The 72,089-nt window shown below is 40.9% G+C and overlaps 2 protein-coding genes and 2 long non-coding RNA genes across 4 annotated transcripts; 1 reads left to right on the forward strand and 3 right to left on the reverse strand.

Moving 5' to 3' along the window:
• Positions 1 to 18,141: 18,141 nt before the first annotated feature.
• Positions 18,142 to 19,800, reverse strand: LOC139433618 (golgin subfamily A member 6-like protein 22). Its single transcript, XM_071202696.1, has one exon. The coding sequence runs from the start codon at positions 19,798 to 19,800 to the stop codon at positions 18,142 to 18,144; it is 1,659 nt and encodes a 552-aa protein (XP_071058797.1).
• Positions 19,801 to 26,411: 6,611 nt separating this feature from the next.
• LOC139433365 (uncharacterized) lies at positions 26,412 to 26,796 on the reverse strand. The gene is made up of 2 exons (XR_011642872.1): positions 26,658 to 26,796; positions 26,412 to 26,545 (listed from the first exon to the last, which is right to left on the reverse strand). It is a non-coding gene; the product is annotated as an uncharacterized lncRNA (long non-coding RNA).
• Positions 26,797 to 28,964: 2,168 nt separating this feature from the next.
• On the forward strand, positions 28,965 to 33,952 carry rhcga (Rh family, C glycoprotein a). The gene is made up of 11 exons (XM_034102957.2): positions 28,965 to 29,277; positions 29,936 to 30,128; positions 30,919 to 31,069; positions 31,180 to 31,327; positions 31,438 to 31,604; positions 31,691 to 31,828; positions 32,240 to 32,376; positions 32,589 to 32,713; positions 33,060 to 33,133; positions 33,255 to 33,334; positions 33,427 to 33,952. The coding sequence occupies exons 1-11, from the start codon at positions 29,052 to 29,054 to the stop codon at positions 33,458 to 33,460; spliced, it is 1,473 nt and encodes a 490-aa protein (XP_033958848.1). The 5' UTR covers positions 28,965 to 29,051; the 3' UTR covers positions 33,461 to 33,952.
• Positions 33,953 to 61,392: 27,440 nt separating this feature from the next.
• LOC139433367 (uncharacterized) lies at positions 61,393 to 62,301 on the reverse strand. The gene is made up of 3 exons (XR_011642873.1): positions 62,153 to 62,301; positions 61,889 to 61,993; positions 61,393 to 61,498 (listed from the first exon to the last, which is right to left on the reverse strand). It is a non-coding gene; the product is annotated as an uncharacterized lncRNA (long non-coding RNA).
• Between the last annotated feature and the right edge of the window lie 9,788 nt (positions 62,302 to 72,089).

Below are 72,089 nucleotides of genomic sequence, written 5' to 3' on the forward strand. Positions count from 1 at the left end.
ACAAACAAACATTAAGCTGCTCTAGTTTGAGATTTCTAACAATTATCGGGCCGATTAGGAAAGCCATTGAGACAACTTTGCATTTTCATTGCATTGATTTAAATGTTAGGTTGATATTGGGTATGTGTTGATATGTTATCGGTTAATATTGATGATATTTTCGAAGTAGATCAGTGATTTTAACAGACTGTGATGCAACTTACCTATCAAGTGTCAAAGAAAGTGTCTCTGATGTCCTGTTTGTGTCAGCTTATTCAATCCACTACGTTCACAAATATACAAATAATATTGACTAATGTTGAAATTAGCTCACAATGTGAAGACAGTGTGCCTACATACTGAACTCTTTATTTGGAAACAGATAAACCATAACAGTTACAGTTAATTGTGTAAACAAATGATTTAATTAGACATTTTAGAGAGATTTTTCAATATCGAAATTACGTAATAACAAACTATTTAATGGGTAAGCACCTTTGAAAAACGCTTTTTTTGTTTCCCGCTCATGTTTTCGGTGGGGAAACCTATATTTGCGTTCATGCGCAGTGGCACAAGTTGAAAATGTTTGAGTAGCTTGAAGTGAGTTTGCCACTGTAATAATTCTCTATTTGTCCCCATGTGTCAAATTAAGTAGGTACTTTAAAAATCACAAATTAGAGAAAATGAACATAAACCCGTAAATAATTCAAATTACATTTTAAAAAGGATGAATTCATCATTTAATTACATGATAGAATCCCAAAATATATCTGAAAAGGTTTGTGCATGTTATTTCAGTTTGTTCATGTTCATGTAGTGTGCTCAGGGGTGCCACCAGGAATTTTGGGCCCCATGAAAAGATATCACAGTGGGCCCCACCACCAGGCACAGGCCATGCCAACCAAGCAACATTGCTGTAACCACACCTCCAGAACCCAACCGACTCATTTATGCTTTAAATAACTACCTGTACAGGCTTGCATCTATCTTGTAGTGCAATACTAACCGCACAATATTTACTGACACTGAGCGGTGAAAATACAACACTGTGCAGACAGCAAATTCTACTGTAGTAGAATTCACTATTTGATATAGGCCTAACACTAACATTCCTGACAATAGATCTCAATAGTCATCTTTTATGCCTTTTTAATAACATTTTTGAATGGAACATTCATAAATCTAAATAAATCTAAGTTAAATATACATGACCTCTTAAATTAAAATAAAGTGAACATTAACACCAATATTATCATTTATAAAATGCTTTAACAAAAAAATAACATAAGCAGCAGATTTTTTTAATTAAATATACATACCAACTACAAAATTAGCGGGTATTAAAGTGTAAATGGACAACAAAACGGAAATGGAAGTGAAAAGGCCTGATGGTGGTGCTAAATCAGAGCCCATTACCTGTTCTCAGTCTTTTTCTCATCATGCATCTTGTGTGTAGTGATTCAATATCGTTACCATAGCCTTGCCCTTTCACAGTTATTACGAGCCCTTGCTCAGCCTTACTCACCAAGAGCCCAGCGCCTAGCCTTCTTACAGGCAAAGTCACTGATCAAGTCCTTGAAGTCCAGCTTTCTAGCCAACTGGCTTTCAATGGACAGCATGGCAATACTGCAAAGCATTATGGGGGGACAGGGCTGCTGAGCCTACCCTGGAACCGAGGGAAACTCTGAAAGAATACGCCCATTGGCTACAAATTAATATATGATTGGTTGATCAAACTGTCAGTCCAAACGTATGCTCTCATTCAGTGCAACGGCCAGGGCATTCTATCAAGGATGTAGAATACCTTGGTTGAAGGATATTCTACCCAGAGACCCAGAACAAGATCTGATTGGTTGCTTTCTTTTCTAACACAAAACCACTGAAATGCGTAGTGCATGGTCCGAGAAGGACAAACAAATCAACGTAACACTGTAATATTACAGATCAACAACACAGATACGATTCTCATTTATTCATTTTATATACATTTTATTTATATAATTAAATCGATTTTTTTTTTTTTTTTATCTGAGTGTTCCAGGGTATTCTCTGAATACCTTGAAGGCCCTGACGGTTCGCCACTGGTAGAAATGTTTCCATAATATATCAAATTGAATGATGTCAATATAACAACACAGAAACAGGAGCTCCAACAGGCTCACTCCCATATATTAACCAAAGTTAGCCATGGAGTGCCACAGGGCTCAGTGCTCGGACCTATTTTGTTCACATTATATATGCTTCCGTTCCAATATTATAAGGAATCATTTTGTAAACTTTCATTGTTATGCGGATGATACTCAACTATATTTATCAATCAAGCCTGGTGAAATTAATCATCTAAATAAAATTCAAGACTGCCTTGAGGACTTAAAAACCGGATAGGGTGAAAAAAACGTTTTGATGTTAAACACGACCAAAACTGAAGTTATTGTACTTGGCCCGAAGAATCTACGAAACAAATTATCTAAAGATATACTAACTATGGATGGCATTAATTTGTCTCCAGTGAGACTGTAAGGAATCTTGGTGTTATATTTGATCAGGATTTATCCTTTAACGCCCACATAAAATCAATTTCAAGGACCGCCTACTTCCATCTACGTAACATTGCAAAAATCAGGCATATCTTGCCTCAAAACGATGCAGAGAAACTAGTCCATGCATTTGTTACTTCTAGGCTGGATTATTGTAACTCTTTATTATCAGGGAGTACCAAGAAGTCAGTCAAGTCGCTTCAGATGATTCAAAATGCTGCAGCTCGTGGACTAACCAGAGTTAGGAAAAGGGACCACATTACTCCTGTTCTGGCTGCCTTACACTGGATCCCTATAGAACACAGGATAGAATTTAAAATTCTTCTTCTCGCCTACAAAGCCCTTAATGGGCAGGCGCCATCTTACCTTAAAGAACTCATTATACCCTGCTGTCCTACTAGGGCATTACGTTCAAAGAATGCAGGGTTGTTGGTTGTTCCTAGAGTCTCTAAAAGTACAATGGGAGCCAGAGCCTTTTCTTATCAAGCTCCACATTTGTGGAATCAGCTTCCAGTTTGTGTTGGGGCGGCAGACACCCATCCGTTTTTAAGAGTGCGCTTAAGACCTTCCTTTTTAATAAAGCTTATAGTTAGGGCTGATTAGATTCAGCCCCTAGTTTTGCTGATATAGGCTTAGTTTGTCGGGGGACATCTTACTTCTTCCTTCTCTCTGTCTATACCTGTGTACTCTCATGTTCCGATTAACCCAGCTTCCCCAAATGTCTTTCTTTTTGGTGTCTATATACGCCGGGATCCGGAGTCATGGATGATCCTGCGGTCCTGTGTCCTGGATCGCGAGCCCTGGATCGCGAGTCGTGGCTGTGGTCCTGGATCATCGGTCCTGGATGGATATCCTCGTGGATTCATCTTCCTATTATACACACATGCATTTCCAAACATTTGGACTACCTATGTTGCAAATGTATTATCTTTTCAATTTACACACGGCATCTATTGCACGTCTGTCCGTCCTGGGAGAGGGATCCCTCCTCTGTTGCTCTCCCTGAGGTTTCTCCCATTTTTCCCTTTAAACTGTGGGTTTTCTCCGGAAGTTTTTCCTTGTACGATGTGAGGGTCTAAGCACAGAGGGTGTCATATTGTCATACTGATATACTGCAGCTTTCTAATAGTTTTTTAGTGAGACCTGTGAAGACACCATCGCAGTAGTCCAGTCTACTGAAGATAAAAGCATGGACAAGTTTTTCCAAATCCTGCTGTGACATTAGTCTTTTAATCCTAGATATGTTCTTTAGGTGATAGTAGGCTGATTTAGTAACTGTTTTAATGTGACTGTTGAAACTCAGGTCAGAGTCCATGACTACACCTAGATTTCTGGCTTTATCTGTTGTTTTGAACATTGCAGGCTGAAGCTCAGCGCTAACTTTTATACGTTCTGCCTTGGCTCCAAAAACCATTACCTCAGTTTTATCTTTGTTTAATTGGAGAAAGTTCTGACACATCCAGTCATTGATTTGTTCAATGCACTTACTCAGTGTTTGAATTGGAGCATAGTCTCCTGGTGAAATTGTTACGTAAATTTGTGTGTCATCCGCATAGCTATGGTAACTTATTTAGTTGTTTTTCATTATTTTTATTAAATGGATTTCCTGTACATGCCTTAGTCTGCAGTGGGGGGAATACATAAAAATGCAACTATAAGTTTAGTTTTAAACCCCCACTACAATAAAACCATATACAAAAAATGACAAAAATCCTATCATAATTCAAATATAAGTTGCTGGTGGGAAAGAACAAGAATGCAATGGAAAATGGCTGTGTTCATGACTAATGTTATCATGAGTGTCCTTATTCATTAGAAGTCATGTGACTTTATTGATCAGTCACCTGAGTTGCTGACTGAGATGCACAAGATTATTTGCAGGTGCGTGAACTTGGAGTCTCAAGATTGGATTATGTGAGAAACACAGATGTTGTGTAACTAAGTAATACTTGTTTCTGCAGATCGTGACACTGTTGTATGGGGGTTATCTGAGAGTCAGATCCGAGGTTACAGTAGTTTCCTGTCACCAAGAAATATCCGACTGCCTGACGCTCTCATATCTGTGTGGCATCTGCCTGCGTTTGCTGTGATGTTCGAGGAAATTCTTTTCGTCTTAGTCACACTCCTCTGGCTGCTCCAGACGGAACAAATCAAAGTGGCAAACATTTTATTGACATTTTATTTCCTTGAACTAAAAATACAATTAATTAGCTCTGCTATGAAGATCCACTTCAAATAATTGGCTCACCTTTCATTGGTCTTGCATACTGCACAAAAGAAGATTCAACAGTAAGTGAAATGATTTATGGGGTTCATAGTCGCTTCAACAAAAACATCTTTCATCTTTGTGAGAGGAATCATTTGATGCATTTTCAATTCCTCTCCTTGCACTATTTATATTATATTTTATTTGTATTACTTGCACTATTTTAATGTTGTCTGTTTTATTATGTTGCACCATTGGAGGAGCCTGTGACCTAAGATTTTCATGACATATCTACACTGTAGCTATGTACAAATTACAATAAAAGCCTTGAATCTTGAATCAGTTCATGAGAGTGAAATGTACAGAAATAGTTCTCAAAGTTGATATACATGATATCAATGTTTAATTCAAACTGGTTTCATCTTTCCTGTGGTTGCCTTGTAAGCGAAACCTTTTGGCAGGTCTGACGATTAGATGGCTCTGTTACTTTATTTATCTGGGCAGATAGCATTGAGAGTCTGTGTGTCTTAAAATCTGCAGTCCATTGATCCGTGTCTCACTTACCTGTAGACTGACAAGTGCTTTTAATCTCTCCAGCGGCATTGTTCCAGGGCTCTGTGTGGCTAAAGCATACCACAAACCATGTGACAGGAACATCGCTGAAATGCCTTCAAAAGACAAGATCTGAAACCTCCATATGATCCCTCTGTAACATGTTTAACGACTCTAAGCCTGACAAGTTTTTAGGACCACACATTTCTGCATCAATTAAGTTGACTGATGTCCATTTTAACTTTACCGTGAAAATATTTATTTGACAACCGCTGTACTGTAATTCATGATATTGTATTTGTTGGATGTTTCCCAAAGACACAACCTTTTATCCTTAGGGCAAATGCTTGTGTGAAAGTGATATGACTACTCTCTCTCCTCTCAATGCCAACTTCCTGACAAGGCTTTGTGCATCAGACGATAGAGATGTTTAATGATGAACTAGAAGTCTTTCTTCTACGATCACCAGTTGCCAGTAACCTGATATCAGAACAAAAGTAGTCTGCTCAACAACAACAAAAAAGGTTAACCTTACACATCAGTGGCAGGATTTGTAGGAAATACTGTATTACAGTGAGAAGGAGGAGACTGCGAGAAACTCAGGGATTGTTTTATGCAACCTGCCAGCAAGCAGGTAACGTTAACTCTCTTTCTAGAACTGAAAACAAAATGTTCCCTTATCCCAGGCCTAACAAACTCAGATTTTTCATAAATCTGGCTTTCTGCTCCGGGGCCCTGGACTCTACCTGTAGCCTACATATAACATTCGTGAACCTGCGATTACAGTGAAAACCACACATGTCAACATAATCCAGTGTAAATATCATGAAAACACAAGGCCATAATGTTGTGATGTCATGAATGTTAAACCTACCTTTAACACAATTTAAGTATAATACACATAAAGTCTTTTTTTTGCCTAATCAACAATAACTAAGAGTAGTATAAATCAAAGTGTATCTCATCAGTGATTCATTAAATGTCACATGATGAGTTGACGAAGTTTAAATGTGTGGAAGAAGGGAAGCAGATATAATCTGGAATGTTCTGAGTGTCACCAAGAGTCATTCAGTTTGATGAATCCTTAAACTGGAATCTCTTCTCTTCGATAAGCATCACATACACACGCTTTGCACGAAGAGAACAGATAACCAGTCAGCAAGTGATGCACCAAGTGAACAAGAGTCTCGTCGCTTATTATAAAGAGGCAGAACTCTAATAAAAATATATCTGACAAAATAATAAATAGAAAATATTTTCTATTGCCTCTCACTCATTCAGGCTGTGGTAGACTAATTAAAATGAACCTAATGGATAGGAAGGGAGTTATCAACTATACAAAATATACAAATTATTAGGATGTCTTTGGTCCTGAAATAAGGTACTTTTCCCCAGCTACTTTAGTTGAGAGACACAGTGCAACGGCATGCAAAGTCAACCTTTTTTGCATTTTGTAAAATAAGTATTTCAAACTATAACGATTATTTTGAGGGGAGACCAATTTAGAAATGATATTTATTTTACATGTTCTTAAAAATAAATATTGTCTCTTGTAGTTTAAAGGATGTAAATAAGTCCAGAAAAGATTCCTACGTTTACTTACCTGGAAAACACTTCTGTGTCTTCAGTACAACAATAATACATTCCTAAATGAAGTATAAGATCTGTAGTGTTTAATCGGTTGTGTCTGACAGGTGTATTCCCATAGGACCAGGTAAATGGCCGACAGTCACAAATCATTTTCAAAACAGGACAATGTAATCATCCCTAGATAGTAGGGGTGTAACGGTTCACAGAAGTCACGGTTCGGTTCATACCTCGGTTTGGGGGTCACGGTTCGGTACGGGTTCGGTACAACAAGCAAAGAAAAGTCCCAAATGCATTTTTTTTTTGTTGTTATTTATTTTTAGCAGTAGTGCAAGTTTTGGTATGAAAATAAGGAACTCTAACATTTGGAATCATTAACTGTATTACAGTTGAAAACAAACCACAAACAGTAACACACACACTCAGATGGCCATATTATTTATATTGGCTGATGTCAAACAAAAAGGTTAAATAAGCTGTACAACTAAAAAGAATGTTTTGAAAATATTAAAATAAATAATAAGAAAGTGTTTCAATCACACTCAATAAAAGGCAATACAGAACTGTATAACATCTCCTGATGTCAAAATATAAAATACATACAATGATAAATATAAAACAAAATAAAATCTGTACCTTTAGGAGCAATGTCTAACATGTGTAATTAACTTGTGAGTGTGTGAGGCCATTATGCCTGAATAAAGGTACTCAAGCTTTACTCTATTTTCAAGTTTTTCTTCAAAAAGATGAGTTTGTCTACTACTTGTCAGCAGTGAGGGCAGATCTGTTGGCGGTAACTATGTCACCTGCCGTCGAGAAAACCCTCTCGCTGGGGACTGAGACTGACTCGGATGTGATTGAGCATGTTTGACGTGTTACCACTAGCATACCGCACCGCTGTCGAACAACGCCGACACACCGTCCTCGTCCGATCCACAACTCGCACCCCATCATTGTTGTAGTCCACAGGGAACCCGAAATGTTCCCACCCAGCTGATTTAAAAGAAGCAGGTGGGTCTTCTAGCTCCTGTGTGTTGTGTGAACTCGCCATAGCCAGAGCCATATAATAGAAGAGTTACGACATCTCAGTTCACTCCAATGGACCACTTTTTTACAGCAATGGCGGATCGTGGAGCCTCTCAATCGTTCCCCGGAAGTTAGCGCCAAGGCTAGCAGAGCTGTAGAGTTGCAGCATAATAGACCGTTCGTGACGGACTTTTAAAGGTAAGAAGAAGTTTAAAGATTTATATTGCGGATATTATACGTACATCTGATTCAAATTAACATGTGTATTAAAAGGATGTCAGTGGATTATCCCTAAATTAGTAGATTTAAGGAACGTTTACAGATAACAGATTAAGCTAGGATACCGAAGCAAGTTAGCAACACACGTTGAACAGCCTTTTAATTGTAAATTCCGTTCTCTTAATGTCATTTCGTCCAACGTTGTTGAATTAAGTTGGTCTTTTGAAAACGTTTTCTTATATTTCTTGGCCCTAATTTTCATTGTTGTCTTGAGAGCTGAATTTTCCTTCCTGATTTTTCTTAGTGCAGCCTTTGCTTTTTTGGTGATTCCTTCTTGGCTCTTTAATTTTCTCTTTAATTGTTTTAATAGATCTGTTTGACTGGCTGCTGGTTCCCTCGTATGCTGACTGGCTGCTGGTTCCCTCGTATGCTGACTGGCTGCTGGTTCCCTCGTATGCTGACTAGCTGCTGGTTCCCTTGTATGCTGACTGGCTGCTGGTTCCCTCGTATGCTGACTGGCTGCTGGCTGGTGTCCGCCCTCCCTGTCTCTCCTCACTAGCCATGTCCTCTCTTTCTTCACCCTCACTTTCCTTTCTCTCAGTCTCCTCATCCCTTCTTCCCTCAATCTTTGAGACTAATGTAAGTAGAAGACATGGCACTGTACATTTTTGAACATTTTAAATATTATACCACTTAAAAATAAGAAATATTACTTTTGTTACTAAGAGTTCATACTTATTATACAGTACCTGTGTCACATTTCACACTATAGCTGTGATCATGAGCTATGGGCTTTGTAGATACAGGTCCCGGGGTGAATCGTGGTGCAGGGGCCCTTCTCTTTTTGACCACAGGGCGATGCACGAAGATGGTGGGTATAGCCTCTGCTCTCAGCCTAGTCTCGCCCTTTTTTGTCTTGACAAACTGGTCTGCATCAAAATGTGCCTGCGGAGTGACTTGAGGTTACTTCACACACAGAACAACTCAGTTTTGTCTGCCCACATACATATTCCATAGTGGTTGAATACACAGTATTAGGAAACACTTTATACTTACTGGACATGTTATACTCATTACATACTGTATATCAAATATGACCAAGAATGTGAGACAACTTTATAGAAATTCATATCACATCTGTTACTGATGCCATTTGTCATACTTTGTTAAACTCACAAATAATAAAGTTCCATAACTTCAGTTGGGAACAAAGACCACACCTTATCTCCCCAAGGCAATTTCCCATCCAATAGGTGTGCTATATAGGTGTGTATAACCCTTTCTCCTGTCTGTTACTCCCTCTTTCAGCACAAGAACCAGAGGGGGATTCAATGGAGCCTGAATACCTGCACTGAGACCCTCACCCTGCACCCTGAGTCTCAACTCTCAGTGTGTTTCAAGCCTTTCCCTGTTTTTTTTTGTATTAAACAAAACATTAAGCTTTCCCAATGGTGTGGTTTTCGTTTTGTGAAAAAGTGCAAATGCAGTGTTTGTATATAAATCACATATTTTTTTGCTGTTGGTCGTGAAATTGCTCCTGCTGACTTGAGCCAGCCATTTTTTCCTCCGCTCTGTGTCAGTGGGGAAGCCGTACATTCGTATTCCTTTCTTGGAGCGATTTGAGCATCTCCAGGCAGCACAGCAAACCATGGTGGTGACTAGGAGGCAGCACAGCAAACCAGGACAACACGGAGGAAAAGGCACAGACAAACTGCATGATATGCTATTCAATGTTTATTGAATTCCATGTATTTGCAATGGATGTTCCTAAAACAACACATTTAACATCATCATCATCAACATCATGCTGCTGCTGCTGCTGCTGCTGCTAGTCCTTTGATAGTCACCTGTCGGTCTCCTGTCCTTTCTGAAAGCCATAAAGACGACTTTAGTCATTTAGATAACTTGTGTCCTCAATTACCAGGGGATTACTGAAACTACCATGAATTTAAGAAAATGGTAGAAATCAATCTAATCTGAATTTTAAAGCATTACTTTAGATCCCCTCCCTCTAAATGTATCAATAAACATTAGAAAGTGATGCTCCTGACTACCATACAAGTTTAAGAAGATAATATTGGTTTGAAAGAATTCAAAGCTATAAATAAACAGCAACAGGCTCTTTAACCAAGGCACTGTTAGCCTAACATGTAAACTAGTTGTTCACACTAATCCTAATATCACTTAATATTAGCAAATTCTATTTTATTTTTTAAAACATATTGATGTAAATACATACACATATCGATTTGTTGTATAAATATTGCAAATCAAAACCTTTATTCACTAATAATTACCAAAAATCGTAGTTCTATCTCCTGTTATCAATGCATTCACATTGCCCGCCATGAACTTCCGGGGAACGATCCTCGTCTACATGAACCACGTGACGATAACCGTTTTTGGACTTCCGTTGTCGTAACTCTTCTATGGCCCTTTCTCATTTCATCAAATCCCCCTCCTCGACTCCTCGACTCTTCGACTCCTCGACTCTTCGACTCTTCGACTCCTCGGTCCTCCGGTTGTGACCCGGAAATGAATTGTAGCGCGTCATGTTGAAGGACATCTCATTTCTCTAAATGCACTTCGAGGACCGACCGTCGAGGAGGCTCTCTGGAGGAGCTATAACCGAGGATACACTGATGGGTCCTCCACGGTCCTCCACGGCTCCTTCATGGATGCATTTCCGGCAACAGAGATGTTTCAAAGAGTCGTGACGCACGGCCGGACTTATCTCAGCCAATGACAGCTCTGCATGCATCCCCTGGATATTATTTTATTAACTGCTTTCATCGCGACGCAATGTTTACAGTGAGAACAGTTGTGAGGTCCGTGCAGAAAGCAGAGCAGTGTGTATAATATATATCACTCAGTATAACAGGCCTACATTACTCTCTGTATTTGCTGTAGTTTAGTAGATATCTACAAATAAAGAGTTGATATTTTTCTAAAACCATTTAGTGCTTCACAATAAAATACACAACGGCTGTAGCCTGTTTTAGGAGCTGTATGTGCGTGTGTGTGGTGTAGGTGTGTGTGCAGTGGCGGCTGGTGTAAAATATTTTTGGTGGGGCTGTTGATATAGTGAGTAAAACATTTTTTTTTGAGAGAAATGACCCCTTAAAATAGGACTCCTGGTGATGTAATGGGGCGTTTCCAGTGCAGCGCGGAGCTCGCTTTAATGCTGCGTTCAGACCAGACGCGATGTGAATATTCGCTTCGCTCTAAACGATCCTATCGCATCGCTCTAGTCGCTCGAGTTTCACTGCGACTGCCAGCTGTGTTTACTCGCATCATTCAAACAAGACGCGCTGGCTCGGGAGCTACAACTACAACAAAATGAACATATATTTTACCGTGATTAAATTGTAATACACGTTTCTAAATGATGCCGACGTAACAACATACTGATACCGGTTAGTAAAAACCATGAATTAATGCTTTGACAAGTCTGCAGACAGACGGCAGGCGAAACACCTTTTAGAATGCTTGTTTTCTGAATGGAGCTTGGCTAAGCAATGTTATATATGATCCGACCGTCCACACTCACAACAACGGCCTATACAGACATAAATAAACCAGCGACTGTATTCCCCATGACACAGACAGTCTGTGGTTTGTACAAAAGATAGCATTTACCTGTTTGCAGTGGCGTTTCTATATGTACAAAGGTGGTGGGGCACAAAAAACTCAGATGTCTATATATAAGCTTCTGCAGAGAGGTTCATGGCTGGTGAGGCACTGGCTCTGACTCTTCAGGTTTACAAATATATTAAATCAAAATATAATATTATTTTCAAAAGCTTTTTTTGTCTGATGCTTCAATTACATTTAAACAGACAGTTCAACAGAAGGATACCCAAAAAAATGTAATTTTATCATTTAAATATTGAATTGTTCTCTCGTAGTAAGATCCCATTTTCAATGAAATTGCAGTCTTACCTTGACTTGAAGATTAAGTCCATTTGCCTATCCTTCTGGACAAAAATCTCTATTACTTTTTTGTAAAAGTCCTCCTTATCTTCTTGTAGTTTCAAAAGTCTATCATAAATCTAATCTAATCAATAGATTTTTGATTCGAAAGTGATAAAAGTAGGGTAGACATGTGGATATTATCCGGCTGAACAAAACGTACATTTATCTAACAGCTACGTTTCCCACAGATCTTATTTTGAGCTATTTTCTCAAATCCTATGGAGAAATCTCGTTGCTTTTTTGTCGAGGGAAGCCATGCGCGGCTTACTTCCTGGTTTTAGGACGCCTCACTGCAGCTCTCTCGTCTCCTCTTCACACACCACACTTTTCGCGGCACACGTACTTACAGCCAATCAGCTCTGAATTATGTGAGATGACGTATGGTGGGGATGGCAGCACTTTATTTTTTGCCACACACATTAAATAGGAAAATACTCTGAGCATGCGCAGTGTAGTTTTTGCAGTCACCGTTCACTTAGACCAGGGGTGGGGAACCTTTTTCCTCTCAAGGGCCATTTCAATTTTTACAATATCCTCAGAGGGCCGTACAAGTTATTGACCTCTGCTTAAAAAAACTAAAATCACAGCCCATTCATTTCATTCTGTGCAAAGAAAAAGCAACCTCTTAATCCAGATATCTCACCATGACTCGCGTATGCATGCACGTGCAGGGTGTGGCGTGCTCCCCTGGGAAGATTTCTTTTAAATGTTGAAGTTAAAAGCATCAATCTGGTGCACTTTGAGAGCAACATTAGGAGATCTATGGACACATCTCTCAACACCCAAACACAACTGTAAGCAGATTTTCTTTTAATTTATGGATATTTGACAAATCACTCCCCTTTGAAACTGTATTCTTCTTTATTAATAACTGTCATATAGTATTTTATACCTGTTTACTTTATTCTCTTATTTTTTTTATAACTATAATGATCATATAAAGATGTGCCTTTACCTCACTGGTTGTAGAAAAAGCTTCTTATATTCGTTAGCATAGCTAGCTAACCAGATGCTAATGATAACAACACAGTTATTGACTGTCTGATCAGTATGACAGATGAGCAGATCGCCACTGGGCTTTCAACTAAAGACACAGACACGCAGAAACTGCGGCATGTGTACGGACTTATCGGTACTGCAATTTCTGAAGTGCTGGAGTGGCTTTCTGGTGCTCTCCGTCAGAACTGCACCCCTGTCAGTCGAGACATATACCACGTGATGACACCTAAGGCTGGTGTTGTGTTCAAGGACCCTGACCTTGGCCAGGAAAAACAGGCACTCGCTTGTTTAATTTTTTTGCGGTCTAGATTTCTTTCATTTTTTTATTTTTTGCGTGTGTTTATAAATTACCTCGAGATCCGTACCAAATTGTCTCGCGGGCCGTATACGGCCTTGAGGCCCGAGGTTCCCCACCCCTGCCGTAGAGTCTCACTCTGAGCGAGTGCTGCTCCAGCTGCTCTCGGCTTCGTCCATACTAATTCATTCATTCATTCAATGCTCGCCGGTTCCGCGGTTCCACATTGTTTGTTGTGAGGAGTCTGATATATTTAGTATATTTATATTTTAGTGCGACAGCCAGGGGTGACAGGCGCGTACGCGTCACAGGCAGCTTGCTGTTGCCAGATTGGGTGGTTTTCCGCATTATTTTGAAGCCTGTTTACGGTGTGTTTTAACTGGGTTTTCGGCTGAAAGGCACACTTTTGAACGCCGTTATAATACAGTGCTGAGAATGAACGCACTTTTGAACGCCGTTATACAGCGCTGAGAATGAACGCGTTCTCAATTACGTTCATCTAGCGGAAATACAGTACGTTCAGTTCACGTTCGCCCAAAATAGGAACGCGTTCATGAACGATCGTTCATTGAACGATCGTTCATTGAACGCGTTCAGGTACATCACTGCTGGTATAACACATTCATAGGTTCTTAAATATTAAGATCCCCTGAGACACAGTGTCGTGATTTTTTTTTTTAAAAGTACCCGCCGGCGGGGACCTTGGGGCTTAACAGGTTTTAAGTATATGCATTTTAATGTTGAGCACACTGGTCCTGCAACAAAAATTATTTCCCAATTTGGGATTAATAAAGTACCTACCTAACTATCTATCTATCTATCGACTGTAGAGGTGAGTTTGAAGGTAAGTTCAAAACAATGTAGGATTACAAATTCTGTTTTTGTTGTTGTTCAGAACTCGATGCAGGTGTGCACCATTGAAGATAGTACTTGTGTAATTTTAAGTAGTAATTTTTTTAATTTCCCATACTGTGACGTGTTTTTCGAGCAAGGCAAGTTTATTTATATAGCACCTTTCAACACAAGGCAATTCAAAGTGCTCTCCAAAAACATTAACGAGCTAATATAGAATAACACAGATATAAAATACATGAATAAAAGTTACAGTGCAGTGTAAGAGATAAATAGTTCAATTATAAGCAGCGGCAAAAAGAAAAGTCTTCAGGCTGGATTTAAAAGTAGTCAGAGTTGCAGGGGACCTACAGGTTTCTGGGAGTTTGTTCCAGATATTTGGAGCATAATAACTGAACTCCTCCATGTTTAGTTCTGACTCTGGGGACAGAATAGTGCACCGTACTTTAACAACAAACTCCTCCTAGGGATTTTACGAAGTCTTTACGTTTGGTGTCAATCAGGATGAAGTCCAAGTTATGTAACGTGTATGGCATGTCCCTCAAAGAGTTTATGGAAATCAGAAATAGTCCTAATTGTCTATGATAAACTGTGTAGCCGTAATGTAGAAACTCAGAGATTAAACCCACAATCTCACAGCCGTTACGCCATACAATAATGTATTGTATTATAAACACTTTTTAATCTAGAGCCTTGGCTATCAATTATAATACCATGTCCCAGTGTTCCCTAAGTGATATACTTAAGTATAAAATAAAATAAAATAAAAATGTCCATGCATCTTTATACTTTTCAAAATCCCTTAATCTCACAGGAAAATATTTTACTTTTTACTCAGTTACATTTTCTGACAGCTTAAGTGACTTCTTTTTAGATATGCTGTACAATTTGTACTAACCCTAACCTTAACCCCTATCCATACCATAATTAGGTGATTTTAAATGGGAGTTGATTAACTTGTGTCCATAAATGGGTTGAGAAATGTTCCTACAATTTTTTTTGCAGGATTTTACCAAAGTTTTGCAGATAATAATTACTTTTAATTTTTCTTAAGTGAGGTTTTAAATGTTTGTGTTGTTGAATTAAAATCACATCACATAAGGCATATATACATTTTTTGTATTTATTTTAAAAGTGACACCATGTTTCAGTCAATACAATTACATTTTCGGCTTCACCTCAAAATATGTAGTATTAAAGTCCCAGAATATTTCACCAGCTTCAACACAGTTAAAAAATATATGGAATTGAATGTCTACAGTGAGACAAATATAAAAACACAATTTTATATTTCATACCATAGGTTGTTTTATTTATGAAAGTGTTGATTAAACATACAATGAATAAGTATAAGTACTTTAGTAACCAAAATGTGATACAGTAAATAATGTAGGCTATACTGTATTTACACAGTGAGGCACACGCGTAAAAAGATAGATTTGAATTTGTATTTTATTTTGAAATCAGATCTTTCTAATCCTAATTGTATTAGGAACATTTGTTGCGGGCGAACCTGAGCTCCAGGAGAAAACCCAAAAGTGGAAGGGGGGAGCGTTATGGATGATGGAGTTTGGGGTGGAGTGAGGGTACGGTGGCCCTGAAGTGCAAGTCAAAACAACATTTCACAAAACACTACAACATTTCATATAACACAACGACATTTAAAAAAACACTACAGCATTTCACAAAATGCCGCTAAAGCATTTCACAAAACACTTCAACATTTCACATTTGACGGAAAGGGTATTCCTTTAGGCAGAACACTTCTTGTTTGTGATTGGACAGAGACAAGAGAAGCACTGCTGTGATTGGTTGTTGTTGCTGCCAGTCAAGAAAGGACGCTTCATGAGTGGTTAGCACCCGACCAACAGCACCACGTATTTCCTGTTTGGTACTGTTCAGCTGTTTCTTCACACATTTCAAACTGAGTTGGAAAGAATGGAAGAAGAGATGGAAATCTTAAGGGAATATTTTAACGAAGGATATACATACGATGTTATCCTCGACATGCTGTCAACCCATCACGACATCAACATGTCCCTTAGAACCAGGGGTGTAGTGCAGCTGTGACTACCCGATTTGCATCTCTGCCCGATTTGCATTGTGCACGCGCGAGATGGTCCGCCATATTGGACAGCTACATACGGTAACTCAAATAGGACACTTGTTTCGCAAAGCAGAAAAAAAATCCGACAACATTAATCTGAACGAGAGAGATGAGTTATTGTTATTACAACGTGACTTCACTATTATTTAACAAATCCTTTTATTGGGTTAAGTACATTCTCAGAATAAATGAGAAATAGATGTTACTTCTGTTAGACAGCTATCATACTGAAGAAATATTTACTGTGAATTAGGGCTGTGCAATTAATCGTATTTTAATCTCGATTACGATTTTGGCTTGCAACAATTATGAAAAGAATTTATTCGAAAAAAAACGATTATTTTGCTGCATTCCCTTTCGCAATGATGCTCTCAATTTGTCTTGCGTTATACATCCTGCCCGCGCGTGCGCTGCCGCCCCCCTCCCTAAAAGCCCTCTCGACCAGGTTGTGTTGTGACTTGCAGTTGCAGTCTGTTTAATAAATCCATATAAACACGTTACAAGGGAAGCTTTAGTTGCCGTGTCTTTATTCTCCAGTCTCTAGCGTACAGTCAACCTTTACTAACTCGTCAAGCCGGACTGCGTGTAGCAGTATAATTAAACATTACAGGTTGTGAGTGACATTAGTTATCATATTTATATATGTTTAGTAGGTTGTGGAAGTGCGCTACAACATATTTGTTTATCTTCTTTATTGGTATTTATTATTTTGATATTATTTATTCAAATGTAGATATAAATGTATGATTTTATTTTTTATTGGTTTTTCAGTTGAATTAAACTTAAAGTTCAGGGTATTCAATTGTTAAAAACATACTGTTCAACTTATTATTTTACAAACATTTTAAAGTTCAATAAATGGATGTTTTCAAAGTCAATGAATAATCGTATTTAATAATCGTGATATCAATATTGACCAAAAATAATCGTGATTATGATTTTTGCCATAATCGAGCAGCCCTACTATGAAGTGTATGGCATTACTAATTCATATATAATTACATTAACTGTTAATGTCTTTCATTTGATTTCAAATTAAATACAATTACATAAAAGATCTTTGTATAGATATTTGAGACGTTTATGACTCGCGCACACGCAATGCAAATCGGGCAGCCGTCTAGACGTCAAGTGTCCTATTTGGGTTGCCGTATGTAGCTGTCCAATACGGCAGTCCATTTCGCGCTTGCGCAATGCAAATCGGGCAGAGATACAAATCGGGTAGTCACAGCTGCACGACACCCCTGGTTCTAAGGGACATGTTGATGTCGTGATGGGTTGACAGCATGTCGAGGATAACATCGTATGTATACCCTTCGTTCAAATATTCCCTTAAGATTTACATCTCTTCTTCCATTCTTTCCAACTCAGTTTAAAATGTGTGAAGAAACAGCTGAACAGTACCAAACAGGAAATACGTGGTGCTGTCGGCCGGGTGCGGACCAATCACGAAGCGTAATTTCTTGACTGGCAGCAAAAACAACCAATCACAGCAGTGCTTCTCTGGCTGGCTCTGTCCAATCTCAAACAAGAAGTGTTCTCCCTAAAAGAATACCCTTTCCGTAAAATGTGAAATGCTGTGGCGTTTTCTGAAATGCTGTTTTGTGAAATGCTGTAGTGTTTTGTGAAATGTCGTTTTGACTTGCACTTAATGGAGGAGGGACTTAGTGTTGGTGTTTTTTTGATTCCTTATTAATATGGATTTCGGGAAAACCTGAGCTCCAGGAGAAAACCCTATCTGAGCAAAAAGTGAAGGAGGGAGGGGGTGAGGTAGGAGGAAGGAGGTGAGGGAAATGGAGGGAGGGAGTTACTGTTGTCCAGCTGGAGCTGAATCACCAGAAGCTTCCTCCATCTCCTCCATCTTCTCCATCTTCTCTGAGGAGGTGTTTCTCACGTCTTTGGCTTTCTTCCTCATCTCCTTCTCTTGCATCTTGCTTATCATTTTCTGCAAGGCAACGTCTCTATCCTCAGTGTCCCCCCTCCTGCGAGAGAAGAAACCTCTGCTCTTATTCTTCATGTGAAGACAGAGGTCTTCCAGAAGTTTATTTTCCTCCTCCATCTTTTTCTCAGTCGTTGCCCAGCTCAGTCTTCTCTGAGCCAGGTCGTCCCTCTGCTCCTCCACCTGTTCCAGTTGTGTCTCCGTCAGGTGAAGCTTGGTCTCCATGCTCTGGTGTTTCTTGACCAGGTCGTCCTTCTTCTGAGTTACCTCGTTTAATTTGGTCTCCACCAAATTAACCTTGGACTCCCAGCTCTCCTGGTTCAGGGCCAGGTCTTTGGAGAACTTCTTCTTCTGATCTTCCAATTGGTTTTCCAACTGCTTGAAATCCGTCTCCTTGCCTTGGACAAACTGCTCCCAGTTCAGCTGTTTTTCAGCCAGGTCTTTGGAGAACTTCTCCTCCTGCTCTCTCAGCTGTTCTTTCAGCTGTTTGACGTCCGTCTCCCAGCTCAGGTTATTCTCGGCCAGGCGATCTTTCTCCTTTTCCACCTGCTTTAATTTAGCCTCCACCTGTTTGAACTCAGACTCCAAGGTCAGGGTTTCCTTGGTCATGTTGTTCTTTTCCTGAGTCAACTCATTTAGTGTTGTCACCATCTGTTGCTTCTCAGTCTCCCAGGTGTGACTCTTATCGGCCAGGTCTTTGGAGAACTTCTCCTCCTGCTCTCTCATCTGTTCTTTCAGCTGTTTGACGTCCATCTCCCAGCTCAGGTTATTCTCGGCCAGGCGATCTTTCTCCTTTTCCACCTGCTTTAATTTAGCCTCCACCTGTTTGAACTCAGACTCCAAGGTCAGGGTTTCCTTGGTCATGTTGTTCTTTTCCTGAGTCAACTCATTTAGTGTTGTCACCATCTGTTGCTTCTCAGTCTCCCAGGTGTGACTCTTATCGGCCAGGTCTTTGGAGAACTTCTCCTCCTGCTCTCTCACCTGTTCTTTCAGCTGTTTGACGTCCGTCTCCCAGCTCAGGTTATTCTCGGCCAGGCGATCTTTCTCCTTTTCCACCTGCTTTAATTTAGCCTCCACCTGTTTGAACTCAGACTCCAAGGTCAGGGTTTCCTTGGTCATGTTGTTCTTTTCCTGAGTCAACTCATTTAGTGTTGTCACCATCTGTTGCTTCTCAGTCTCCCAGGTGTGACTCTTATCGGCCAGGTCTTTGGAGAACTTCTCCTCCTGCTCTCTCAGCTGTTCTTTCAGCTGTTTGACGTCCGTCTCCCAGCTCAGGTTATTCTCGGCCAGGCGATCTTTCTCCTTTTCCACCTGCTTTAATTTAGCCTCCACCTGTTTGAACTCAGACTCCAAGGTCAGGGTTTCCTTGGTCATGTTGTTCTTTTCCTGAGTCAACTCATTTAGTGTTGTCACCATCTGTTGCTTCTCAGTCTCCCAGGTGTGACTCTTATCGGACAGGTCTTTGGAGAACTTCTCCTCCTGCTCTCTCATCTGTTCCTCCAGATCGCTGTTTCTATCCCGGCCCATCGGGATTCGTCCCGATGGCCAGTCCGCCACTGCACCCAGCCCACGTAAATTGTCAACGGGGGGAGCCTCGCTGCGGGGAAACGGTGGACCTAGTGTCCCGATCGGAGTGGGAATAATAATAATCCGTGCATTTTATCCATTAATTTCCCCAACATTGTGCTAAAAAAAACACACGTTTAATCCATGTTGTTGGTGTACTACAACTACAAAAAGCATCGGTTTGTTTTCTCATCAGGAAATGCAGACCGGCTCAAACAAACGATTTGTATTCATCATCCTCACTCATCATTTAATGTATCATATGTTCGCCGAATTGACATGAAAGCACTAATAAATGTAGTTTCATCCACTTGAGTTTACAACCACAAAAATAATCGATTTGTTTTTATATCACATCCGACGGGAGGAAATTCAGCAGCTCTCACTCCCGATTTGTAATCCTAATGTAATCATCATCTTCACCACGATCATTTATGTTTATGTCGCCGAATTGACATGAAAGCACTGACAAATATGAATATACTGTAGTCAACTTCATTAAAACGTTATTAACGTGCCTAATCTCAGTAATTCACCATTTCTACGCATGACAACACACTTTGTCCGTGTTTGGCTCTCGAAGCGTTCCCGCATTGACGTCACTTCCGGCTTCCCCCAAAACTTCAAAATGAGTCAAGGAATTTCCCCGCGATGTTCGAAATTATTCATATTTAACGGAACGGTATCACTTTTTCTTTTTTAAACTGACGGTTCGAGATTACTAGTAGCCCAATATTTCATTGCACAACAGTTGTTGGGATGGTGTCACAGGCTCTTTAAAGGTAGGGTAGGTAAGAATGGAGAAACCAGCTCGAGTGCGCTAGAATTTGAAAATACACAACCGGAAAATACACAACCTCTTCCTTCAGACTTTCTCACAGAGTCCCTCCTCCAATACACACGAACGCGCACATGACCAATGAGGGCACGAGATAAGTTTGTGCACAGATGGAAGGCTGACAGGCAGGTAGGCTATCCAGTTACTTTAGCCGGGCTGAGGCAGATGATTGGTCGTGCTTTTTACAGCGCTACGGCTTCCACAGATTAATTTTTGTATGTATTTATTGTCAAAGCATTTCATATATTCATTGCTATCGGAACGTTAAGAGCATTCCATGGAATATAACAAAAAGTGTTTTCTGAAATAAATTACATACCCCATTGAATTATGACTGACGATGTCAGCTGTCTTCCTCTCCCTCGTAAAGGCTGCACCACCGTTGACAACTTCTCTCTACATATCAGACATACCGGTAAACCAGCATCGTTTGCTGTGAAAGCAGATAACTCTGTCCACGCAGAATTAAATCCGTGTTCCTCCGGTACTTTTCTTTGATTTATCCATAGTTCGCTCATCGAGCCGGGGGTTATTCGCCTCCAAGAAAAGGCGCTCGAGCAGGATGTGACGCATATTTTAGTTGACCTAATTAAAACCGTTTTGTTTTTTATTTATGTGTCACAGTATCACCTCAAAATACAAGATACGAAACATTTTCAACCATGCAACAAAATATAAATAGTCCTACAAATACTTTTATTTTATTTCCTTCTTATTTTTGTCTAAACTCAAGGGAGCCAGAGCAGAGGGCTTAAAGGGCCGCATGCGGCCCGTGGGCCGCGGGTTGCCAACCCCTGACTTAGACAGTCAGAGGGAGGGGCAGGATCAGGTTTTGTCCCACATGGCTCTAAACAGCTCAATAGGCACACACTGTAGACCAGAGGTCTTCAACTAAAATTCAACGAGGTCCAATTAGAGAAAATCTCCCCATGCAAAGGTCCGGAACATCAAAATGTCTAAGTTGCTTCATGAATTAGTGTGATATATATTGAAGTGACCTGTAGCTTTATCAACGTCTGTATGTAATCAACAACTGACTGCCAATCAAATAAAGAAAGTACAATTCAAAAACAACAATATTTATTGTCAATTAACATTACTTAAATACTGTGGATATGTGTAATGTTTAAATATTGAAGTTAAAAGCATCAATCTGGTACACTTTGAGAGCAACATTGAGAGATATATGGATACATCTCTCAACACCCAGATGAAACAGAACTGTAGCATATTTTCCTTTTAGGATATTTTACAAATCACTCACCTTTTAAACTCTATTCTTGTTATTTTTAACAGCTTTTTTGTTGCTGTCATATAGTATTTTATACCTGTTTTTCATTTAGTCTCATTAATAACTATAATGATCATATCCAGTGGCGTTTCTATATGTACAAAAGTGGTGGGGCACAAAAAACTCAGACGTCTAAATATAAGCTTCTGCAGTGAGGTTCATGGCTGGTGAGGCACCTGACTCTTCAGGTTTACAAATATTATATTTTGACCAAAATCAAAATAAAATATTATTTTCAAAAGCTTTTTTTGTCTGATGCTTCAATTAATTTTAAACAGACAGTTCAACAGAAGGATACCCAAAACATGTAATTTTATCATTTAAATATTGAATTGTTCTCTCTTAGTAAGATCCCATTTTCAATAAAATTGCAGTCTTACCTTGACATTAAGATGAAGTCCATTTGCCTATCCCTCTGGACAAAAATCTCTATTACTTTTTTGTAAAAATCCTCCTTATCTTCTTGTAGTTTCAAAAGTCTATCATAAATGTAATCTAATCAATAGATTTATGATTCGAAAATTATAAAAGTAGGGTAGACATGTGGATATTAACCTGCTGAACAAAACGTGCATTTATCTAACAGGTTTGTTTCCCACAGATCTTATTTTGAGCTATTTTCTAAAATCCTATGGAGAAATCTCATTGCTTTTAGGTCGAGGGAAGCCATGCGCAGTTTACTTCCGGGTTTTAGGACGCCTCACTGAGCTCTCTCGTCTCCTCTTCACACACCACACTTTTCGCGGCACACGTACTTACAGCCAATCAGCTCTGAATTATGTGAGATGACGTATGGTGGGGATGGCAGCTCTATGCCCCTCTGATCATTATTTTTTTGCCACACACATTAAATAGGACAATACTCTGAGCATGCGCAGTGTAGTTTTTACAGTCACCATTGACTTAAACAGGGAGAGGGAGGGGCAGGATCGGGTTTTGTCCCACATGGCTCAAACAGCTCAATAGGCACACACTGTATACACTAATTAGAAGAACACAGACTAAAACAGCAATGTACAGACGAATCAGATGATTAAACATGATCTTAAAATATATTTAATATATTTTTTTATTTTTTTTTTGCATTTTTTTGTAATCATTATTTTTAATACTTTCTGCTGACACTAGGTGGGGCTGTGCCCCACCTGCCCCTAATGACCAGTCGCCACTGCCTGTTTGCATCGTTTGCATCCAACTAGCCATGTGAAAAGCCTTGTTGATACGTTTTGTCTTTTTCACGAGCTTGCTGTGATATATACAAATCGGGTTGGTCCGGTCCAAGGTCTTTAAGTATCAATTTATCTCCCAAACTTCTCCTTTCGAAAGGATTGGAGAGTAGCTCTTGCACGGAATTGGGTGCGGACCGAGGTCCACCGACTCCACCTGCACACCATTCTCATCCAACTACTGCGTCACCTTGGTCACTCACGAGTCTAAACAACAACTCACGTAAGCAACGTGGGCTCCAACGTGAGCGCCCTCGTGACCAAAATATTTGACGGCGCTGATTGGCTGAAATTATGTATCGGCGGCACAGTTTACTATTGAGACTTTTGCAACGTGCTGGTTGCTGCTGTTTGGCTCGGGGGCTCCGCCCGGTAATGATAAACTAATGCCATGGGCAAGGCCAGGCAGGAAACATGTGACTTATCAGTAACTTTAGACATCGTAACACAATTTTAAACGAGATTTTATTGTAGATTATACATTTGAGTGATACCAATTGTATGATATTTACCTTGTTCATTAAAAATAAAAATATAAAATATATATATTTTCTTTTATTTAATATTTTTTTTTGTATGTAGGAAGAGGTGGGGCGGCGCCCCTAGTGCCCCTATGGGCCGGCCGCCACTGTGTGTGTGGTACAGTGTGTGCATAGATGCAGCGGACAGACAGGTCTCAGTTGGTTTGGTGTCCTCTGCTTACTTTTAATACTTGTAAATACAACTTTTGGCCCGTAATTTATTTTCCTCATTGTAGCGACCAGAGGGGAGAGGGGGGGATATATCCAGTCTCTGATAGTGTTACATTATTATTATTATGAGAGTGCTCTGTTTGATTCTGAAATTGTATATATTTATATAAATATATACATAGCCTCAGGGGCGCCACCAGGGATTTTGGGCCCCATGAAAAGATATCACATTGGGCCCCACCACCAGGCACAGGCCACGCCAACCAAGCACAATGCTGTAACCACACCTCCAGAACCCAACCCACTCATTTATGCTTTAAATAACTCTACCTGTACAGGCTTGCATCTATATTGTAGTCCAATACTAACTGCACAATATTTACTGACACTGAGCGGTGAACATATAACACTGTGCAGATGTGCAACATTCTGCTGCAGTAGAATTCACTATTTGATATAACACTAACATTCCTGACAATAGACCTCAATAGTCATCTTTTATGGTGTACATGCCTTTTTAATAACATTTTTGAATGGAACATTCATAAATCAAAAATAAATGTAACTTAAATATACATGACAACTTAAATTAAAATAAAGTGAACATTAACACCAATATTATCATTTATAAAATGCTATACAAAAATAACATAAGCAGAAGATCTTTTAATGAAATATACATACCAACTACAAAATAAGCGGGTATTAAAGTGTAAATGGACAACAAAACGGAAATGGAAATGAAAAGGCCTGATGGTGGTGCTAAATTAGAGCAAAACTGGGTGACATACTGTCGCCCTTTAGTCCCTCTCTCTTGTCTTTCTCTCCTTTCTTTTGTTTTTTGAAAACCTGACTTTGTTAGTCGTTAAGACATCGCACACACGTAAGTACTTGCATCCCTGCTCACATGCTCTCTGCTAGAAAATGCGGTGCCGCACAGCGTTTGGAGACAGGACCAAACCATTACATGTAAATAGAGGGGGGTGTACAGAGGCTTTGGATAATGAACTTTTCGAACAAAAATAAGTTAAATGAATCGTAAGTTTAGTGAGTACATTATCAATATGATGTTATATTAATGTTAATTATTCATGATTGATGAAAGGTTACTTAAACATTTGTTCTTAATGTTCTACATTTTTTGGGGCCCCTGTCAGTCACGGGCCCTTAGAATCGTCCTAACACCCCCTTACGGCGCCCCTGCATAGCCTATATATGTGTGTGTGTGTGCGTGTCCGCATCTGTAGCCTGTTATTGTCTCATTATACCGCACTGTGAATGAATCAAAGTAAATATATAAGTCATCATGAACACATCTGTCCATCAGACAGAGGGCTGCTGTGCCTTCTGTCATCATTAATGGACGTCTCTTTAAAATGACCGCACAGAGGAGAGGAGTTCTCATTTCTCTAACCGCCTGCTGCTTCCCCTCCTCCCTCCTCGGTTCCCCTCCTCGGCTCCTCCGCTCGCATCTCCTGTGGGCGGGACTAAGTATCGAGGATAGGAGTCGAGGAGGGGAGTTCGAGAAATGAGAAAGGGCCTATCTATTTGGCGCTGGCCAGAGCCGTATATTATATATTATACTTAATAGAAGAGTTACGACACCGGAAGTCCAAAAACGGTTATCGTCACGTGGTTCATGTAGACGAGGGATCGTTCCCCGGAAGTTCATGGCGGGCAATGTGAATGCATTGATAACAGGAGATAGAACTACGATTTTTGGTAATTATTAGTGAATAAAGGTTTTGATTTGCAATATTTATACAACAAATCGATATGTGTATGTATTTACATCAATATGTTTTCAAAAATAAAATCGAATTTGCTAATATTAAGTGATAATATTAGGATTAGTGTGAACAACTAGTTTACATGTTACTAACAGTGCCTTGGTTAGCCTGTTGCTGTTTATTTATAGCTTTGAATTCTTTCAAACCAATAGTATCTTCTTAAACTTGTATGGTAGTCAGGAGCATCACTTTCTAATGTTTATTGATACATTTAGAGGGAGGGGATCTAAAGTAATGCTTTAAAATTCAGATTGGATCCATTTCTACCATTTTCTTAAATTCATGGTAGTTTCAGTAATCCCCTGGTAATTGAGGACACAAGTTATCTAAATGACTAATGTCGTCTTTATGGCTTTCAGAAAGGACAGGAGACCGACAGGATATGATGATGATGTTAAATGTGTTGCTTTAGGAACATCCATTGCAAATACATGGAATTCAATAAACATAGAAGAGCATATCATGCAGTTTGTCGGTGCCTTTTCCTCCGTGTTGTCCTGGTTTGCTGTGCTGCCTCCTAGTAGCCACCATGGTTTGATGTGCTGCCTGGGGATGCTCAAATCGCTCAGAGAAAGGAGTACAAATGTACGGCTTCCCCACTGACACAGAGCGGAGGAAAAAATGGCTGGCTCAAGTCAGCAGGAGCAATTTCACGACCAACAGCAACAAAATATGTGATTTATATACAAACACTGCATTTGCACTTTTTCACAAAACGAAAACCACACCATTGGGAAAGCTTAATGTTTTGTTTAATACAAAAAAACAGGGAAAGGCTTGAAAAACACTGAGAGTTGAGACTCAGGGTGCAGAGTGAGGGTCTCAGTGCAGGTATTCAGGCTCCATTGAACCCCCCTCTGGTTCTTGTGCTGAGAGAGGGAGTAACAGACAGGAGAAAGGGTTATACACACCTATATAGCACACCTATTGCCTTGGGGAGATAACGTGTTTACTTATATAAAACAGTAGTATTAAACGTACCTTGTGTTTTCACTCTCACTTAAGTCCCTCTCCCTTTGCCATCAATCCAGAATCAGCTGGGCTGCAACATTATACAGACAGGTAATAATCAACAGAATCACAAGGACACAATATGGCTCTGCTAAAAACACTCACTCTTACACGCACCAAAGTTATATTTATCTAATATTTAACTCCCTCCACCCCCGCATACAAGTAAGGGATAATGTGCTGCGACGCGGTCATTATGGGGAAAAGAACACCGACAGGCTGATCAGGAGCCCGCCGCGAAGCGGAGGGATCTAGATCGGCATGAAGGTGTTCTTTTCCCCATAATGACCAAGTCGCTGCACATTATCCCGCTTATTACATGGCCACATTCTCAACAAAGTAACGTTATGACTCCCAATATTAATTGAAATGCTTTTATGGATTTAGAAAATGATTTTATTGATTTAAAAAATAGTTTTATGTATTGATTTAAATTGACATGCATCCGCGAAGAAAAATAGTCCGATCTTACTGTTTGAACTAACGTAGCAACGGCAGGAACTGCTTCGATAGCGTTTTTGAGGAGCTTTCTGATTACAGATTTGAAAACATCGCTGCTTGCTTTAAAAGTAGCACAATTCATTATGTCAAACCTTGGAAAGTATCTCGATATCCCTGCCCTAATGCCAAAGTAACTGCACACTGTATGTTTTGCCATTTGATGTCTATGTCTGGACCGCTGCGTAAAAAGGAGGGTTTCTGCCCGTTACTTCTCCGCTGTTTTCTTGTCCCTCTTGTCTTTTTCTTTTCTTCACTGGGGACTCATCAGCCACTAACTATTACTCCAAATTACTGTGCTCTCCAAATATATTAAAATGAATGTTAAAATCCTCCATGTTGCTATCACACGACAGCGGAAAACTAAAGACAATCAGACAGTTTGCTTGCTTTTCAAACTGTTACATTTGAAAAACAGTGAGAGCGTCTCTTGTCAGTTTGAAAAGCCAACGGTAGGACCTGCTTGCGTTTTTGAGGAGCTTTTTGATTACAGATTTGAAAACATCGCTCCTTGCTTTAAAAGTAGCACAATTCATGATGTCAAACCTTGGAAAGTATCTAGATATCCCTGCCCTAATGACAAAGTAACTGGCAAGTGAATATGTGTCGCCGTTTGATGTCTATGTCTGGACCGCTGCGTAAAAAGGAGGGTTTCTGCCCCGTTACTTCTCCGCTGTTTTTCTTGTCCCAACTGTATACAGTTAAATCGACCGGACTTCTTTCTGAAGATGTGAGCGTCCTTAACAACGGTCAATAAGTCCTTGACAGCGGTCTGTCTGTTCGGTATTAACAACGTGTCACGTGTTCTGAATTGACCAATCAGAATCGAGTATTCAACTAAACCATGTAATAATCCCGTTTAGAAGCCCCTCTTCTCTAATTCAACATGTTGGACGAAATGACATAGAGAGAACGGAATTTACAATTAAAAGGCTGTTCAACGTGTGTTGCTAACTTGCTTCGGTATGCTAGCTTAATCTGTTATCTGTAAACGTTCCCTAAATCTACTAATTTAGGGATAATCCACTGACATCCTTTAATACACATGTTCATTTGAATCAGATGTACTGATAATATCCGCAATATACATCTTTAAACTTCTTCTTACCTTTAAAAGTCCGTCACGAACGGTCTATTATGCAGCAACTCCACAGCTCTGCCAGCCTTGGCGCTAACTTCCGGGGAACGATTGAGAGGCTCCACGATCCGCCATTGCTGTAAAAAAGTGGTCCATTGGAGTGAACGGAGATGTCGTAACTCTTCTATTAAATGGCTCTGGCCACAGCTAACTGTTCTTCTTCATGTATTGTGTTCGTTTTGTTGTGTTTTGTTCTTGTTCTTCATTTGTTATTTACGGGCGGCTGGCTTTTAGGCGAAATACCGCCCCCTGGATTATATATAGTGTAATACTGCCCTGAGTGACAGACTTTTTTCCCACTCGTAAAAAAAAAGCGTATTCGCCGTGTGACTGCATGTGCCGAACCGTGACGGTACGGGACGAATACGGATACCGTTACACCCCTACTAGCTAGTGATTAGTTCAAAAGCAGTTACAGGAGTTGGGTTCTAGTGCTGAATATCTTAAACCGTTACCCTGGCCAAATCACAAATTAAAGTGATGCACATCACGTGATATCGTACCTGTTCTTGGAGTGCTGCCAACTGTGTCCTGTCTGTAGAAGGAGAGTGAGCCAGTTAAAAGAGGAGTGGTTACATGGTGAGGTGTGTCCACCTTCAGTGCTGAGTGTTGAATTTAAGCCCACCCCCTCCCACGTGTATGCATATATATACCTGCACAGAAGCTGCACTGGAAGCTACAGCAGGGAGTCTAGCTGACGATTGATCAGGGCATCAGCAGAGGTCAACATGGGGAACTTGTGTGAGTGCTTGGGGAATTTCTTCGGCCGGAAGAACACCAATGTGCGTGTTAGTCTGCCGGCTGTCTGCTTCATCTGGCAGATTGCTATGATTGTACTGTTTGGAATTTTCGTCCGGTATGATGAGGAATCAGATGTGAAGAAATGGTTAGAGCTAAAAGAAAGTGCCAACATCACCAGCAACATCGAAAATGACTTCTACTTCAGATATCCAAGTAAGTACATTAATAGGAAGCCTGTAAACAAATCTACTCTGCAATTAAAGTGTCATCTTTTAATGCAGGTGAGTTAGGATCCTGTGTGTCGGTGACAAAGGACCCACATGCTGGGAGTTTTCCTTTGATGGCAAATGAATGGCTGTTAATACATTCTTGCCATTTAACAACATTTCCACTGTCTTGTTTCTGTATTTGGTTTGTGTTCATGGCAAGACATTGCCACATCACAATACTGAGAGAAGAAGGCTGTTTTTCCTATGAGATGGAATATTTAAAAAAGTTGACAAACTTGGTTTCATAGCTGAAACTTTTTTTGTAGGCCCTTTCTTTTCCTTGTATGTAACGGTAAAATATTTGCACTGCAATACAAAATATGACTTTTCTGGGTTTACTTGTGACACGCAATCTTTTGAAGCTACATTTGTGTGCGCTTTGACCTCGTCATAAATTATCCACCTCCAAGGAAGAGAGTAATCAGTTTCAACAAATCAAACAATCTCAGCTTGCAGGCAAATCTATCATTTGTAAGAAGCTTCAATTCAGCATTTAAGCTAATTAATGTGAAGCAGACGGTTGAGAGTTCAAGAGAGTAAGAGATTTTTGTCATAGCCTGATATGTTTTTATTTTTACAAATGTGTTATTTTCTTTCTTCAGGTTTCCAAGACGTCCATGTCATGATCTTTGTTGGATTTGGTTTCCTCATGACCTTCCTGAAACGCTACAGCTTCAGTGGGGTTGGCTTCAACTTCCTGATCGCTGCCTTTGGTCTGCAGTGGGCTCTTCTCATGCAAGGCTGGTTCCATTCTCTGGACCCCGTCACCGCAACAATCTCTATCGGAGTAGAAAGGTAGGTCTTAATTTTAAGCAAAATCATCAGTTTTTTCTGTGCTTCATTTAGTCAACTTGAAAGATGACTGGTGAGTCATGTAACTCAAAAATGAAAACACATTATTTAACGCTACAAGGCAAATGTTCTTTGAAGATGGACAGGAAGGTTTCTCTTTTCTTACACTTTAGAATTTTTGTCCCCGTCGGCACGTAAACATTTTCACTTTTGTCTGGTCCTGTCTTGTGGCACCTGTCGTAGCAACTTAAAATCAGCTGTTGTCTAGAGAAAATGATCAGTTAGGTAACAAACGTACAGCAACACAATATTCGTATTAAAGGCATCAAAGATATATTTTAATGCTTGCAAGTATGGAGTCTCCACCAAAGAGAGCGCCCTGTTCTGTGTGTAACAGACTCTTCCTATATGAAGACACCACAACTTATTTACATTCCAATCCACATAATTTGGGGCCAAGTGCAAAAACTCACCCTACAAAGAACTGGATATGCAGATAACCCCTAGAGCAAATGTCTTCCTTTGTCCCTGTCCTTCCTGTAGAAACACATCTGTTACCACACACACATTTATATGTAATTCCCAGGATACCACTCGTAGAGAAACAGATTACAGTAGTAATATTAATCACACAATTTCATTAACATGCCATAGAAGGAAAGCAGTCAATCTTGTCATTGCAAAGATAGAGTTTACTGCCCTTCCTTTGTACAATCTATAAAATGCAAATGTGCTTGTTTGGTCTTCTCCACTTATTGTGACCTTGCCTTACCCTTTACCTCGCCTTCGACAGTATGATCAATGCAGACTTCTGCTGTGCCGGCTCTCTGATTGCCATGGGTGCCCTGCTGGGGAAAGTAAGCCCCGTCCAGCTGATGATTGTCACTTTATTTGGCGTCACACTGTTTGCTGTGGAAGAATACATCATCCTCGACCTCCTTCATGTGAGTTTCACCAAAAACAATGATTCCACAGGAAAGTTATGTGTATGTGAAGAGGGAAAATGTTCCACCACACTTTGCAATTTATGTTGTTGTGCTGCTTGTTCCTTCAGTGCCGAGATGCTGGTGGCTCCATGGTCATTCACGCCTTTGGAGGGTACTATGGTTTAGCCATCTCCTGGGTCCTTTATCGACCGAAACTACACCAGAGCAAACGCCTCAATGGATCTGTCTATCACTCTGATATGTTTGCCATGATTGGTGAGTGATTTATATATATGCACATGTGTCAAGGTTTTCTTTTGGACACACATTCATCACCTAATTACTTGATTGTGTAATTCTTGTGGTTTGATTGGCCCACCTCACAGGCACACTTTTCCTCTGGATGTTCTGGCCCAGTTTTAACTCAGCCATCACAGACCACGGCGACGGGCAGCCCAGAGCGGCCATTAACACTTACCTGGCGCTCGCCTCCTCTGTTCTCACCGCTGTGGCCATCTCCAGCATGTCTCAAAAGAAAGGAAAGCTGGACATGGTACTGCTAAGTCCCTGCAAAACATGAAATTAATCAATGCATTTTTTTGCATTTCTTGTGACTAACTTGCAGTTGTTTTCTGACAGGTGCATATCCAGAACGCCACTTTGGCCGGTGGGGTTGCCATGGGAACAGCTGCAGAGTTCATGATCACTCCTTACGGTTCACTCATCGTGGGTTTCTGCTGCGGCATCATCTCCACCTTTGGATACCTCTTTGTCACGGTGAGCCTCCATACTTTTTGATTTGAGAAATCTCCTGATGTCTGTGCACTGGCCAAAAGACGGTTCATTAAAAACTCTGAAGGGAGCGGCATGAAAAAGAGAAGGAACAGGTTTGTGGATTGTGTTTCAGGACGATGACATGATTATTGGAAATGGTGTTTTATTCTTGGAGCAGACACTAAGTACTTTCAAATGTGCATGTAACATGGAAAAAGTCTAACTGGTTCATGTAGTTGTGTCAACATAGTGAAAGTGTTGCTTATTAAACAGGACCCATGTCCTTGGTTTCAAAGGGTTGTTTTAAAGTGAAGGGAAGCTTTAACATTACAATCAAACACATTACTAATTAGGGATCTTAACATACCCTGGGTACAGATCAAGAAATCAATGAATACATGTTTGCATTCTCAGCCCTTCTTGGAAAAGACCCTCAAGCTCCAGGATACATGTGGCATCCACAACCTGCATGCTGTGCCAGGGATGCTCGGGGGCTTTGTAGGCGCCATAGTTGCTGCATTCGCTAATGAAGATGTCTATGGCAAAGAGGGGTACGTGATTGGCACACACACACACACACACACACACACACACACACACACACACACACACACACACACACACACACACACACACCCCCCCAGGCTTGAAATTCTAAAAACCTGACTCGCCTGTTTGTTGCCTTTGCCGACAAAAACACTCCCAGACATCAGGCGTAGTCTACATACACGGTTTGCTAAAAACCATATTTGTTTCTGCCTAGGTTGAAACGTGTATTCGACTTTGAAGGCGATTTTGCAAACAGAACGCCAGGAACCCAGGGAGGCTTTCAGGCGGCTGGCACATGTGTGGCTATTGCATTTGGACTTGTTGGAGGAGGGGTTGTTGGTAAGTTGTTCAAATGTGTTGTTCATTAATATAACACTTATATATTTATACAGTTTCAAGGATTATATTACTGTAAAGGGGTCAAGAGGCATGATTATGTTGAATTTTGGAGAATTTAATCCTAAAGTGTTTAGAAGCACAACAATAGTTAAATCTAAATGTCCTTCGACTTTTATATTACTATAATTATAATCATACTTTTAATTATGTGACACTTAAGAGAGATTTGATTACAATATTGCAAGTGCAAAGTTGTATTCATGTTGGAAAACAGTAATGGCCAAAAAGAACGAATTGTGTATACCTATTTAATGCCGTTTTTCCTTTTTGTTCTCTCTCTTTAAAGGTCTAATTCTGCGGTTCCCTATCTGGGGCGACCCTGCTGATGACAACTGCTTTGATGATGAAGTTTATTGGGAGGTAAGGGGGTTTTTCCAACTCTAAATGTTGTTCTCGCCCTTTCTTAAAGCTAAAATACACTGGTCATTGAAATGACTTTGCTGAGTTTCGGGCTCATGATCTTTTTCAATGTATGTTTTAGGTTCCTGAGGAGGACGAGGAGGAGATCATCCCTCCTGTTTTGGAGTATAACAACCACATGATTCACAAGCACCAAGACATGTAAGCTCACTTACACTGAGACATCCTCATTCCCTCATTGCTCGCTCCTGAATTCTCATTAATTGTGAGATTTTCTTCCTTTTTTACGACAGATCGGAGTCAAACTTTTCTGTGGAGCAAAGTTAGAAAGATCAACCCGCCTCAGAGAATTTTGAACTTGATACAGCTGTGAAACGACACTAATTTATGAAGGAGCCACCCTCAAAAAAAGGGCAAATCTACAAGACAAGGAAAACACACTGAATCTGCCACAGCCACACTTGTCAGTGATTGGAAGCCCTAAGGTTGTGATAATGTTGACCAAATATCTTATTAATGTAAAAATATTTTTGAATCAAACTTCTTATTTTGGATGAAAATTCTTAAACTTGCAGATTCTTAATGTATCTTAAATATAATGTACTCGATTAAAGCATCTAATACATGATCAGAAATCAAATACACTTTGTTCATCTCATACACGCTGATCATGAAGGACATAAGAACTGAAGAAAACGTGTATATCAGTTGTTGTATATATTTTTTCTTTAATAGCCACAGGAATTCCTGCCATTAATTGTTGAATAATGTAACTGACATTTGCCATGTTATTTTTAATAAATAGTCTGTTGACATGCAGTTTATTGAGTGTTTGTTCAACAAATAAGGTTCAGCCAAATTAGGCATTTTATGAGTTGTATGTCTTACTTAGATATTTCTTTAAAATAATGTATAGGTCTTGTAAGCTGCTGTACATATGATTGTATCCAGGGGCGTCGCCTGGACCTGGAAACATTCGGGGCTTAGCCCACAGTGGCGGCGCTACAGTCGAATTTTCTACTGCAAGACTCCCCACACGCACATACACAATTGCGCCATCTGGTGTCACAAACGTGTGCCTGCATTGGATTTGTTACAGCAATGGATTGTGGGAGATTCTCATAGCACGTGAGGATCTCGAGGGTAAGGTGCCTGTATTATCTCGGAGGACAACATTTGTTTTTATTTTTATAAGGACAATAACGTACTGTTGTTTAGTTTAATGTTAATTGTTTAATGCACTGAGCATTAAACAATTAACAATTGTAATAGCCAATCACACAAAACATGTTGCTGTGACTGACACAGCAACATGTTTTTGTGTGATTGGCTATTTGTTTTATATGATTTATCAACGTGATCATCAATAGCTAATCTGAGCACCAGAACCCAGCTCACGTGTCCTTTTTATGCTGTCCATTGAAAGTAATCACCAGCTCTGAGTGATCTGTTGCCGAGGGGACACTACACCGGAGTTACATAAGCAGAGATAAAGTGCTATTTTGGGGGGAACTCACCTCTAGGGTCTCCCAGGAAGATTTTTGATAAATGTTGACGTTAAAAGCATCAATCTTGTGCACTTAGAGCAACATTAAGAGATATGGATACATCTCTCAACACCCATATGTCAAAAAGAATCAAACAGGTTTATTATTTAAAAACACTTCATTTTCCAATTAAATCATAAACTGTCAAATTATTAGAAGTTGTTAGTAATCAGATTAAACAGAAACAAGGGATGGAAGGAGGAAATTATAATCCCTCATCACTTGCTGTTTGCGGTTGAAATTATCTCTTTTGCTGGCCGAACATGCTGGATGGAAAGCAGTGATGTCTCACTTGCCTTGGCCCTGTATCTGCAGTCCCTAAATCAGTCATGTTACCCATTGACTCTTGTCTGTTCTGGTGTTCCTGTTCATTGTTGTCTCCATTGTCGTTCTTGCCTTGTTGTATCTCCTTCTTGTGTGTCCTGTTCTCCTTTCTTCATCCTCTACTCTGTTTGGCTCATCTGTGATGACTATGTAGGTAAACACAAACAAGTATGTAAGTCAATCAGTTTCCAGCTCTGTCAAATAAATGAATTTCAAGATACACACATTTGTCTTAATTAAAATGAGTGTCACCACACTGTCACAAAATGTAATGCTAACCAATTGAAAATAGTTAAATGTACATCTCTTGTAGATATCACTGTTAGAGTAGTTATCTGCCAATAGGACAGAATAATTCCTATACAAATGCAGTTTGAGTAATTCACCTAATATATTCACTTCACGCTTTAATATAGTCATTTTCACTTAATACTCTATAGTCATCTTTCTGCATTCAAAACTAAGGAAAGCTGTACAATTTGACATGATAATGAAGAAAAAAGGCCTCCGACAATGCAGATAATTTTTTGATCATATCAATTTTAAAATGGGGGTCAAGGCTTAATATTTGGGAGCATAGTGTCCCTTGCCCCCTTTCAGGAGCCCCACTGGATTAGCTTTGATCTGAAAGCTTGTTAGCTGGCTGTCCATCTCATAATGTTCACATAGAAATTAGCTGTCAATAGGAAATATCAATCAGAAGAATTATAATTTCATGCAAAAATCTGTCACAAAAAGAGGTTGCACATTTAAATGCAGGTGTTATGGCAACGTCAGTGGCCAAACAGCCACATTTACTGCTGCAAATACGTTCAAACATGCTGTCGTCGACACGTAAAGCAGTGGCAATTATGCCACCATTTCAGCTGATTTTTTCTCAGAAATACTGTCACATAACATCAATCAATCAATCAATCAATGTTTATTTATATAGCCCAATATCACAAATGTTACATTTGTCTCAGTGGTATTCACAGTGTGTACAGAATATCAGTATGACAATACGACACCCTCTGTCCTTAGACCCTCACATCGTACAAGGAAAAACTTCCAAAGAAAACCCAGTTTAAAGGGAAAAATGGGAGAAACCTCAGGGAGAGCAACAGAGGAGGGATCCCTCTCCCAGGACGGACAGACGTGCAATAGATGCCGTGTGTAAATTGAAAAGATAATACATTTGCAACATAAGTAGTCCAAATGTTTGGAAATGCATGTGTGTATAATAGGAAGATGAATCCACGAGGATATCCATCCAGGACCACAGCCACGACTCAAGATCCAGCGCTCGCGATCCAGGACACAGGACCGCAGGATCATCCATGACTCCGGATCCCGGCGTATATAGACACCAAAAAGAAAGACATTTGGGGAAGCTGGGTTAATCGGAACATGAGAGTACACAGGTATAGACAGAGAGAAGGAAGAAGTAAGATGTCCCCCGACAAACTAAGCCTATATCAGCAAAACTAGGGGCTGAATCTAATCAGCCCTAACTATAAGCTTTATCAAAAAGGAAGGTCTTAAGCGCACTCTTAAAAACAGATAGGGTGTCTGCCGCCCGAACACAAACTGGAAGCTGATTCCACAAATGTGGAGCTTGATAAGAAAAGGCTCTGGCTCCCATTGTACTTTTAGAGATTCTAGGAACAACCAACAACCCTACATTCTTGGAACGCAATGCCCTAGTAGGACAGTAGGGTATAATGAGTTCTTTAAGGTAAGATGGCGCCTGCCCATGAAGGGCTTTGTAGGCGAGAAGAAGAATTTTAAATTCTATCTTGTGTTCTATAGGGAGCCAGTGTAAGGCAGCCAGAACAGGAGTAATGTGGTCCCTTTTCCTAACTCTGGTTAGTACACGAGCCGCAGCATTTTGAATCAGCTGAAGCGACTTGACTGACTTCTTGGTACTCCCTGATAATAAAGAGTTACAATAATCCAGCCTAGAAGTAACAAATGCATGGACTAGTTTCTCTGCATCGTTTTGAGGCAAGATATGCCTGATTTTTGCAATGTTACATAGATGGAAGTAGGCGGTCCTTGAAATTGATTTTATGTGGGCGTTAAAGGATAAATCCTGATCAAATATAACACCAAGATTCCTTATAGTCTCACTGGAGGCCAAATTAATGCCATCCATAGTTAGTATATCTTTAGATAATTTGTTTCGTAGATTCTTCGGGCCAAGTACAATAACTTCAGTTTTGGTCGTGTTTAACATCAAAAAGTTTAAGGTCATCCACGTTTTTAAGTCCTTAAGGCAGTCTTGAATTTTATTTAGATGATTAATTTCATCAGGCTTGATTGATAAATATAGTTGAGTATCATCCGCATAACAATGAAAGTCTACAGAATGATTCCTTATAATATTGCCTAACGGAAGCATATATAATGTGAACAAAATAGGTCCGAGCACTGAGCCCTGTGGCACTCCATGGCTAACTTTGGTTTGCGTGGAAGATTCATCGTTAACACGTACAAACTGAGAGCGTTCAGATAGATAGGACCTAAACCAGCCTAAAGCAGTTCCCTGTATGCCAACTAAGTGCTCTAGTCTTTGCAATAGGATATCATGGTCGATAGTATCAAATGCAGCACTGAGATCGAGCAAAACAAGAATAGAGACAAGTCCCTTGTCTGAGGCTATTAGAATATCATTTGTGACTTTAACCAGAGCTGTCTCTGTGCTATGATGTGTTCTAAAGCCAGACTGAAAATCTTCAAATAAATCATTGTTTTTTAAGTAATCACACAGCTGTTTTGCGACCGCTTTCTCAAGAATTTTTGAGAGGAACGGAAGATTAGAAATAGGTCTATAGTTGGCTAAAACCTCTGGATCGAGGTTGTGCTTTTTAAGAAGCGGTTTTATCACTGCTACTTTGAATGATTGTGGAACATAGCCTGATAATAAAGACATATTCATAATATTTAATAAAGAAGTGCTAATTAATGGAAAAACTTCCTTCAACAGCTTAGTTGGAATTGGGTCTAACATGCACGTTGATGGTTTAGAAGAGAGAATCATTGAATGTAATTGTTCAAGGTTAATGGCTGAAAAGCATTCTAGTTTACTATCTAGTGTAATATTAGAACTTACGTTTCCGGGAGCTGTTGATAACACTATACTGGTCAAAGGCAAGAGGTCATTAATTTTGTTTCTAAGAGTAACAATGTTATCGTTAAAAAAGCACATAAAATCATTACTACTGAGTGCTATGGGAATAGAAGGCTCAATGGAGCTGTGGCTCTCTGTCAGCCTGGCTACAGTGCTGAAAATAAATCTTGCATTATTCTTATTCTCATCTATTAATGAAGAGTAGTAGGCTGCTCTCGCTTTACGCAGTGCTTTCTTATATTCATTGAGAGTAATATGCCAAATTAAACGAGATTCTTCAAGTTTAGTGGAACGCCATATCCTTTCAAGTTGTCTAGACTTTTGCTTTATTTTGCGGGTTTCGGCATTATGCCATGGAGCTAATCTATGTTGTTTTATTTTCTTCTTTTTCAAAGGAGCAACAGAGTCTAATTTTATTCGCAGCGCATCTATAGCACTATCAACAACATGATCAATTTGGGGTGGTGTACATTTTGTATAAGTTTCCTCCCCTACATGCAGACATGCTATCGAGTTAAGTATTGGTGGGATCTCTTCCTTAAATGTGGCTATAGCACTAACAGAGAGCTTTTGACTAATGCTTTGTAGTCTAGTAACAGTACTTCAAAAGTTACTAAGAAATGGTCGGATAAAGCAGGATTATGCGGTTCGACTAATAGTTGCTCAATTTCAATACCATAAGTCAGAACAAGGTCGAGAGTGTGATTATAGCAGTGGGTTGGTTTATTTACACTCTGACAGAAACCAACAGAATCTAATATAGAGTTAAATGCAACAGTAAGGCTATTTTTATCATCGTCAACATGAATATTAAAGTCACCTACGATAATTACTTTGTCTGTTTTAAGAACCAAAGTTGATAAAAACTCAGAGAATTCTGATAAGAATTCTGAATAAGGACCTGGTGCACGATACACTGTAACAAATAAGATTGGCTGCAAAGTTTTCCAGGTCGGATGCGTAAGACTAAAAACGAGGCTTTCAAAGGAGGTATAATTTAATTTTGGTCTAGTATTGATAAGTAAACTTGAGTCAAAGATTGCTGCAACTCCACCTCCTCGGCCCGTGCCTCGAGCAATATGAGTGTTGATATGGCTGGGTGGAGTGGCCTCATTTATGCTGACATATTCTTCATGTCTCAACCAAGTTTCAGTGAGACAGCATATATCAATATTATAATCTGATATTAAATCATTTACCAATATTGCTTTAGATGCTAGAGATCTTATGTTTAAGAGACCACATTTAATCTTCCTGTTTTGTTGCACTGTAGTAGTTGTTACATTTACTTTTATTAGGTTATTATGTATGACACCTCTATTAGGTTTTACCTTAAATTGTCCTTGGGCAGACACACACACCGCTAATATTGGGTATTTTATTGGGTTCGGGATTCCTATGGATGACTGCCTAGGAGAGAGCGCAGAGAAGCGTGTAAGACTGCGACTCCGCCTCCTGGTCTCAACTCCAGTTTGTCATGGATTAAGTCCACAAAGCCCTGAAATGTTTGCCGAAATGAGATCTGCACCTTCCAAAGTAGGATGAATGCCGTCTCTCTTAATCAGACCAGGTTTTCCCCAGAAGGCTGTCCAATTATTTACGAAGCCCACATTGTTTGCTGGGCACCACCAAGACAACCAGCGCTGAAATTATGACATGCGGCTATCATCATTGATCAGATTGGGGAGGGGACCAGAGAACATCCATATATTTCAGTGCTAGGTTGATGCTAAGCTAACTATGAAACACTATAACTGACAGGACTCAGGATCAACTGTGTACTGTAAGGTAGCTTCTATCTTCAACACTGACAGCAAGTCAACATTTCCTAGAGAGCTTTCTTTGAAATCACCAGGTAACGCTAAAAAACACAACATTTAGATTGTATGACAAAGTGTTTATTTAATATATCTGGCTAGCTATAGCTACTTGCTAACGGTTTAGCTTACCCCCGCGATTCAAAGTAACGTCAACGTAGCTATAATTTATGCTTTGCTTACATGTTGACATAACTTGTAAGTTTACTGACATTTACATACCTTGTTCAGCTGGCTCAGGTGATGGCTCTGGGGTTGTTGTGTGAGCCACCACTTGAGAATTGTCGTATTTTTTATTTAAAAAATGTCTAATGTCCATCTTCAGAAACTCCGCGGCTGAAAGTTTAAAGTTTAAACACTGTCACAGAGGAGAGGTCAGCCAATAAAACCAATAGAGTCTGGCTGCAGACCGCAGCAAGGAGGCGGATCGTATAGGGGCGGATCCTATAGAGAGGCGAAGTCACGCCCATCTACTTCCGGCCCATGGGACCCCGGAAGCGAAAAATTTACATTGGAGAGAGAAAACGTATCTTTTGATCCCGTTTGAATTGTGCCACGAACTACACATATGATGTTTGTCAATCTTAAACAATAAGTTCCATGTCAAAAAAGTCACATTTTGTCGTAAAACTGTTGAAATATAAGACTATGAAAAATACGCGACTACAAAGACTACAAATCCCAAATCTCATTCTGGCTCGCGTAAGTGATGTCACAGGCGATAATGCTCCAAGTGGTTGCGAATCGTAATTAAAGCGAAGAAGAAGAAGAAGAAGAAGAAGATCTCATAACTGATTTATTCCCTCCAATAAATAAGAGATTGCTAAAAATAAATTCACTTTTACAAGATGCCTGTGTGCTTTGTACCAGGTTGTAATCACATAAGTGATCATACTTATAGATCATAGCTCGTTCTATCTCTTCCCGTCTGATGAAAGGACCAGGAGTTGTTGGATCAGACCAGCGCCATATAGATAGAAGAGTTACGACAACGGAAGTCCAAAAAACGGTTATCGTCACGTGGTTCATGTAGACGAGGATCGTTCCCCGGAAGTTCATGGCGGGCAATGTGAATGCATTGATAACAGGATATAGAACTACTAATAATTATTAGTGAATAAAGGTTTTGATTTGCAATATTTATACAACAAATCGATATGTGTATGTATTTACATCAATATGTTTTAAAAAATAAAATCGAATTTGCTAATATTAAGTGATAATATTAGGATTAGTGTGAACAACTAGTTTACATGTTAGGCTAACAGTGCCTTGGTTAAAGAGCCTGTTGCTGTTTATTTATAGCTTTGAATTCTTTAAAACCAATATTATCTTCTTAAACTTGTATGGTAGTCAGGAGCATCACTTTCTAATGTTTATTGATACATTTAGAGGGAGGGGATCTAAAGTAATGCTTTAAAATTCAGATTGGATTCATTTCTACCATTTTCTTAAATTCATGGTAGTTTCAGTAATCCCCTGGTAATTGAGGACACAAGTTATCTAAATGACTAATGTCATCTTTATGGCTTTCAGAAAGGACAGGAGACCGACAGGTGACTATCAAAGGACTAGCAGCAGCAGCAGGACTAGCAGGACTAGCAGCATATGATGATGATGATGATGATGATGATGATGATGATGATGATGATGATGATGATGATGATGATGTTAAATGTGTTGTTTTAGGAACATCCATTGCAAATACATGGAATTCAATAAACATTGAATAGCATATCATGCAGTTTGTCGGTGCCTTTTCCTCCGTGTTGTCCTGGTTTGCTGTGCTGCCTCCTAGTCGCCACCATGGTTTGCTGTGCTGCCTGGGGATGCTCAAATCGCTCAGAGAAAGGAGTACGAATGTACGGCTTCCCCACTGACACAGAGCGGAGGAAAAAATGGCTGGCTCAAGTCAGCAGGAGCAATTTCACGACCAACAGCAACAAAATATGTGATGTAATTATATACAAACACTGCATTTGCACTTTTTCACAAACCGAAAACCACACCATTGGGAAAGCTTACTGTTTTGTTTAATACAAAAAAACAGGGAAAGGCTTGAAAAACACTGAGAGTTGAGACTCAGGGTGCAGGGTGAGGGTCTCAGTGCAGGTATTCAGGCTCCATTGAATCCCCCTCTGGTTCTTGTGCTGAAAGAGGGAGTAACAGACAGGAGAAAGGGTTATACACACACAGCACACCTATTGGATGGGAAATGCCTTGGGGAGATAAGGTGTTTACTTATATAAAACAGGAGTATTAAACTTACCTTGTGTTTTCACTCTCACTTAATTCCCTCTCCCTTTGCCATCAATCCAAAATCAGCTGAGCTGCAACATTATACAGACAGGTAATAATCAACAGAATCACAAGGACACAATATGGCTCTGCTAAAAACACTCACTCTTACACACACCAAAGTTATATTTATCTAATATTTAACTCCCTCCACCCCCGCATACAATCCCGTTTAGAAGCCCCTCTTCTCTAATTCAACATGTTGGACGAAATGACATTAAGAGAACGGAATTTACAATTAAAAGGCTGTTCAACGTGTGTTGCTAACTTGCTTCGGTATGCTAGCTTAATCTGTTATCTGTAAACGTTCCCTAAATCTACTAATTTAGGGATAATCCACTGACATCCTTTAATACACATGTTCATTTGAATCAGATGTACTGATAATATCCGCAATATAAATCTTTAAACTTCTTCTTACCTTTAAAAGTCCGTCACGAACGGTCTATTATTCTGCAACTCCACAGCTCTGCCAGCCTTGGCGCTAACTTCCGGGGAACGATTGAGAGGCTCCACGATCCGCCATTGCTGTAAAAAAGTGGTCCATTGGAGTGAACGGAGATGTCGTAACTCTTCTATTAAATGGCTCTGGATCAGACATATCAGGTAATACACATGTTTTGCATGGAACATAGTCAAGTTAGCTACATAGCTAGTAGCGAGCACGTTAGTTAGCATCACATTACTTAGCCTTGTCATTTGTATTAGCCTTAACATGAAGTAAACCCAAATGTTAAACAGTAAGAGTAGTCATGATGGTAAGTATTTTGTGAAACATTTGAAGAGGAGCCTATCGCCCCCTCCATCAGGTGCTAAGGGGGCGGGAGGTAGACTAACGGCACATTAGCATCTGCGATCTTTTCTACTTAATGCTATCTGCTCAAATGGTTAACATTGAACATTAAAAGATCAGGCAGTTCAGGGAGAGTCGAAGGAAGGAAGGCAGGCAGGCAGCTTTGCATGACATTTATTTATTTATAGAAGGACCATGCATACAAAAACATTAATCTCAGCAAAGAGAAGAGATGCAATATGCCAGATTATAGCTAATAGCTAATTTCCATCTGTGGTCCATTCTTCTGGACGTGTTTCATTGTGATGATAGTGAGTCAATCTGTTTGTTGGAAAGACAGTAGTTGAGTGATTACTGATAGAACATTATTAAAAGAGATAATTATTGAAAGTGTTGTTACTTTAAAGTGTTGTTACTGACCTTTTTCTCTTTTATTTTCTTTACCTCACCTGTAACTGCTGGGACCCTGAGGAACATGCACACTGACCTGCCCTGGCAACCTGATTTCCACTGAACGTAATAGTATTTGGTTATGGTATATTATTTATATACATCAAAGGCACAATGCACCCCCCAGAGACACACATGTATTGAGTGTGATAGGGTCAAGTGAAATCATCTTTACACACTAGAAAACTGTAGGAGCGGCAACTTGTTTTGAAATTGAATTTTTAATATCCGATAATAAAGTTGATCCGTTTTCTTTATTCTTCTCTCTTCCCAGCTCCATCCATCACCATGCTCTGTTCCTGCAGGTCCTGCTTGCTAATCAATGCTCATATTTTTTTACACAATTACAAATAAAGTCAATGTATTGTATGACATGAAGATGTGCTTAATTCGGAGTCAATAATAAATTCATTCTGCCTTCAACTGCACAATGATTGTGGACTGCACCGACATCCATGTAGCTGCCCCCCAGTAAGATGAACCAAGCAAAGAGGGTCACCATCATGCCCAAGGACATCCAGCTGGCCCACTGCATCTGCGAGAGAGGGCTTAAACTGACCTGAGACCAGCACACCCAAACACAACGGCTCTTTTAAGAGCCACCTACAGTTTCAAAGAGTTGCAATCCTACGTTATTATAATGATTAAACTGGTTCATGTATCACTTAGTTTACTGAACCGTGATGAATGAAAGAAATGAGTGAGGTAGTGGTTTACTGAAGTTACAAAGACATTAATATATGAGTAACAGGTCAGTGTAAACACAAGCTTCTGTCAATTATGGATCACTCAAACTATTTATATAAAAATATGTAATAAAGTTCTAAAACAAGTATTCGGTATATTCCTTGATAGCTTTTGGAGAAGGTTGTTTTTAAGTTTACTAAAATCTATCGTTTCAACTGTTTCACTTTATAAAAAGGAACAGGTGAGTAGAGCATCATTGAGTTTCTTATTCTGTCAGTAAATTATCCAAATGAAATGTTTATCATTATTTTATTCAACCCTAAACAAATTGATTGTACCTTTTTAATAATGACCTTACATGGTTAAGTTAAATTAACTTCAGAAAATCAAATCTGTTCTGAGAAAAAACGAATACATGTTTAAAGATAGGAACTTGCCATCCCACTGAAAAACAGTCCGTAGAGATTTAAAGGCGTAGTTGTAGTTCAGTCCAACGTTTCATTTGGATTCATTTCTCCAACAGTCAACTATTTTCATAAAGAATATATATATTTTTCAAAGTCAACTTTATTGTCAATCTTACTCAGTTTGTGTTTATAGACAGAGAGATCAAAAAGACTTTTAAATCAAATAAAATTATACAATTTACAGATATGTATACAAATATATATATATATATCCTATATAATGATGGTGGACACTTCACCTCCAGCAGGGCAGATGGCTGCACAAGTCCATCGGGGGATGCTCCCAAAACACCGACTCACTCACAAAGAGACCAGACTCGAACACTGTCTCCTGATAGGCCTGCACAAAAGCCTTCACCCCTTCGGCCTCGTTTACAACCCCCCAGTTGACAGCCATGACTCCGTCCAAGTTGTACCCCCGAGCACCCTCTTCATGAGGGACGCGCATGGAGTGGATGAAAGTCCCGACCGCAGCACAGCACCAAACTTGCTGGCTGTCAACCTGCCCCGCCTGTGTAACTGCCAGAGGATTTGTCCGCTGTCCTCCGGTGGCTGTCTGGATGGCAGCTTGCTGGTCTCTGCTCAGTCGCATTGAGGCAAGAATTGCCTCAAGCCCCCGACCCACATGCCCCTTCACCAGCTCCGGCACGGTGACAATGGCCTGATGTTGAGGCCGCGGCTCTGGCTCAGGTGACAAAAGCCATGCCATGCCACACTGTGCGCCCCTCAGTGCAGACCTGAACCAGTCTACATCCTGAGTGGCGATGTCTCTGGCCAGTGGGTTGTATGTCTCCTATCACTGTTGGTAAAGTTGAGACACCGGCTGGACTACTTTGGAAGTGCCAGGCTTCCTCCACTGGCACTCAACATCTGTGGAGCTGATCTGCCACATGGCACATATTGCCAATGCTGCAGCGTGGCTGCATTTGTACATCCCCCGTGCACAATCACAGACAGCGCTCTGCATCGCGCCATCGTCTCCCATGCAGATCTGTAAAAATAAAGTAAGTACCATGTATGTTAGCATGCTATAATAGATTGAATGAGCAATAATACAAGGATGGTCCGGATCTGGGGGTGGGAGGGGTTATTTTTCCATAGTTTTGTCCTCTTGTCTGATTGTTGTTATTGTTTGTTTTTTCTGTATTTTTTGTAATGTGTGTTGTACTGGTTGTGATTGTACATTGTATTTTTCTAAATGTGTATGAATACATTTTTGAAAAACATTTGATCAACAATAAAAAAGGATTTGGTCAGGATCTAGACTCAGTGTGTAGTTTATTAATTAATCAATGCTCTCTACATTAGGAAAACACATACCAGTGTACCAGAGGGAGTCACACACAGCTGTGCCTAGATAACCAAACAAATTGACAAGATAACCAAAACCCTTGAATCTACACACAGCAAATAAAATCAAATGACACAACGAGATGTAAAAGGAGATCACACATACAGTATAGTCGATATAAAACTGTCCGCTTCAATCTGAAGAGCAACTAAAACAAAACACGGGAGTTTACCTTGTTCTTGTGAACACTAATGTTATCCACAGCACACACAGACCACGAAGTTCTTAAGGAGAAAACTAGTTCCTGAAACAAAACACGTTAGTGTACCTTGTTAGCTAATGTTAGCTAGCTGACATTAACGTTACACATTGCACTCATATTACTCACCAACATCTTGTAAAGCCGGTCCCGCTGCTCTTACAGAACCGACTAACTCCCCTTTCGTGTATGTACAGCTCTCAACGTGTCCAGACTTGTAGTGATGTTCACCTCGTTTTATACTTTTATTCTCATTCTGAAAGAAACAGGTGAAATTTGCTAACGTGACGGCCGTCTTTGTGATGGTGACGCGTATTGTGCGAGGCCAGAGACCTGTAGTTCACTCAGCGGTTTCACAAAAAAAATGTGTAACTTCACAGTTTTACGACACATTTTTATTTTTTTGACTTGCAAAATATTCTTTTAAATAGACAAACATCATATGTGTCATTCGTGGCACAATTCAAACGGGATCAAAAGATAACCTTTCTCTCTCCATTGACTTCAATGTATAATTTTACGCTTCCGGGGTCCCATGGAGGCTCCCGGAAAGGGAGGGACTTCGCCTCTCTATAGTGAACGACGGGAGCCGGCTCTCGCCCGCGAACGAGCCGTTTTTTGTTTTGTTTTTGCGGAGGGATCTAGATCGGCATGAAGGCACATTATGCAATGTGGACATTATCCCGCGTATTACGCATGGCCACATTCTCAACAAAGTAACGACATGACTCCCAATAATAATTGAAATGCTTTTATGGATTTAGAAAAATATTTTATTGATTTAAAAAATTGTTTTATGTATTGATTTAAATTTACATGCATCCGCTAAGAAAAGTAGTCCGTTGTTACTGTTTGAACTAATGTAACAACAGCAGGAACTGCTTCTATAGTGTTTTTGAGGCGCTTTTTGATTACAGATTTGAAAACATCGTTGCTTGCTTTAAAAGTAGCACAATTCATTATGTCAAACCTTGGAAAGTATCTAGATATCCCTGCCCTAATGCCAAAAGTAACTGGCAACTGAATATGTGTCGCCGTTTGATGTCTATGTCTGGACCGCTGCCCCATTACTTCTCTTCTTACTTCTATAAGAATAAAACACGGAGGACGGAGATCTATTTTTGTCCCCCTCTTCTCCCCGCTGCAGCCTAGCAGCTGATCTCAAAGCACGCTCCCCTCTCCTGCAGGGAGAAAAACTATATGTATATACTTTATATAGGTTGTAGCCCCTTTTTTAAAATAGTTTTTATAGGTGTTGCTATCTGTTTTGTGTAGCGTGGTTCTACAAGCAAGTCAATGCATTCATTGGGTGGTATCAGAGAGTTACACGGGTCGGTAAATGCAATGAAAACAATTGGCCACAGCAAATAATTTATATTAAACATGTAATTTTTACTTTTGAATACTTCAGTACAAAGGATGTATTGAATAATTTAATTGATATATGTGTACACATATAAATCATTAGTCAAAACAGGGCTACATTTGATTTAATTAAAAGGTATAATATGTGGTAAACTGAAGAGCCCTTTGGGAGCCGAAAGAGCCGACTCTTCTTGGTGAGCCGAGCCAAATGATCCGGCTCACCAAGAAGAGCCAGAATTCCCATCAGAACGAATGACTTCTTCTGCGAGGATTTATAAAAGCAGCTGGAATCCCTTAAATTGCATTACTACCACCTACAGTAGCCTATGTATTTCTACCATCCTCTAGGTAAAATACGGTTAATGTATTATATTATTGAGGGAGAATTTGTCAGGGGCTAAAGAAAAAACATCCGGGGCTTACCCCAGGCGACGCCCATGATTGTATCACTCTCTATTTGTTTGGAAAATAACTTCTTAACTATTACTTTTGGTTGATTTGGTTGCTGTAGTGTTGAATATAATGTGATTGTATGACTATATCCAGTTTGAGATGTACACATTCATAAATCACATGTAACTGGCATTGATCAATAAAGTTGTTTGTTTGTCATTATCAAGCACTCCATGAGGAACATCACTTTTTTCATACCTTCTGTGTTCCTCCTCTCCCAATGTGAATGTGGTTGTAAAGGTTGAACATAAGTTTAAAATCTGTAAAAATTAGTTTGAAACAAGTTTAAGTAGGCATGCTCCATTGACAAAATTGTTTAATGTATTGACTTATCACAAACTTGTCAAATAATAATTAGTTTTTTTGACTCTGGATTCCATAACCAGTAATTTAGCCGCAGCTTCAACCTTAAGAACAAAGGATAAGGAGTTAGCCCTATGTAGAAACATCCCCAGTCATCGAAGTTGGGATGATATTGTGACAAATAACTATATCACAATATACAAAATGTAATAAGAAATCTAGTCTCATATCACAATATGAATTAAAAATTGCTATATTTCACAGCCGTGGTTCAAATCGACTCCTTTATTTACTCTTAGGATGGAGCCACACCCCTGCTGAAAAAACCAGCAGACCAACAGCAGCCAGTCAATATTAGGCTGGATTAGTTTGCTGGTTAAGAGGGGTTTTGGACAATTTAGCTGGTCAGGATAGCTGGTTTGGTCACAGTGGTCTAGCTGGATACCATTAGCTGGCCGGGATAGCTGGTTTAGCTCGGTTTAGCTGGTAAAAGCTGGTGGTCACAGTGTTCTAGCAGGTCACCATTAGCTGGTCAGACTGGTATGATCTTGAGTCAAACTTTAACTGGGATTACCTGATGGTTAAGCTGGTCATATATGATGATGAAACACTTCCACCCAATTGCAGTACTCAATGAACATCTATAATTTCAGATCAGAGCACCTACCTTACCAGAAAGGTACCAGAATGTATAGAATGTCTGTAAATAAATACTCATACATCAAATGATTAGAAGAAGGATAATAATGTATAACACACAATGAACATTAACACACATTTGAAAACATTTTCAAAACACCCATTACTTCATATTTTTAAGCAGTTTCCTTAAAAAAATTCTTTCCGTTTTTCACAAGGTCCTGTATTTTTTGTGAAATGTAGTAACTTCTCCCTCTCGGTCTTCTCCACGTTTTGTGAATTCAGCCATCCTCTGAAGCACTCTTGAAAAGAGAAAGGAAAAACAGATTAACTTTTAGCTTTTTGTTATGATTACTTAAATATGTGCACTGTGAGATGAAAAAGAAAAATGTATCAAATTTAGTTTTGAACATTCACTGTGATTGGGTCCACACGATACACCGCATTTAATTTCTTAATTTACATTATTTAATTTCATATTCTGTTCTTGTAAATATCATATTATATTATATTACATGTATATAAACTTTATTTTGTATTTTTGTATTTTATTATATATGTTGCCCTGTTGGAGGAGCTCAGGTCAGAAGAATTTCATTGACATTTCTGTAGCTGCTGAGCATATGATGATAAAAACCTTTGAATCTTGAATCCAACACTTTTTTTCAGTGGAAAATCCTAAATTGTAGGATAGTTTGGCCATAATAATGCTTTATGATTACATTTCTAGTGAGAAGTGTATATTTTACTTTCAGAATCTACCTCCAGTGGATGTGTAGGATCTACAGTATGATAGATATATTACTTTACACCCGGAAGTATGTATTGTCATTCTTATTGTCGATAAATTGAGGGATATACGATATATTTTATAAACACCAGTATGTACTTTATACATCCACCTCGAGTGTTTGTCTCTGCACTGGAAATAATTTAATTTTAAAGTTCAACCGCATATTATATAGACCAGGGCTGAAGTCGAATAGTCCATTTAGCTTAGGAACCTTCCTAACGGAGTGAAATGACCCGGAAGTCCCTCAGTGGCAGCCATGATAAGCGCCATTCGAATTCTATAGGAAAGGAGGTTTCAAACTTCCTTTATAACCTCCTTTAGCTTATATTATGAACCACTGGACCTGGACCTCCCTTGACGAAAGAAGAGGAGAAAGTGCTGCCCCACAATGCCTTGCAGCCGCAGCATTTGCCGTCTCACAACAGTCGGCCGTTCACGGAAACAACCGATTATGACCGAGAAATGATATCATGAAAGTTCTATTTCGTTATGGCTTCACTCTCTAAGGCTATTGCTATTGGGTAATCCCCCTGCGCACTCGCGCAGCACTTAAACACTTGTAGTCCACGCCCACCCTCGGGCTCCCTTCCGGTATAAATAGGAAGGAGGCCCGACAATCTGCTCCCTCTTTTCTTCAGCACACCGTTACTGAAGCACAAGATACACTTACATTTCAGAGTAGACATGAGTAACAATTGTGTGAGAGATTGTCCCTCATGCAGTGGCGGTTCTACGGGGTGGCACGGGGTGGCAGCTGCCACCTCAGAAATATGCCTTGCCACCCCAGCTGCCACCCCAGTTGGCAGCTTTGTATTGAAAGAAAAGTTGTGGCTCATCGGACATTTATGAGAGAAAATCTCTAATGTCCGAGTGCAAGTGAATGGAGCACAAGACGCAAGCCTTGTAACCCCTCCCCCCCCTGGCGCGAGCTTGGAAATATGATTGGCGGCGATTTCCTGTGAACGGGGGACAGCGCAAAACGAGAAGCATTTCGGATCCAAGTAGACGGAAGGAATGAGGTATTTGCGGTCAGGGTATGGCTGGGGTAGGCTACAGCCATACCAAGAAATGGCTTAGCCCCACCTTAGCCCCACCATGAACAATGATGTTAAAGTAAGCAAAATAAAGTCCGCCAACTCGCGGAGTAAATTGCACGGACAGCAGTTAGTAAGATTGATTTCAGCAGTCACTTGTCTGGAAATACCGAAGACTAGAAACGGTTTTGAAAACTTTTGTCACATAGTGATTGTCTTCTCAATAGTTCTAACATCTTTGATAATGTCTTCTGACCAATCAGAATCAAGATAACGGCGTGGTGTTGTTGCAGAAAGTCCCGACGGAGAATACTTTTGCTGTAGTACATCTCTATATACATCGATACAACATTACGTGTTGATAGAAATCAACACGTAATGAAATAAGACCAAACGGTTTGATGATTGATAGGTGTGTGGGCTGTCTTTCATTTTGACACACAGAACAATGGGGGCTATCCACCCTTATCCACAATGTAAAGTAATTCACACAGCCTCTTCTCTCTTCTCTCTGTGAGGAGCAGCAGGTTCAGCTTTCGGAACAAAGTAACAAAAAACAAAAATGGCATTCATTTTTTAAATATGTCGTGTAGTAATAGATTTATTTATTTCTCTTCTCAGAGAACCAGAATGTGTATTTTATGTTAGTATTTCAAAAGATCTCCTGGGGGAAAATCCCCCCAGACCCGTCTGCAGGGGTTGGGTTTTCAGCATGTCAACTCTTTCACCTGTTTGGAAATTGCAGGATTGGCTCCAGGTCGCCCTTTTTATTTACTACAAGACAAATGTCACATGCATTTCCAAATATTTGGACTACCTATGTTGCAAATGTATTATCTTTTCAATTTACACACGGCATCTATTGCAGGTCTGTCCGTCCTGGGAGAGGGATCCCTCCTCTGTTGCTCTCCCTGAGGTTTCTCCCATTTTTCCCTTTAAACTGGGTTTTGTTCGGAAGTTATTCCTTGTACGATGTGAGGGTCTAAGGACAGAGGGTGTCGTATTGTCATACTGATATTCTGTACACACTGTGAAGACCACTGAGACAAATGTAACATTTGTGATATTGGGCTATATAAATAAACATTGATTGATTGATTGATTGATTGATGTTCCTTTTTATTTCATACAGTTAAATTTGGATTGAGACAGGGAAATAATCTAAACCTCACGCGTGGCGTTTCACTGTCAAGGGGAGTGTGTATGTAATTACATTGCAAATACTGACTTGAGCCCCACCACTGTATGGGTTAGCCCTATCATAGATTACCCAACACAAATACTCTGGCGCTGCCACTGTTTGCGGTCTACAATGACAGAGAAGAGCCTGTCAAGTTTGGCTGTACTCAGCATTGAATCAAAACGCACCATAGCTTTAAATCATTTGTGAGGCGTTTTGCTGATCAAGATGGTAATCGCCACATTCAGCTGTAATAGGCATACCAACTTGATGCTCTGCTCACGGATGAGTCGATGAGAATAATAAACTGTTAAGATGATGACCTTACGTGTGTATAATATTTTTCACAGTTTGAAGTCCTGAGAAAGTCAAATAAGACGGTGTGTAAAACTTCACTGCCCAGCCAAAAAAAAGTAACCACTTTGATTTAACTAGGTCAGTAGGTAAGGACTTTCCACTGGATAATAGCTGCAGCGATGTATATGTTTTAGCTGAATACACGTTTTTTTTTAATCTTCCTTGTTGCAGTTAGTCACTTCTTTAATGTTTGTTCTTTCTGATGTAAAGTCAAGGTTGTAAGTGTTTGCAATGAAGTTGTGGGGCGCTGAACTGTTCTCTTGATTATTTTTGATTTATGATATTAATTACTTGTCTTTCAAATTTGAAGGAGGGTGAGCAAGCATCTTGAGGAACATTCATCATTAACTCCTCCAAAAAATATCGTTTATTTAATAGTAACACTAAATATGTGAATCATAACAGTGATTGACAGCTGATAGGAATAATATGATTGTTAATATTATCATATTCATTCAGACAAACATCGATGAGACAGTTAATTAATGTACTTATTGCAGCAGTCTGCATAGATTTGGTACCCCTGCTGGTCTAAGAGTGAAACCAACTCATTCAGTTATTGTTCAGTTAAAATTCATTAAATTAAGTCTGCCACCTTATATATTTATATTTATATTTAAGGCTTTACTGATGTGCCACAATAATGTCACCAAATGTTATTGAGTTAAAATATTAAAGGTGGGGTCGGTAAGTTTGAGAAACCGGCTCCAGATACACTTTTTGTTATATTCCATGGAATGCTCTTAACATCCCGATAGCAATGAATATCTTAAGAGCTTTGACAAAAAATCCATTAAAAAATGTCATCTGTGGAAGCCGTAGCACTGTAAAAAGCACGACCAATCATTTTAGCCGGCCCGGCTAAAATAACTGGATGGCCTACCTGCCTGTCAGCCTTCCATCTGTGCACAAACTTATCTTGTGCCCTCATTGGTCATGTGCGCGTTCGTGTGTGTTGGAGGAGGGGCTCTGTAAGGAAGTGGCTGATATTTTACGGCTGTGTATTTTCAAATTCTAGCGCACTCAAGCTGGTTTCTCCAAAATTACCTACCCCACCTTTATTATTGTGGCTTTCCAAGTTAACACTGATTGATATGACTGCGATTAAATCAGCATACACTTCTGCCAGGGGATGCCACCCCTCAAATTCTCCTGCCACCCCATGAATATTTTTCTAGATCCACCCTGTTAAATGTTGTACCATTATGTGCGCCCTTGCTCATTGTGTCCTGCAGAGGGCAATGTTGTCTGCAGTGCGTCCAGGACGTGACGTCACTGACTATACCTTGCACTACCTGTGGCCTCTCACGGCCCGTCCACACAGCGGCGTGCGTTGACGCTTGTACTGGCATATGATTCGAGGCGTCAAAAGTTGAACATTGCTCAACTTTTGCAGCCAGCCACGCCAGCAACGCTCCGCGTCGCTTCCCACGATGCAGTTCGGCTAAAAGTGACGTCACCCCATTCAAAGTGAATGGGCTGAAGCGTTGAAAGCTTCAACGCACGCCGCCGTGTGGACGGGCCGTCAGATGTTGTTTGGATCGAATACAGAGCGGCAGCAAAACCGCATCTCTCCTACCACGATATAAATAAATATGCCTAATAAAGGCTAAAGAAAGCTGTCTACTACTGAGTTCTATTAAATCTCCACCGCAATGCACTCCGCCTAACAGGTTATGGGCCCAGGAATGCCAGTCTCGAGCAACAAGGTAACAGAAGAACGAGCTGTTAGCCAAGAGAAGCTACTAGTGGGACCTGGATGAAGACGGCGCTGAGAGACTCCCGCGTAAACTGAAGACACAGTGTTTCTACAAGCCGCAACCCAATGTTTGGAGATAAGTGAACTGTATAAAGAGAAGACGTGTTAACGTGGATGCAACTTAAAAAATGGCCGGAGCAGGAACACCCCAGCAGATTTTATTCGATGGAACAGAAGATAAGTATGATCTGTGGGAGACGAGATTCCTTAGCCGTTTGCACATTTTGAAGCTAAAAGACACTATTTTGCGAGTGCCCACGGGTGAAGCCGCATTAGCTGCAGATCCAGGAAAAAATTAAGACTGTTATACACAGTTAGTGAATGCCCTGGATGATAAGAGCCTGTCATTGATAAGACATGATGTATACATCATTGACCACCATACAAATGGCAGACAATGAAACTGTTACTGATTACATGATAAGGGCTGAGAATATAATTGCAGCTATACGTGATGCAGGAGAGAACATGAGTGATGGGCTGCTTGTAGCCACCATTTTGAATGGACTGCCAGATTCATTCCGGCCACTGGCTGTCCATGTAACACAGAACGAGGACGATGTTACATTTAAAGACTTCAAGAGAAGACTGAGGGTCTATGAAGAATCTGAGAAGATGAGGACGACTGGATCTATGGACAGTGTGATGAAGACTAACACAAGGCAAAGTAGACAAGGCACCAAGACACACTGGAAGAATGGAGAAGCCACTCTGACTTCAGTGACTTGTTACAAGTGTGGAGAAAAAGGACACATTAGAAGCAAGTGCACCCAGAAAGTGTGGTGCAGTCACTGCAAGAGCAACACACACACACACAGAGTCCCTGTGCAGGAAAAAGGGAAAAGAAGACAGAGCCAGGAAGGTTGCAGAGGAAGAAGAGGAGGACAACGGCGACGAGGATCATTGCTTCATGGCCAAGCAGGCAAACAGCGAGAGGCCATCAGCCAACGTAAAGAATAAAGGCATCATGGTGGACGCCGGAGCAACATCCTACATAGTGAACGATATCGCCAAGTTCAAGAGCTTTGACAACACATTCCAGCCCGACACCCATTCAATCGAGCTGGCGGATGGGACCAAATGCAGCGGGATGGCACAATGCAGAGGGACGGCGCTGATCTACCTGCTAGACAACGATGGACGTCAACAAAGAGCACAGCTGCATGAGGCACTGTATATGCCGACGTATCCACACGATATCTTCTCAGTGGCAAGAGCAACAAATGGAGGAGCGACAGTCACTTTCAAGAAGGGGGACAGCCACATGATCACCAAGAGTGGTAACAACCGGTTTGACCTCCATGAAAGTGGTAATCTGTTTTACTTGCCAACTGTTCATAAAAATGTTGATAAATGTAATGTGTGCCACGACATGCAAACTTGGCATGACATTTTGGGACATTGCAATTATGAGGATGTACAAAAGTTACTGGGTGTGGTAAAAGACATGGAGATAAGAAGCAGTGCAGTGTGAAGTTTGTACAAAAGGAAAATTCACCCAGACAAGGAATAGGGAGCCAGACAGAAAGGCTACAGAACCTTTACAGCTGGTCCACACTGATTTAGCCAGTCCTATGAGAACCCCAAGCTTAGAAGGGCACAAATATGCACAGTCTTTTACAGACGACTATTCGGGTGCCATAACTGTTTATTTTCTCAAATCCAAAAGTGATGCAATACATGCCACAGAGAGGTTCTTGGCAGACTCAGCACCTTATGGAAAAGTAAAATGTTTACGTTCAGACAACGGTGGCGAATTTACTAATAGAGAATTCAAATCACTGTTAAAATGTTAAAATAGGATTAGACATGAGACATCTGCACCCTATTCACCTCACCAAAACGGCACAGCAGAGAGAGGTTGGCGAACCCTCTATGAAATGGGCAGGTGTATGCTGTTAGACAGTAAGTTGCCAGACACACTGTGGAATTATGCTGTACAGACTGCAGCCTATGTAAGAAACAGGTGTTACAGTAATCGCACAAAGAAAACACCTTATGAGATGCTCACAGGCAAGAAGCCAGACATGTCCAAACTTCAGAAATGTGGATCTGTGTGTTTTGCCTACACACAAGAGAAGGGGAAGTTAGATTCCAGATGTGAGCAGGGCATTTTTATTGGATATGATAAGAACAGTCTAGCTTATCTTGTGTACTGTCCAGACACAGATACAGTGCAAAAACACAGGTTGGTGAAATTCACAAACAAGACAGCCAAAGAGAAAGAAACACAGACACCTGGGGTCACACATTGAATGTCAGGACAGAGAGGTAGATCTCTCTGTCCTGACATTCAATGTGTGACCCCAGGGTCCTTGACAATGAGGAAAATGTTGATGAAAAAATGGGAAATGCATCAGGTCAATGTGTTCAAGGTGATGTTTCTGTGGCTGAATGTGAACAGCCAGGCACTGAGAGTGAGGCTAGAAAGAACCCACCTAGAGCTAGGAGAAAGCCAATGCACTTACAGGATTATGAGACTGAGGATACAGTAGACCAACTGGTAACATGTGTAGACTCTTGTTATAGAGCAGTTTGTGACATACCACACAATTACCAGGAGGCCATAGGGTCAACCAAGTCACAGCAGTGGATCAATTCAATGAATGACGAAATGCAGTCACTAGAAGAGATAGAGAATGACACATTCAAGATCACCCGGTTGCCTCTAGGCAAAAAGGCAGTGGGGGGTAGGTGGGTCTATCCTCTCAAGTGTGAAACTGATGGGTCAGACAAGTATAAGGCAAGATTTGTTGCAAAAGGTTACAGCCAAAAACAAGGCATTGACTATGAGGAAACTTTCTCACCTACAGCTGACATGACAACTGTTAGAGTTGTCATGCAAAAGGCAGTGCAGGAACATTTAATTTTACACCAAATGGATGTGAAAACTGCATACCTGCATGCACCCATTGATTGTGAGGTGTATTTGGAACAACCTGAAGGTTATGAGAAAAAGTCAAAAACTGGAGAAAAGTTAGTATGCAAATTACAGAAGTCCCTATATGGTCTAAAGCAGTCAGGCAGAAACTGGAATGCTCTGTTACATGCATATCTAACTGAAAATGGTTTTGAACAAAATCCTGCTGATCACTGTCAATACACAAGGGAAAAACAAAACGAAAAAGTGATTCTGATTGTATGGGTTGATGATCTGATAATTGCTGCTAACAATGAGGAGGTTGTGAAAAGTGTCAAAATGATGCTCACTGATAGGTTTAAAATGAAAGACCTGGAGAAATTAAACACTTTTCTTGGTATAGATTTTAACCAGTCAGAGGGTCAAGTCACAATGTCACAGGAAAGGTATGTGAACAAAATCCTCTCCAGATTTGGAATGCAAGATTTTAGGGCCAGAGAAACCCCATGTGAGTCTAAACTTGAATACACAGAAGATGCTGAAAAAATGGAAGAGCCAAGGATGCATAGAGAGGCAGTAGGAAGTCTGATCTATTTGGCTACATGCACTAGACCAGAGTTTTGTGGTCAGTAAACTTTCCCGGCATTTTGCTGAACCAAGTGAAGAGCATTGGAGCACTGTGAAGCATGTGTTCAGGTATCTTAAGGGTACAACAGACCGTGGATTGTGCTTTAAAAAGGATGACGCAGGTAAACTGGGCCTAATAGTCCATAGTGATGCAGACTGGGCCTCAGAGGTTACAGACAGACGTAGCACCACAGGGTACTGTGCCAGTCTGAGTGAGAGAAGCTCTCTCATTTCATGGAAGAGTAGAAAACAGCCAACAGTTGCACGGTCTACCTGCGAGGCAGAATACATGGCCTTAGCGTCAGCCATACAGGAGTGTATGTATTTACAACAGCTACTCAAGGGTATTGATGAGTATCAATATGGGCAAACCAAGGTTTATGATGACAACCAAGGAGCTATTGCACTTGCCAGAAATCCAGTAAATCGGCAGTGGTGCAAACATATCGATATTAAATATCACTTTATCCGAGAAACTGTGAACAGTGGGAGGATATCTTTGGAATATTGTCCTACTGACAACATGGTAGCTGACCTAATATTTACCTATCTTCAAATGGATCCTTGTTGTTGTTGCTGTATTCTTCAGGTTCTGATGCTCCATCTCCACTGCTGCTAGTGTTACAAGTCCGCTGTGCACAGCTGGTAATCAGATAATAAGCCTGTTGAACAGGAGAAAAGAATGAAGCAGAGGGAAAGTTGCTGCCGTTTGTGTGGTTGTCCTAGCCAGAATTTATTAAACACATTAATAAATTCACTTACAAATTATATCCGTTTTCTCTATTTATCTAATCATTTTCTGGTTTGACGACACATGTATCTCTGTGTTGTGTTGTGTGGTCGAATGAATATGACTTCCTTCTTGCCAACCTGCTTTATTATCTGTGCAAACAGAATATAAGGAAATGGCTTGACCAGCTTTCTACCTCAATACTTCTCCTCAGTGAGGCCTGAAGCTAACTGAGAATGTAAAAATACATTTAGCCAATCAAAATAACTGTATGTCTGACATATTTCGTTTTCTAATCAAAAATGGACATAAATACACATGCCATATTATGACTTTTATGAAGGATTAAAGCCTTTTTCATTTACAGTATATAATACAGTGATAACAGATAACACACACAACCCGACTGTACTCACTTTAACATGGCTGTTGTACAGGCACAATATTAGCATAGCATTAGCGCTTTAGCATTTAAATAATATGAACAATTATGACCTCAGACCAGCATTTTACATATTTATGCAAACAGAATAAACTTGAAATGTAAGCCAGACTAGTGCACGGGACTCATACACATAGTAAAACTACATTATTCAGGGAGCAACAGCCTGTGTTAAAGAAGCTAGCGGACGCCATTAGCCACACGCTAGTAGCGTAGCTCACAGAATGACATTAAAGTGCCCGTGAAGTGCATGTTTTTGCGCCAAAATGAAATGGCAGTTTCATTCCTTACATATCATTGTGCCTGTTAATAATTTGTAATTATTAATTTAATTATTAAAAATTAAAAAATAATTTTAATAATAACGGCCGTCTGATGATAGCGGCTGTGACGTCACAAGATGGGCCCAGTTGTGATTGTAAACATGGCGGGGACTTTGGAAAGTGATACAAGTGCGAGAGAAATTATTGATTTTGACAGCTTTTCGGACAGGATAGATGAGGAAAGTGGCACAGAAGATGGAAGTAACGATGAGGAAGCGCGGGACATCATTGAACCCTACAGATTTGAGCCGTCAGGGACGTCAAGTGGGGAGGATGATGGCGACGACATGGACGATGAGAAAGACATTGACCGGCTACAGAACACTGAATGGTTAGCAGGTTAGCAGTGACTGTGCTGTCACTGTCAATTGGAAAATAGGGGGGGGGGGGCTTGGGCTCAGCCTCTGGGAAATAATTAGCTTATGTACATGTCATGTGCTAGAGTATTATTAAACTAGAATTAGAACTTTCTGGTCATTGAATTAAAACATACGCCAGGGTGACCAGCCCTGTTTTTCTGCAGCTTATGGGAATAATTCCACCTATCAGATAATCAGAGGGCGAGAACAAGAAATTATTTTCATCACATAGTCTAACTTTATTGGATCTTCTGCATAAAATTCAACAATATACAGTTCCAAGTTAAAATGATAAAATCCAGTGACATTGCAAAATGTCGCAACCTGACAACACTGAAACATCCTGGCATTCCTGCTAATCATAATGTTACATCTGTTTTATATGTTTTAGGTGTCAGTGCGACAACTGTAACAACATGGACACTGTAGCCGAGAGTGTGTGCTGTCGGGAAATCCCCGCTGTCACCAGGACCATGGAGGAAGATGGTGTCCACAGCTGCATAATCGACCATACCGGCTTCCGATCTGGCTGTCTAGACATCTGGGTGCTGCGTATAGCATACTATGGATACAGGCAACATTATGGCCATCTCCAGCAAGAGGGCAATGAGTAAGCCTTACAAACACTATTTACAATACAGTATATTACTAGTATATAAATGTATCAGTTGATATGATGTCATGACATGGTTATGTCATGACAACAGTATGCCTGCAGACAACAGCATGTTGCCTGCAGGGAAGTTTCCAATGCTCGGTTGACTCTGCCACTTAGTTGCCTGCAGACAGGAGTCACATGTTTGGTGGATCGTAAGTAGTGTTCCAGTGGTTGTCCAAACTTGACGGATGTCGACGCTGCCGCAAGATGGACAGTGGCACCACTGTAGCAGTTTCCCGAGGCTGGAGCCAAAGACGATGTATTTGGGTTCCTTGTGGCAGATCTCATCCCCAAATGCTTCCCGACTTTCTGACAGATCTGACTTGTCAGAAGAATCAGCCGCTGAGATGGGGCTACTGGGTTCCCAGTCTGAGGAGCCTGATACTGATGGTGGTGCAGCTGGACTGCTGGACGGCGCGTCTTCCAGTTGGTGTTGCTCCAGCTTTGACGCCTGGCTGCTGCTGCTGCTGCTAGAGGCAGCCTGTGGTGGCTGGTCAGGTGTAGCTGGGTCTCTGGTGCCATGGACTTTCAGCTTTCTCTGCCTCCCTGGTACTGGTAGACTTGCAGTCAGCATCTCGGGCATCACCTGGCATGCTGGAAATGAAATGATCAATGGAATACTATATTGTGTTTATATAAAACCACAAATCTATGTTGATCTGTTGCTTACTATTTAGAGTTAACAAACTCAACATTGTGGAGGAAACTTCTGTGTAGCAATGCAGTGGGAGTCACCGACTCATGAAGGAGACACAGGATGAGCAGGAGTTCTGATGTCAAACACTGGTATTTAATACAAGCATCGGCCGGAGAAATTCACATCACAAGTCACACAGTCAAAAGTTCTGACTGCTCAGGTGGGTTGCCATGTCAATTCTGAATCTCTTCTCATCTTGGCAGACCTTTAATTAGTTTCACTCAGAGTCAACCCCCATATTGGAGAAAGCATCTGTGAACACCTGGGGGGCACTGAATCACTTTATCTGACTCTATGGCTCCTATGACCGAGAGTTGACCGGTCATAAAACTGGTAACAGCTGACTGTTCCCACTCCTTAAGACAGATAACAGACTTCGGCTTGGTCGTAAAACGTCAACAGGCCGAAAGGTCAAATATCTTAGGAGTAAGGAGAATTATTCTTTGACACTTAGGAGTAAAGACAAAATTAATCCCTCACAAACATTAGAAGGAATATCCCGTACTGTAATACAGTATTATATGACACACTCGCTCATCCTGTCAAACTGTTGTGTTTTTTTTTTTTAGGAACTGATTAAACTTCGATTTAATAGTGCAGTACTATTAACCAATCAATAGTGGCATTACCCTTTGACTGTGTCTTTGTTTTTGTGAGTTGTTTCCCAGTCTGTGTCTTGATGCTGACAGTAGCTGTTGGAGTCCAGTCTGTCTGGCAGGCCTGATCTTGACTCTGTCGTTCCTGCCAGGTGAAAACATAAATTTCATAGTGTGATGTTGTAAAATATTTTCGAGGGGTTAGAAGTTCTAGACAATATTATCATGGTAAACATGTACCCTACAGTAATGCTTAGCTAGAGCCAATGCATATGTAAGTCAATATCATGCCTGACTAGCAACTTTCTACACTAATTATATTTAGCAGACTGGTTTGCCGGTTGCATGTTTGGTGTTTGGAACAAGACTAATGCTAAGCTTTTTGTTTTACATAACAAGTGTAAGAAGGTGTGCATATTACAAAGAAGGTTTTTTTTCATGTGTCCACTGTGTGTGCCGTGCCAGTCATGATAACGTGCAAGGTAAAACCAGCTAATGTGCTCATCTAAAACAAAACCTGGGGGCAATCACAAACCTGTTCCGGTGCCATGTCTGTGTCAGTGGCCATCTCCATTGATTCCTCTGTGGAAGCAAAACTGCTACTCTCCACTACTGATTCTGCCAGGAGTTCTTCTACTTTCTGCAAATGTACACAATATGAAATGGATTACAAAATTATTCAAAACAGTATAGGCCTACACCTTGCTCATACCATTTCAACAATAATAATTCAGGAGACTACTAGCCACCGAAATTAAATCCTGATTTAACATCAACAAATTAGGCCTAACAACTTTACCCGCTTTCTCTCTCTCATTGCAAATGCAGATCGAGCCGGTCTTGATGTTGATGTTGAAAGTTGTCCCACAGCTGAAGTCCCAACTCTGGGGAAAACAGTTGGAATTGCTGCCTTCTTCAGGATCAAGGTCCTCTTTGTCGCAATGCCCATCTGCGCTCGTAGTAGAGCACTTTCATCAAAGGAGTCCCTTGTGAAGTGTTCACTGCACAGAACACTGTATTTGGCTCCCAGTCCTTCCTGGTTCTCTGTACTTGCTTTGCCCATGCCTTTGACAGATCTGTAGAAATAAAATAAATCCAACCATTTATAGTCAAAAGATAAGTTCTCTATTCTATAGGTAATCTATTATGACATCATTAACATGGCCATGGAAGTCAATTTAGTTGAGGACAGTATTTTGTCATAGATCTAGACAAGGGTGTAACTTTGGTTTGAGAAGTGGGGGGGACACAAAACAATGAAAAATGTTCTCGATTTAATTCCATTTCCTGCCTTTCTACAAATATATTAGGGACTATAGTGTTAACAAATCCAAGAAAAATGTGTAGTGTACATAATGAGTGTGCACACTTATTTAGTATCCTATCCATGTGAACCTGTTTTATTTGTGATGACCTCACACCCTCTAGGGGGGTCCGGGGGCATGCACCCCGGGAAGATTTGTTTCTTTAAATTGAAGTTAAAGGCATCAATCTGGTGCACTTTGAGGGCAACATTAAGAGATTTATGAATACAGCTCTCAACACTCATATGAAACATATATTTCAATAATCAAATAACATTGGAAGGATTTTTTAACCTATTTTATACAACTAATATAACATAGATGGAAATATTTGTTTACATAGATGACCAAACCAACTGAGATAACTTAGGCTACAGTTTACAATCTAATCTCTTGGAGTCCTTTACCTCACTGAGCTGACGTTATCTCTCTCAGTCCCACAGGAGAGGACTCTCCCTCTCCTTAATGTTGAAACAGCTAATCTCCGTTAGCTCCGAGCAAGCACCAGATGCTAACAACAACCCTGTAACTCTCTGTCTCTCTTTCTCTCAAATCGACCAGTGGCCTTTATTTGTAATGAACAATCAACGAATCTACGAAACAATGACACCAGCCAGACTCACCTTCATCTTTTGGGAACAAAAACATCGCCACTTCGGCAGACTTGACATTACTACAGCCAGCGGCAATGCATCGCTTCCTGTGTGTTTTTCCTACCTTTTTCTTCACTGTCGCCTCCATTGTCATTGGCAATCACTTCCAGTCGACTCTGACACACTTTCCAGTAAGATACTCGCTCAAAAACTTTGATAAATTCGACTTTGAAACAGAGAAACAATAAACTGTGATGAATGTAAACACTTCGGCGGCGACCATCTCGTGACGTCACGCAGTAGATCGCAAGCCACGCCCACGAAGGCGGAGGTCAACTGCAGATTTCACGGCGGAAAATTCAAAACTCGTCAAATTCGTTGCTATTCCAACATCTTTTGATGTTGGAAACTGTTTTAGAAACATAAAACAGTTTCAAAGACACTTCTTAGATCGAAATATGACATAATCTGTGTACACACTACTAACCTGTTGAACAGGAGAAATGAATGAAGCAGAGGGAAAGTTGCTGCCATGTGTCTTCTTCTTCTTCTTCTTCTTCTTCTTCTTCTTCTTCTTCTTCTTCTTCTTCTTCTTCTTCTTCTTCTTCTTCTTCTTCTTCTTCTTCTTCTTCTTCTTCTTCTTCTCTCAGACCATGCCGTTTCTCTAACGCTAAACCGGAAGTGGCGATACTGTAAACCGGAAGTGAGGCTAAGAACGGCGAACTTAAAGATAACAATACCATTAGCACTCCTAGTGGTGACTTTTTGAACTGCAAACAAATTATAACATTATAAAATGCCACCAGCAGCCCATGCACCATCACCCCCACCTACACAGCAGCCAGACCCACTGTCTTGGAAGACAGACAAAGACCATGGCACTGCTCCCCCTGTCTTTACATTTATAATGAATAGTTGGTTGAGAAAGTTAATAGCTTTATTAGCATGACCTCAGTTACATATAGTATTGCCAAAGCTCTGCATAGTTGCAACATCTATACAAAATATATATTGTAGAGCCGATGAATGGGAGTCGGAGGCGGTGTGTTCAGTATGGAACTCTACACTTTATTATACATTGAAACACAAGACTGGAATACACTTGTTGCTACTGCATCCCCACTAAGGCCTAGGGGACCTGGAGACAATAACATACAACCAATAAAAATGAGGGAGTCAGCGTAACAGTTGACAAAAGGTTTATTTTGTGTAAACCCCCGAACGGAACGGACATATAATTGAAACACTCTGTTGGTGAGGAGGAGGAGGAGGAGGAGTCAAAGGATTGTGCTAAACAAAAGAAACAAGCATAACAAAACCAGGCCTATCTCTACATCTACCCTTCGAAACCAAAACTCAAACAAAAAAACCCTCACTAACTAAACTACAAAGAATTTGACAAAACAATATACAGGGGTGGCAACAGTCCGCTAACCTAGTGTGTCTAAACATTAGTTAGCTACGTGGTGAGACATGTACAGGGTACCCCAGACTTACCTAACTCCTCCACCTCTCAACACATACACTTTCAAAAAGGTCAGACAATACAAAGAGAATGAGTTGCTAAACACTGCAGGCTCCTTCATTAGCAACAGGCCCAGAGTGAGAGAGCTTCCTGGGTGCCTCCTTTATGGTCAGCCCTGGCTGCTGATATTAGCTGTGCAGAAGACAGGGAGAAGAGAGAAACACAGGAGGGAAGGAAAAACACACAAGTACAGCCTGCCTGGCACGTAACAGTCATGCTAGCCTGAATGAATCTAACTTCCGGTGTCCCACTCTAACGGGTCCGTGTTGCAACACAAGCCTGAAGATGAATTATGTCCAATGACGTGTCACCACACAAGCCCCCCCAGAATTCACACATAAACAAAATCAGCATGGCGGGGAGGAACGACACGCCGACCCCCACGACTCCTGAGCACGGGATTCGGAAAAGTGACCCGTCGCGGAGGTCGAGCCAGCACCACCGGCTGGTCTAAGTCCAGGTGAGCAGCCTTCACCCGGTCCACCGAGACGTGCTCGGCCTTGCCACCCAGGTCGACCACCAGGTGCTTGTCCCCGTGCTCCAAGACCCGGAAAGGCCCATCGTAAGGGGACTGCAGGGGGCCTCTGTGCGCATCGTGCCGGATGAACACGTCCCCCGCCGAGCGGAGCTCTGCAGGAACCCGGGACACCTGAGTACCGTGCTGAGTAGTAGGGATCGGAGCAAAGGCCTCAGCGGCGTCCTGCAGGAAAGCACGCTGGGCCGACGCCAACCAGGGAGCTGATGCGTTAGGGAGGAAATCCCCAGGAACCCTCAGCGGCTGACCGTATACCATCTCAGCCGTAGAGCACTGCAGGTCTTCTTTAGGCGCAGTCCTCAGGCCCAGCATCACCCAGGGCAGCTTGTCGACACAATTCCCGTCCGTAAGGCCGGCCTTGAGGGCTGCCTTCATGGAGCGATGGAACCGCTCACAGAGGCCGTTAGCCTGAGGGTGATAAGCGGTAGTCCTGTGCAGCTTAACCCCCAGACCACGGCATTCCAGAGCTCGGACGTGAACTGTGAGTCTCTGTCCGAGGAAATGTCTGACGCGGTGCCAAAACGACACACCCACGTCGCAATGAAAGCTCGGGCAATGTCTGCGGCTGACGTTGACATGAGAGGAACCGCCTCCGGCCAACGGGTCGTCCTGTCCCCCATGGTGAGGAGGTAGGAAAAACCTTGAGAGGAGGGCAATGGAGCAACCAGATCGATGTTGACGTGGTCAAACCTCTTCTCAGGCACCAGGAAACGCTCCAAAGGGGCCTTCGTGTGGCGGTGCACCTTAGCACGCTGACAAGCCACGCAATCACCAGCCACGCAATCACCAGCCCAAGTCCTCACGTCCTTTTTCAACCCATGCCAGACGAACTTCGCGGCCACCAAGCGCACCGAAGGCTTAACGCCGGGGTGTGACAGGCCGTGCACCGCCTCGAACACAGAGCGCCTCCAGCTGGCGGGAACGACTGGCCGCGACAGGCCCGTGGAAACGTCACACAGGAGGGTAACGCCCGTGTCGCCGAACACCACGTCCTCCAAGCGCAGCCCCGCGCCCTCCACCTTCAGAGCCTGGACGCCGGGATCTGTGACCTGGTCCGCCGCCATGCGAGTATAGTCCAGGCCCAACTGGACGGCACCGATGACGACTCTGGAGAGGCAATCAGCCACCAGGTTCGACTTGCCAGCCAGGTGCTTAATGTCCGTAGTGAACTCTGATATGTAGGACAGCTGCCGCTGCTGACGTGCCGACCAAGTTTCCCGTGCCACTTTTGACATGGCGAAGGTGAGCGGCTTGTGGTCGACAAACGCCGTAAATTCACGGCCTTCCAGCATGAAACGGAAGTGCCGCACGGCCAAATGAAGTCCAAGGAGCTCTCGGTCAAAGGCGCTGTAACTGCGTTCTCTGGGCGTCAGCTGGAGGCTGAAAAAAGCTTTACCAGTTCTTATGCAACTCGCAAATATCTCTCTCTCTCTCATCTCGCTCTCTCTCTCTCTCAATGTTCTCACTTACGCGACTCTGGGATTTATTTCTCGTTGCGTATTTTTCATAGTCTTATATTTCAACAGTTTTACGACAAACTGTGACTTTTTTGACATGGAAATAATTTTTTAAGATTGACAAACATCATATGTGTAATTCGTGGCACAATTCAAACGGGATCGAAAGATAAGTTTTCTCTCTGCATTGACTTCAATACATTATTTTTCCGAAATAAAGTCCCATGGACCGGAAGTAGATGGGCTTAGATGGGCCTTCTGGTGGACCTCCATGGGACTTTATTTCGGAAAAATTATGTATTGAAGTCAATGGAGAGAGAAAGATTATCTTTCGATCCCGTTTGAATTGTGCCACGAATTACACATATCATGTTTGTCAATTTAAAAGATAATTTTCAAGTAAACTTGCGGCGGCGTGCGTTGCCGCATCTACGCTTCTGCCCATTCAGTTTGAATGGGGTGACGTCACGATTCGCCAAACTGCATTGTGGGAGCAAAGCGTAGCTTCTCTCGCGGTGCTCGCTGCAAATGTAGAGCAATGTTCTACTTTCCAATCGAATCATATGCTAGTACAAGCTCTAGCCAATCAAACCGCGTGCTTGTGTGTCTGGGGCGGGAGCAGGGGCGCCACCAGGGATTTTGGGCCCCATGAAAATATATCACATCGGGCCCCACCACCAGGCACAGGCCACGCCAACCAAGCACAATTGCTGTAACCACACCTCCAGAACCCAACCGACTAATTTATGCTTTAAATAACTCTACCTGTACAGGCTTGCATCTATCTTGTAGTCCAATACTAACTGCACAATATTTACTGACACTGAGCGGTGAAAATATAACACTGTGCAGACTGCAAATTCAATGCAGACGAAGACCTGCTCATCACCTTGATCCAGGAGAGGCCAGCTCTGTATGATATTACGGAGAAAAGATACTCTTCTTCTTCTCTGTCTTCCGGTTGTTGCCTCTTTTGAATGACGAATACACACTACCGCCGCCTGCTGGTAAGGAGAGTTATTGCCACTCACGCACTGAAGTCGGTGCGGTGTGTTCCCGTGCGACACATGGCCAAAACGCAGGAGAACACGGCCAGGCAACAGCCGACTTCAGCGTCTGCTAGTCCTCTGGTGACTGCTTGGTGTGTCAGGGCCTTAAGGGAGACACCAGCCACCCTGCGGAGAAAACCCATCTCGGCCGCTTGTATCCGCGATCTCGTTCTTTCGGTCATAACCCATCCTTCATGACCATAGGTGAGGGTAGGAACGAAAATGGCCCGGTAGACAGAGAGCTTTGCCTTCTGGCTCAGCTCCCTTTTCGTCACAACGGTGCGGTAAAGCGACTGCAGTACCGCTCCCGCTGCTCCGATACTGCGGCCCATCTCACGCTCCATTGATCCCTCACTCGAGAACAAGACCCCGAGATACTTGAACTCCTTCACTTGGGGTAAGGACTCATTCCCTACTTGGAGTGGACAGTCCTATATACATGATTGACCTCTTCAATTAAAATAAAGTGAACCTTAACACCAATATTATCATTTATAAAATGCTATAACAAAAAAAATAACATAAGCAGCAGATTATTTAATTAAACATACATACCAACTACAAAATAACGGGGTATTAAAGTGTAAATGGACAACAAAACGGAAATGGAAGTGAAAAGGCCTGATGGTGGTGCTAAATCAGAGCCTATTACCTGTTCTCAGTCTTTTTCTCATCATGCATCTTGTGTGTAGTGATCCAATATCGTTACCATAGCCTTGCCCTTTAACAGTTATTACGAGCCCTTGCTCAGCCTGACTCACCAAGAGCCCAGCGCCTAGCCTTCTTACAGGCAAAGTCACTGATCAAGTCCTTGAAGTCCAGCTTTCTAGACAACTGGCTTTCAATGGACAGCATGGCAATACTGCAAATCATTATGGGGGGGACAGGGCTGCTGAGCCTAGAGATGGATCTGTTGGTCCTGGCACCAGGGGGAGGGACAACTGATTTAGTATGAATAGCTGCTAAAAATGTACCTGCATTGATTAAATGTCAGCTAAAAGAGGAGTGAAATGAAAAACCTCAGCATTTTCTGTAAAGATATTAACAGTACTTAATGTCAGCAAAACATTACAATTATTATTTACAATGGACTAAGCTTAGCTAACAGAATTTCCACCACTCATGGACCACACCCACCTTTTCTTTTGAAAAACTGGGTGACATACTGTCGCCCTTTAGTCCCTCTCTCTTGTCTTTCTCTCCTTTCTTTTCTTTCTTGAAAGCCTGACTTTGTTAGTCGTCGAGACATCGTACACACCCATCATGGATTATGTACACAATGGTACTTGATGTTCCCCAAATAAGAATTCAAAAACAATATAAGGAACGTATTTACCGTAAAGACATCGAAAACAATATATCTAAGTTTATTTATTCACACTTCTCATTTCAAGCTGATTCAATATCCCAAGAAAACGTTGTCATCCATCAGACAACTCTCACATCAACTTGTTTTAACTATTTCTCTTTTAGTGTCAATTCCTCAGTTACTCCACAAGATGGAGGTATTGGGTTAGAAATGAGAGGGGAATGTTATGTAAAAATACTTATCTGATGTCAAACTTGAGGCTTAACAAAAGCGTTAGGCCTCCAACTCTTTTAAATCAGCACGTCTGTCACCAGAGATAATCAAAACAAATGATATGATTGTTTCTGCTTGTCTGGATGAATGTTACAGGATGAAAAAAAGCACTAGTTTTTTTGTTAAGCACAGGTTTTAATAATTAACAAGATACAAAGTAGCATTTAGAAAAACTGTTCAACTGTATTGTTGTCCAGCTAGGGGTTCTAGAAGGATGATACATTAAAATGCACATTTCCTTTCTTAGTCGGTCTCATGACGACACCTACTGGCCTCATCAACACATGCAGATATGATAATCACACCGATAATACATATCTGAGTTAATCATTTTTAATTACTGACCAACAAAAGATCTCAAATTGTCAGTGGAAGGAACACAGATTAAATGATAATAAAAAAATTAACACACTTTTCTTTGATAAATAACCAGCTGAAGAATGTTTTTAAGGTAAGAATTAAGATACAATTAGACTGGCAACTATTGTTTTAAAAACGGTTACCGATGGAGTTAAACAAGTGACACTTTAATCATATGAATCTGACAACTCAATTACTTTCATGTAGAATCATGTAGTCAAAAGCAGTCCCACGCTTCATTTTGACTTGACAGGAGGCGTAAGTGTGGAGAGTTTAAGAGGGTTAAACTGTGAGCGCTGGACGTCCGACTCCCTCGGGTCATCAGGAGCTTACTATCCCCTCCAGGGTTTGTCCCCTTCATTCTGATGGAAATGAGGCCTGGACAGGCAAGTCAAAGGGTCATTTCCTGATGAACTCTAAATACACTGGGTGGACATGAGCTTTGTGCTGCTGTTGTCAGGTTAGCTGGTGGTAGAAGCTTTATTGAGTCTAGCGAGTTAAGTGAAAAGGGATTATCTGTTAAAACTCTGCCGGGGTCAATTACCCAGTCATGCAGCTAAGTACATTTACTCAAATTCTGTTTTAAGTACATTTTACATTGAGTATTTCCTTGCTAGCTACGGCATACTTCTAATCCATTACACTTATTATACAACATTAGTTAGTTACTTTTGCAGGTTCACATTATGAAAACAAATATGCTTTGTTTTACTATAATGAAAGGAGTTTTTAATGACAGGGATCAAAAGGTAAAATACAGATCGACTGTAACGGGCGTGTTTCTCTTACATCACTGAGCGGCAGCCTTGCAGCGAACTGATGCGGGAGGCGAGGGGATTCAGCTCCCCTTGTGAATCATATGACCCTGGGGAGAGTGTTTGTGAAACCACTTGGTCTGCTATTGTCCTCCTGGGACTGGCCATCTTTGAAAGGCTGCAGAAAGCCTGTAATCAGATTAAAGGTTGCTGGGAAAGGGAGGAGGGAATTTTGAGGAATAGCGAAGAGATCGTGGAAGTTCTCTAATCAGTACCTTCCATTGAAGTGCAGAAGAGGGGCTAAATAACGCAGCAGGAGGGGAGGCGGGAGCCAAGCTGGAGGGACAAATTGGCCTGTTGTTGGAGGGGGATAATGGGACAATGAGGGAGGGGAGTATAATCAGTGAGTATTGAGTGGGAGAGAATAGGTGCAATGGGAAAAGGAGGAGACTGAAGAACTCCAAAGGCGGTGGCCTTATCCCATCCTGCCCTGGCAATTATATCACCTTTGTGAGCTGATTGGAGCAGGCTGCAGAGTCCATCTGGGCTTTTAGATGTACATAACAACCTACATTTTCTCACTGTCCTCGCCAAGCGGGTCTCACCAGGCCACTGAGCGAGGTATCAGGGGCTCTTGTGGTCTAAATAAAACTCATCAGCACACTCCTGAAAAGCTCCTGCTCTTCTTGAGGTCCACAATATCTAATTGCCACGTGACATTGACAATCATTAGTCACATCTCCATGCTTTCTCTCAGACTATTTCACTATGTTATATCCAGAACAAACACACAAGGCTAAAAAGGACATTTGTTCTTGATGCAATGAGTTTTGTTGAAAGACAACACTTAAAAAATATAAGCAACAGATTTAACCTGTTCACTGTCCACAGCTTTAATGCCGATGTCCCGTCACAAGACACCCCGCTGAAAGCTGAGCTCCACCAATCTCTCCGTAGGATCCTTTGGGTCATTGTGATCACTCATCAAACGTCCAGTGCCCTAACAACAGGCATCACTAAAGGCCAATCACTACTTTTTTATTCAGTTGACAAGAGTCCATTTATCGGGGTCAAAGGGGAAAGTCTCAGGGGGGAAGACCTCTCTGCCAGCACTGGTGAGGAGGACAACCAGAAAAATCACTATTCATAGCAGGGGGGTGCTTTGATTAGGCTCAAAGGCCACTAGTTCCCCGCCTAGACTGAAAGAAGTAGAAATCAGAGCTGCTTAAAACATGTGTGTGGAAGCAAAACTGAATGGTTTAGCTAATTAGAAGCTCCACCTGCCCCTGAGCCCTCATTAGTAAAGAAGAGCTAGTATTGGGTTATTATAAATCTCTAATGTTCCATGTTTTTATTGATTACTGGCAATATTGCAGCCAATGGGTTTGTGGATTTGCATAAATGTAAACATTGATACATTATGTTTTATTATCACATCTTCTTGAAAGTGCATTTGAGTTCCAGCTTAAAAAATCTGAAACAGGTGCAAAGTTCGTAAATAAATGATTACCCTGTCCCATGAATTTTACTTTACAACTGCTGTAAACTTGAGTTTTAATACAGGCTAATGAGTAAC

This window comes from Pseudochaenichthys georgianus, chromosome 3 (genome assembly GCF_902827115.2).
Source record: "Pseudochaenichthys georgianus chromosome 3, fPseGeo1.2, whole genome shotgun sequence".
NCBI lineage: Eukaryota > Metazoa > Chordata > Actinopteri > Perciformes > Channichthyidae > Pseudochaenichthys > Pseudochaenichthys georgianus.

Excerpts from the sequence above, each read along its gene's own strand:
- LOC139433618 (XM_071202696.1), bottom strand. The coding sequence starts at position 19,800 with ATGGGCCGGGATAGAAACAGCGATCTGGAGGAACAGATGAGAGAGCAG.
- rhcga (XM_034102957.2), top strand. The coding sequence starts at position 29,052 with ATGGGGAACTTGTGTGAGTGCTTGGGGAATTTCTTCGGCCGGAAGAAC. Across the intron at positions 31,605-31,690 it reads AGAAAGGAAAGCTGGACATG|GTGCATATCCAGAACGCCAC; the intron begins GTACTGCTAAGT and ends GTTTTCTGACAG. Across the intron at positions 33,335-33,426 it reads ATTCACAAGCACCAAGACAT|ATCGGAGTCAAACTTTTCTG; the intron begins GTAAGCTCACTT and ends TTTTTACGACAG.